We start from the raw sequence: 72,089 nt of genomic DNA, 5'->3' as shown, positions 1-72,089 counted from the left end.
TAGTATATTGATTCCCAAATTTTAGTGATAGTTAAAATAATTTAAACTATCCTTTTCCAAAAAGATTTATAATTTTAAACACAAGTTTCTTATAAAAAGATAGGATTTTTCTTCACTTTTCAAAATTATAATTTCAAAGCATTTAGTGTAAATCAATCTAATGAAATAACAAATAAATCAATGAATATTATTTATAAGGCAAAACATAATATTTTTGTTCTAAGCATGGATGTGTACAATTTAATGACACATCTTACACAAAGAATATTATGTTTATGCACTAATGAAGAACAAAGTGTAAATATGTTCTAACAATCTAAAATACAAGATATTTAAGATGAAAGAAATATATGTAGAAGAAAAATCCATAAACTTTGTTGTATTACAAGGGAAATCAACATACAACATAAATATTACCTAGTTACAAGTTGCTTCATCATGATCTTAATAATATTATGAAAAAGATTAGAAGCACATAACTAGAGTAGAAATTACAAAATAAATGACATACATACTTGCAAAATGCTCTTGAAAAACCCAAATGGAAGAGAGAATGGTAGAGAGAAAATGGGAGAAAAAGATGGTAACCAAAAACATTAAGCACACCATAAATGGTCTTCAAAACCCTTATTTATAGCCAAAATGAGATTATTAAGATAATCAATTTAAATTAAGTAAATTGATTAAATTAATAATAATATGGTAAATAGGGGTAAATTGTAGGAGTGATGATGATTTTGGGGTAAAAATTGTGTAGAAAATGGGTGAAAAGTGTGGCATTTTTAGACAAAAGGGACAAAAAGTACATTATGGGCTCAAGAATTGGAGGCTTTGGCTGTTGGGCGGCTGTGGGCGTGTGGTGCCAGGCAGGCCAAAGTGGCTAGCAGCTGCAATTTGGCAGAGGAGAAGGCCAGGCGGGCCGGGCCTGGTGCAGAGGCAGAAGAGAGCCCACGTTTGGGCTGGGCTGAAGGCAAGCCTTGAGCTGGCTGGCACTTTGCTGCGTGGGCCTGGGAGGAACTGGGCCTTGGACTTGGCTTCATGCGCCTGTGGCCGAAGCTGGGGAGTGATTGGCGTGGCTGTGTGTTGGAGGCAGCATATGAGGAGATGCTTGGGACTTGGTGGCTTCAGGTGGTGATGCTGAGAAGTGGTTGACAGCTGGCGTGGAGAGCTGGGCCGTACGGACGGGCTGGGGCAAGCTGAAGGCTGGCGTGGGCCTGGGCCTTGGTGGACTGCTGAAGGAGAAAGGCCTTGTGCCCACTTTCTCTAATTCTTCTTCACAAATGCCAAAATTCTTTCTTTCTCTTTATTATTTTTTTTTCAAACACAACATAATTCCTACACCATAAAAATTAAATTAAATAACAATCAAATCTTTTCAATTAAAAATAAATCGTATTAATTATTTGAAAATATTGATCATAATTTAATTTAATATAGCATTTAAGTTCAAAAGAATTACACTTTTAACTTCTAACTTAACAATATTAATTTTAAATAATTAAACTATAACATAACACAATAAAATATCTATAAAAACATATAAAAATCTAGAAAATTACAATAAGACTAATAAATGCAAAATTACTTAAAAACTTAATAAGTTAATTAAAAACTCAAGAAATAAGCAACAATTAGCATATAAAATATGGTAAAATAACTCTATTTTGTAGAGTTATCAGATATTCCTACAACCAGGTCTATAAATAGTCTAGAATAGATGTTTAACGCCCAAACGTGACTTCCACTTAGCGGTAACCGTAGTATAGATCGGGCGGTTGATTTCACAAGGAGGCAAAGAAATAAAGTTAATCAATAAATAAAGTTTAGAGATAAATCTTGTGAGGAAAATAGAACAAGTGATTTTTCTTTTATTTTTTTGAAATTTAAAGATTATAAATAAAGATAGAATAAAGTGTGATGTAACAATATCTAACAAGTATGAAGGATCAAGAGTCACCAATATGCATACTTATTTATTTGGATATTTGATTCACAAAAGTTACACAAATGAGAAGTTCACATCCCAACTATTCATTTGGAAGATTTAACATTGATGCACAAATATATTTTACAAAAATGTATTCAACTGATTATTATTCTTTACCATGGAATGATGAGATAAATCTTATGAGAAATCTAAAAATGACATTATACCATTGGCAACAATGCAATAAAAGATTGGACAAAAAACCTAACACAAATATTACTTTTACTATTTATAAAATACATAGAAAAAGCATGACTAATTCTATATAGATTTTAGCAAAAGTACATATATATGAGTGAGATGGAGAAAATGATAAAGATATTATCTATATTATTTTCACTAATTTGATAATACATAGAAAGTGCATGACAAAATCTATATACTATTAGTAAACATAAATATAGATAATAAGATGAAGAAGTAGAGATGAAAGAAAATAAATCACTAAAATATATCAATTTTAAGCACATGGTGAATAAAAAATATCAAACAAAGTCATAGTGCATATAGGATCATCCTAACATTCCTAAGAAGGTTAGCCTATTATGCTAGACATTCTCATGAAATTCTAGAGATAAAATATGAGAAATGATACTAAAATTTGGTAAAGTTTTACTACCTAAAAATTACATTGAAAATGTGAAAGAAGAGTCCCTATTTATAGAGGGAGAAAATGACTAAAAAGAAATTAAACAACAATTTGGGGTTTAAAAAATAAATCTGAAATATTAATAATATAATATGATTTTTAAAAATCAAATCTTATTATAAATATTAACCTAGTTGTTATCCCCATTTCCTGCATGGGCTCGGGGCCTTCGTCCAGGCCCATTGTCAGGGGCCATGTAAGCATGCGGGCCCGGCCCGAGACCTCTTGGTACGGAAAGTGTCTGAGGGGAGGGGTATGGACCGGGGATGCATGTCTGGGCCCATTTGAGGGGGTCTGGCATGGCCCTCCGGGTTCCGTCCTCCGGGACGGTCATCCGGGTGATGTACAGGTTATTCGAATCCCCCCACGACCTACGCGTCCAGGTCCCGGACCCTGGTACGGTCCGGGCCTGTGGTAAATGAAGAGGGACAAAGGTAAATGGACCCAGATCACCTCGTCCCTGGTTGGAGGGGTCAAGCGTCTGGGACCCTGAAGCCGCCCCACTCCGCGTGGGCGTTGTCCCCACTTTTCACCTGCAGAAAAGGCCACCTCGGGATTGCACGGCGTTGTTTCAGGTCTGCGCTGCCAAGTACTCTGACTGGTCTTGTCTCCTGAATCTGCCTCGTAACTCGAAATGTCCAGACCAAAAGCACCGTTTTGTCGAGCGAGATATAGCTCATGAATCAACTTATTGGGCCTTAGCTGGTTTGGAATTCATGTATTTTGTATCTTTTGTATTGGGCTTCCACTAGAAAGGCCAAGAATATCCATATCTCCAATGGGCCCAGGTCGTACCCGGCCCAGACCCAGTGTTCCCATAAGCCTATAAATATAAGCTACAGAACACTGTAAAAAGGATCTCTCTCCATCTAAGATACAGTAACCCTGTCGAAATACATAGAGAAACTCCATTGTAAAAGGTTGTTCAAGCTCTAATATTACAGACTCGTGGACTAAGGCTAGTTAACGCCCCAACCACGTAAAAACCTTGTGTTAATCTTCAGCTTTCAGTAAAATTATCCTTAAATAACATATATAAATATAGTTACCGAAAATCTCGGTTAACAGTTTGGTGCTTTCATTGAGAGCTGAAGGAAGCTAGTGCTAACGTCAGGCCTTTACTACAATGGTGAACACACGACACACCACCTTCGACCCTAGCAATCCAGAGCAGGGCAACAGAGACCCGATGCCTTCACAGCATATCCCTCAGGATCTACCCGAGAATGTGCCTCCTCAAACGTCTCACCACGGCGAGTCACAAGACTACGAGGGTGGGACAGAATACGAAGAGGAGAAAGAGGAGGAATATTATGAAGAGGAAAATGAGGGGGAGTACCACGACGAAGCAGCAGATCCCGAGACCCCCGAAGGAGGACTCGACCAGCAAGACTTGGAGGTGACCAGACTAAGGAAACAAGTCTTGGATCAGGAAGCCAAGATCGCTGAGCAAGCGGAGGCGCATCGATGGATGCAAGAGTCTCTCCAAGCCCTGCAGGCGCTCATAGCCGCGCAGGGTCCGGCAGCCAATCCCGCAACTGGCCCACTTCCAGAAGCGCAGCAGCCTGCTCCACAAGAGCGAGGCGGGGTCCCCGAAGGAGCCGGCCCGGCCCCTCCCCCGGAGACTTTTCCTGAGCCAACCCCAAGAAACCCGGGCAGGGAGAGAGAGAAGGTCGGTGGAAAGACCCGAGAAAAGACCACCCCCGTCGCAAAAGCTGGGACCCGTTCCCGGCCGCTCCCCAGGAAAGAGAAGGTGCGCCTCGTCCCAGGACAAGGCCACCCGATCGATCCGCAGGGGACGCGGCCGAGGAATGTATAGCCCCGGCGCGCCCCAGGGCGAGACAGGCGGGAAAGATCTTTGCACCCAAGTGCCTCAGTTAACAAGAACCGTCGGGAACGGCCCCGCCGCAAGGAACGTCATGCCCTCAGTTCAGGGGACGACACTTCCTGGATAGACTTTCGCGATGGACTGAACGCTCGGAAGGAGCGGGCCCACAAGGAAAAGATCCTCGCCCGAGATGGCGACCTTAGGAACAACATCAACGACAGGAGGAACGAGAGAATCCCCCTGGAAGATGGCACGGCCAGACAGCTCATGGAGCAGATGGCCGCATTGAAAAAGGTCATAGATCGCCTGGTCCGCAAGCAAGAAGGCGCGGACACCGACTCCGACGAAGAGGATAAAGAGCCCTGCGCAAGGCACATCCTGGACGCCGTACTCCCCAAGGGGTTCAAGATGTCGAGCCTCACTGCCTATACTGGAAATACCGACCCCAGGGACCATCTGTCCCGATACAACCGACTCATGACAGTGGCCCATGTCAGCGACGACGGCAAGTGCCTCTGCTTCTCGATCACTTTGGGCGGTCCCGCCGAAGAGTGGTGGAAGAGACTTAAGCCGGGGTCCATCCAATCTTGGTCCGAGCTGCAGTCAGCGTTTCGAAAGCAGTTCGTGGCCGCCATGAGGATGGATATGTAAATCAGCGCGCTCGCAAATATTAAGCAACTCCCTGCAGAGACACTGAGGGCCTACATCCAGCGCTTTACTGAAGAAGCCTCCAAGACGAAAGTAGCGACGGACAGCGCCTGGTGGCACTGCAGTCCGGAATCCGGGTCGGGTCACCCCTTTGGGATGACATGCAGCGTAGCAAGGCTGCCACCTTGGAAGAGTTCATCAGGAGGGCCCAAGGATTCATCAACTGGGAGGAAGCCCAGATCCAGGCCTTCGGGTGGCCCCCGGCTTCGCATCCCGTCCCCCAGACGTTCCCGGGATATGCGGGACAATTCCCGGCACAGTCCTACAGCGCACCCCCCGTTGCCCCGGGACCGACCGTCGCGCCCAGAGTCAGTTACACCCCTACGATGTACGTCCCTGCCACTTCGGGATATGCCCCGGCCCAATCCACCCACTTCTCCAGTTATGGCGTCGCGCCGGCAGGACACAGCATGGCCCTTGTTGAGGCCAAGCAGTCACAAACAGGAGTGACTGAGGCAAGCGTGAATCCCTCCCGGGGAAAGCGGTCGGGCCAAGGCCAGAACCGGCCCGAGCCGGTCAAGAAGGGGAAAAGGGGCTACGAGCCCCAATATTCATAATACACCAACCTGGTGGACTCCAGGGAAAACATCTATCTGGCGACAGAAAGGGCGGTTCACTACCAGAAGCCTAGCCCCATGTTTAAAGGAGGAAGGAATCCAAGAGACAACAGCAAAAGGTGCGCCTATCACAAGGATGTGGGCCACACCACCGATGAATGTCGGTAGCTCAAGGATGAGATTGAAAATCTCATCAAGCTGGGGCACCTCCACCAGTGGGTAAGGATGCCCGTGGGAGTCCCGGGCCTGTCAGCAAGCCCCGGACAACCACGGCCCTGGGAACGACTCGGGCATACCCCCCCCCCCAGGGGGGGTATGCACAGGGACCCCCGGCGCAGGCCCCTCAGGGGGCCCCCGCCGCGCAAGTTCCCGGCCCCGGAATGCCTTATCCCTCCGGGGCAGCACCCCCTCGAGTTGACGGACATGTGGCAACCATCTCGGGCGGACCTCACCTGGGAGGGCCATCAAGAAATGACCAAAATCGCTACCTCAGCGAGCTGGACCACGACCAGGAAGTTTGTGCCCTTGTCCAGGCTCCAGCTCAGCGCCCTAAGTTGATGAACCTCCCCATCACCTTCACTGAGGACGACGCCCACAACGTCCACTTTCCGCACCACGACCCGCTAGTCATAGATGCTCAAATCGCCAACAAGTTGGTGTCCCGCGTGTTGGTGGACGACGGAAGCTCCGTCAACCTGTTGTTCAAGCCCGCTTTCACCACCATTGGCTTGACGGAAGCGAATCTGGCATCGTGCCCAACCCAGATTTACGGCTTCAACGGAGATGCACTTCTCCCCATGGGAAAGATCCAGCTGCCTGTTATGCTGGGGAGTGAATTACAGCACTCGTTCAAGTTTTGCACCTTTGTAGTGGTGGACTGCCCCACCGCTTACAACGTCATATTTGGCCGGCCCGCACTAGTCGAGTTCGGGGCCATCACCTCTATCCGCCATCTTTTCATGAAGTTCCCATGCGACAACGGAGGGGTAGGGACCGTCCGGGGAGACCAAAAGAGTGCCCGGAAATGCTACCATGTGTCAGCCCGGCCCATATACATGGTCCGGGAAGAGCCCGTCGAACCATTTCCCCTCTCGCCTGTGGAGAGGGTGGTCCAAGAAGAGGACGACCTGGACCCGCGGATAGGGGACGACCGCGTCCTAGAGCCAATGGATGAAATAAAAGAGGCGTGCATCAGCGAAACCAATCCGACCCGGACCATCCAAGTCGGAAAGAATCTGCCAGCAAACATCCGGGCCGCCATCATCGCTCAAGTCAAGGGAAACCAGGACCTTCTGGCCTGGTCCCACTCTGACATGACCGAGATCGACCGCAATATCATTTGCCACGCGTTAAGTATTGACCCAAACGCAACCCCGGTCCGCCAGAAACGCAGGCCTTTGGGGACAGAGAAGGTCGAGGCCCTTAAACTGGAGGTTGGGAAGCTGTCCTCCATTAACTTCATACGCGAGGCTGTGTACCCCGTGTGGCTGGCCAATCCCGTCTTGGTGCCGAAACCGATCTCTATGCACATGGCGGATCAGGAGAACGTGCATTGACTTCACGGACCTCAACAAAGCCTGTCCGAAGGACTGTTTCCCGCTCCCTCGGATCGACCAAATGGTGGATGATACGTCTGGATACGAGATCTTGAGCTTCATGGACGCTTACTCCGGCTACAATCAGATCTCTATGCACATGGCGGATCAGGAGCACACCAATTTCTAAACCGACAAGGGAATCTACTGCTACATAGTCATGCCCTTCGGACTGAAGAATGCCGAAGCAACTTACCAAAGGCTTGTCAATCGGATGTTTCGGGCTCAGTTAGGGCGAAACATGGAGGTATACATCGATGATATACTGGTCAAGTCCAAGACATCCCGGCACCATTCGGACGACCTGGCGGAGGCTTTCGCAGTCATCTGGAAGTACAGGATGAAGCTAAATCCCAAAAAGTACACTTTCGGCGTGGCATCCGGGAAGTTCCTGGGCTTCATAGTGAGTTTCCAGGGAATAGAGGCCAATCCAGATAAGATCAAGGCACTGATCGACATGGCCTCTCCCCGGAAGCACAAGGACGTGCAAAGTCTGACGGGGCAAGTAGCCGCTTTGAGCCGTTTCGTTTCTAAAGCCACGGACAAGTGCGTCCCGTTCTTCAACGTCCTTCGGGGAAGCCAGCGTTTCGAGTGGTCACCCGAATGCGAGGAGGCCTTTCGAAAGCTGAAAGAACACTTGGCCAAAGCCCTAATCCTGGCGAAACCGGTGGAGGGGGAGCCCCTATATCTATACCTGGCCGTGACCGAGCACGCGATCAACGCCGCGCTGGTGCGAGAGGAAGAAAGGACACAGCTCCCAGTATACTATGTAAGCAAGCGATTGCTGGACGCTGAGTCTCGGTACCCATTAATCGAAAAGCTGACTTTCTGCCTGCTGATGGCATCCCGAAAACTTCGACCCTACTTTCAGGCCCACGCCATAAAGGTCCTAACCAACCATCCTCTGTGGCAGGTGTTGCAGAAGCCCGAGTCATCGGGAAGACTTCTGAAGTAGGCCATGGAGCTAAGCCAGTTCGATATATCCTACGTCCCCAGGGTGTCCATCAAGGGACAGGCCCTGGCTGATTTCATCGTTGAATGTTCTGGCACACCTCCGGAAGACGATATTCCCGAAGCCCCCACGGCGCCCGTGTGGAAAGTCTTCGTGGACGGAGCCTCGAATGAGAACGGGGCCGGGATCATCTTGGTATCACCGCAAGGACACTAGTTGCAAAATGCCCTCCGTTTCCAGTTCAAGGCGTCAAATAACGAAGCGGAGCATGAAGCTGTCCTAGCCGACCTGCGCTTGGCCCGGGAGGTAGGGGCAGCGAACCTGGAAATTTACAGCGATTCCCAGCTAGTTGTCAGACAAATCTCGAGAGAATATCAGACTAAAGGCGAGAGAATGGCGACCTACGTGACTCAAACGAGGGAAATGCTGCAGGCATTCGCAGCACATTCCATCTGCCAAATCCCTCGGGAGCAGAATGTCTTCGCGGATACACTAGCAAAGCTGGCCACCGACGCCGAGGCCGAGCTGGCCGGGCTGGTCCCCGTCAACCATCTCCCCGTCCTGAGCATCAGGGCCCCCGCCGTCCACACCGTCGACCACTCCCTTTCCTGGATGGGACCACTCATCCGCTACCTGTCTACCGGGGAAGTTCCAAACGACCGGGCTGCAGCCAGGAAACTCCAGTACCAAGTCCACCGATACGTCATGATGGACGGAAAACTATACCGCCGGGGTCTATCCATGCCTTACCTCAGATGCGTGTCCGGGACTGAGCTAAGCTCCATCATGCATGAGGTGCATGAAGGTTTTTGCGGAGATCATATTGCCGGGCCCAGCCTATCCAAGAAGATCCTGCGCCAAGGATACTTCTGGCCAACCATGAAAAAAGACTGTATTGATTACATCCGCAAGTGTGAACACTGCCAGAGGTACGCGAAGGTCCCACGGGCCCCCCCCCCCCCCCGGGCAGAGATAACCTTGATGAACAGCCCCTGGCCCTTCGCAGTGTGGGGGATCGATCTCGTCGGATCCCTCCCGACCGGGAAAGGAGGGGTAAAGTATGCCATCGTGGCTGTAGACTATTACACGAAGTGGGTTGAGGCGGAGCCCATGAACACAATCACTTCCAAAAAGGCCTTAGATTTTGTCATCAATAACATTGTGTGTCGGTATGGCCTCCCCTACAAAATCGTGTCCGACAATGGGAAGCAGTTCGACAGCGCCCACTTCACGGATTTTTGCGAAAGGCACGGTATAGTAAAGAGCTTCTCTGCGGTTTCCAGATCCCAGGCAAACGGGCAGGCAGAAGCCGTGAACAAAATCCTAAAGGGGACGCTGAAGAAAAAGCTCCAGGCCTGTAAGAGCAAATGGCCCGAGGAACTCCCCCGCGTATTATGGGCTTACCGGACGACCGAGCAGACGTCAACCGGACACACCCCCTACTCTATGGTCTATGGATGCGAAGCCGTCATCCCAATCGAAACGACCGTCCCGTCCCACCAACGTGATACGTATGATCCCACCCAGAACCACGCCTTACTCCAAGAATCACTAGATCTCATCGAAGAGATCCGGGAAGAGTCGCAGGTGCAGCTGAAGATGTACCAAGGCAAGATTGCGCGGAACTTCAACTCCAAAGTCAAGAGCCATAAGTTTGGAACCGGCGACCTGGTCTTGCGAAGAGTCTTCCCTGCTACTCAAGATCTGGGAGTGGGGGTTCTGGGCCCAAATTGGGAGGGGCCATATGAAATCCAACACGAGGTGTGCCCCGGAACGTACCGCTTGAAGCGGCTCAATGGCTTGGAAGTCCCGCGAGCCTGGAATGCGGAGCATCTCCGTAAATACTATCAATAGGCAGGGAGCCTTTCCCAGTTTAATATTTTCGTTGTAAACAATGTACGCCTCAGGGCGAACCTTTTTCAAACAATGGAAAGGACGTGTGCAAAACGTCATAAAGAAATATTGTGAAATCATGCTAATCTTTCTCAAGTGACCCCAGACCCGTCTCCGCTCACTTGCGGGGGGTATCCCGGGTGTAAGCAAACACCTAGCGGGGCGTAAGCTTAGGCTAGTCCCGGCTCGGACCACCAAGGCCCGGGCCATTCAAACACCCCGGACGAACGATGTCCGGTGGTATAAAATAAAGAGGACCGAGCCGAAGGCCGGTCCCACCCCGGACGAACGATGTCTGGGGGTACAAAACGAAGGACCGTGCCCAAAGTCGGTCCCGCCTCGGACGAACGATGTCCGGTGGTATAAAATAAAGAGGATCGACCCAAGGTCGGTCCCACCCCGAACGACCGACATCCGGGAGTATAAAACAGGACCGTGCCCAAAGCCGGTCCCACCCCGGACGACCGACGTCCGGGAGTATAAAACAGGACCGTGCCCAAAGCCGGTCCCGCTCCGGACGAATGATGTCCGGTGGTATAAAATAAAGAGGATCGACCCAAGGTCGGTCCCACCCCGGACGAACTACGGGGGGTATAAAACGAAGGATCGAGCCGGAGGCCGGTCCCACCCCAGACGACCGACGTCCGGGAGTATAAAACAGGACCGTGCCCAAAGCCGGTCCCGCTTCGGACAAACGATGTCCGGTGGTATAAAATAAAGAGGACCGAGCCGAAGGCCAGTTCCACCCCGGACGAACGATGTCCGGGGGTACAAAATGAAGGACCGAGCTGGAGGTCGTCCCACCACGGACGACCGACGTCTGGGAGTATAAAACAGGACCGTGCCCAAAGCCGGCCCCGCCCCGGACGAACGATGTCCGGTGGTATAAAATAAAGAGGATTGACCCAAGGTCGGTCCCACCCCGGATGAACTACGTCCAGGGGTATAAAACGAAGGATCAAGCAGGAGGCCGGTCCCACCCCGGACGACCGTCATCCGGGAGTATAAAACAGGACCGTGCCCAAAGTCGGTCCCGGCCCGGACGAACGATGTCCGATGATATAAAATAAAGAGGATCGACCCAAGGCTAGCCCCACCCCGGATGAACGACGTCCGAGGGTATAAAACGGAGGACCAAGCCGGAGGCTGGTCCCACCCCGGACGAACGACGTCCGGGGGTATAAAAAAGAGGACCGAGCCCAAAGCCGGTCCCGCCCCGGACGAATGATGTCCGGGGAAATAAAATAAAGAGGATCGACCCAAGGTCGGTCCCACCCCGAACGAACGATGCCCGGGGGTATAAAACGAAGGACCGAGCCCAAGGCTCGTCCAGTTCGGACAATTGATGTCCGGGAGATAGAAGCATCCGAGTTGCCCCAGGGCAAAGCCATGGCCTAAAAATGATAAAAGGAGAACAAAGCTCCAAGTTAAACCAAGCCCCGAGGGCCCTGGACTTGGTGCCGGGATTAAAAACTGGGAGAGTTAAGTCGTTGGGTCTAGTCCAGGCCTTTGGAACTGGAACTAAACCCTCACAATCAATTAATCGCGACAACAGAATGAAATTTCTACTTGGAACAACGAAAGGAAGCCTAATTAAAAACCAGAGAAGGTAGCAATGTTCTAAATTTAATTACAAGCCAAAAACACTAATAAAATTACAAGTCCGGGGTTCGAGCCTACAGCTCATCCGCCCGGAGGTCCGCATCCTCCCTCTCCTTGGCCTCGAACTCAGCCCGCTTTGACTCTGGATCAGGGAAGACAAGGAGGTTCATACTCTTGTCCTTGCACCAGGCCATGTAGATGGCCTCGTCAAAGGTGACATCCAGCAGACCCTCGGCCTCCTCCTTTTCGCGACGGGTTGTTTCGTGCGCCGCCTTCTCTTGAAGCAGAGAATCGCCCAGTTCGCGACATGAGCCTTCAGGGCCTGGATCTCCTCCTTGTCCAAGACGGACTGAGCCGTAGCCGTCTCCAAAAGCGTCGCCTGTTCATCGGCCTCCTTTGATTTCCGGGACAACTCCTCCTCCAACCCAGTCTTGGCGCGGTCGAGCTCCTCGCACTCTGTCTTTGCGTGGGCCACCTCTGCCTAGACACGGGCCACCTCCCGGCCAAGAGCCTCTTTGGCGGCTTCCCTCTGATTCACGGCTGCCTCCAACTCCAGCTTGGTCGTCTCCATCTTTATGGCTAGCTCGGCCACCAAATCGGCACTCCTTTGGGATAACAGGTCAACCTGGAGCAAAGAAAAGTTAGAAAATAAAACCCTCATCAACAAGTAAGGGAAGGAATGTAAGAGAAGTGAAAGTTACCGCGGTGGCCTGGTGGCAGAGAGCCTGGGAGATGAACAGTACGTCCGGGTTGGCTATCGTGGCGTACCTCTTGAGCTGGAGGTTGGACATGGTGCTCCCAACCTGGTCTAGCAGGTCATCCGCCAGGGGGGCCGTGTCCTGGCCGAGTTTAGGGCGGAAGCCCGCTTCGGCGGCTGGCCGATCCACGATCAGCTGAGGAGCGCTGAACTCGGCAGGATGCTCCACGAATTCAACCTGATGACGGAGCGTCAGGGCCTTGTAAGTTTCGTCCCTCCAGCATCGGCCATTTTCCCAGGTCTGGTTGATCAGCCGGGACTGCTCATCCCGCAGGGCTGACTCCCCCTCCTCGAGAAGAGTCGGGCGTAGGGGGAGAACAGGCGATGCAGGGATTTCCTTCGCGGTCAGCCGGCTCTCACCATGTGACTCTTCAGCCAAGCCAGCTCGCCTCGTCCGGGGCCTCTTCCCGGTGTTTCCCTCTATGGCGCCAGCATCCGGGCCCCTCTTCCCTGAGTTCCGGCTGACAGCCGCGCCCGCCTCCAAGTCAATCACCGGGGGCTGGGCGGAGGCGGAGATTGCTTCAGGCTCCACGGCCTGGAGGGGAACTGCGGCCAGAACTCCTTCACCAGGACGGAGCTCCGTCCCGGACAGTTCCTTGGTAAGGTGGGGCTCCGGGCCCGTCACCTCGCTGTTCTTCCTGGCCGCCCTGTCCTTGATTAGCCGCCTCATTTCGCCGGCAGGGGTTGACATATCGGAGTCCCCTGCAAAATTACAGAAAAGGAGTTAGGACGATAAACCAAACAGATGAAAACACATAAATCAAAGTTAGAAATGACCCGGGACGAACCCTCTTCTAGGCCTCGGGCGTGACTCAATTCCTCTAAAGCAAATGAATGGACCTGATCCCCTATGTCATCCGGGTTCAGGAAGCCCCTGTACTGGAGGAACCCGGATAAGAACATGAGGACCTCCGAGCCTACAGGGACGGGAATTGAAGGTCTCATCTCCCCGTCAGCCCCAAACGCGGGGCCCGGGGGTACTAGCCTATCCCTAGCTAAGTCCCCGACTCGGGGAGCATAAGTTAAGATTAAAGGGGAGTTACCTCGCCCCGATACGCTAGCCCCGGGAGTCCCGGCGTTTGGTAGGGCATCTTCGAAGAGCTCCTGCAACTCCTCTGAGGTGGTCGCTTCTGCCGGGGCCTGGTCCTTCTTGCACCGAGCCGCGTCGGCTCGCGCCACTCTTTCCATACTGGCAATGTGATCCAGGGCCATCTGCTCCCGGACGACGACGTTCTTCTCGCAGGGGATGCCCCGAAGGTTCAAGATAACAATGGTCTGGGTGACCGCGAGCATCCCGACCAGTCAGAGATTGTCGTTCGTGATGTAGCCCCCCACGTCCATATCCTCCGCGCTCAACTCGGAATAAAACCTCCTCCTTTCCAGAATGAACTCGATAAGGGGAGTTTGAGCGAACGGCCCTGCCACCTGGAAGATATGATAAGGGACGACTAAAAAGGATAAGGAATAAAATAGAGGATCAGGAAAATACTTACCCACTCGCTGGAAGTCCAGCAACAGTGTGAGGTTCTTGTCCACGAGGAACCCGGACGTCATGAACCAGTAATGCCTGACATCCGGGGGATGCCTCCAGGAACTGGTAGGAGCGGGATAGCTACTCTGCGGCTTCAGTCTATAAAATTCGTCCAGGGTCTTGTCCTTGACGTTAACTTGCGGCTCTAGTTTGTAGAAGTACAGGATCTCCGTAGGGGTGGGCTCCGCGACCTCCTTCGCGATGCAAAACACCCGCCATCCAACGAGCAGCCGGTACGCTTGGGGCAGAAGCTGGAACGGTGCAATTCCCACGTACGTCAAGAACCGCACGAAATATTCGTGAAGCGGGAGCGTAGCTCCCGCGTTGATGTGACCGGCGCTCCAGGCCCCGAATCCTTCCACGAACGTTTGCGCCCGCTCCTCGACCCTGGCCAGGCGGTTGTGAAAGAGTCCAGGAGTTGATTCAATGCCCAGACGCTGCTCCAGGAGCAGCATCATCTGGTAATTCTGGAACAAGTTGGGCGTCACGTCCATTTCCCACCTATTTCCCTTAGGCGTCTGGGATCCAGGAACGACGACAGGGGCCCTATTGACCTCTTCTTCAGAATGGAGCGTAACGCCCGTTGCCATAGCTGATGATCTAGGAACAAAGAAAGAAAGCCAAGCAGTCAGTACCTGAACCCAAGAAAGTCGATCAAGGTACGGGGGGTCTCCTAAGGACTGCTTGGAGCCCCATCGGATCAGGTCCGGGACTCCAAAGAGCCACGGGACCCTGATCGGGAAAGAAGGAGACTACTAAGACCCGCCCTCTGTCCGGGAAGCATCTGGATACAGAGCAACCCGAACTAGGCGGCCTTCCTAACAACTCCTAAACGTAAAGCCTAAACGCACGCATTAAAAGAACATAAGTTCATAAAGTTGTCAAGAGAATCAGGAGGACTTACTACGAGTTGTCGGCCGTAGAAGATGATGACTGTCCGACTGTAAGAACGGCAGAACCTCGTTCTTGAAGTGGTGTAGCCGGTGTAGCAGTTCATCGACGGGACAGACCCGAGATGCGTCTTCAGGAAGAAGGGCAGAAGTTGGGGTTCTGGGGAACAGGCGGCGGCGCAGAGTTAACAGATGGCGATATATGCCGTCGGCGATGTCGGACATGCAAGGCTCAAGTAGTGTTTATCGATTCTTAAGCTGGTTCGAAGGTGTAAAAGTTCCAAATTTGGTTTTCGTGGGGTATTTATAATGGCCCTAAGTCCTGGCCCACGATCCAACGGACAGGTGTCTCTTCATCGGACGGTCAAGAATTGCGCAGGGACATTTATGAGTCCTTTCAGGTTGGATCCTCGCCATCTCAGATCTAACGGCCCAAAAGTGGCGGATGCCAAAGGTCACCCCATCCTACGATCCACCTTGTCCCAGGGACATTAATGATGGACCCCCGTGCGGATGGGACGCTTCGTGACGTGCGCTGACACACTAGCCTAGGCCTAGCGACCCTTGGGAGGGCTAGGCGACCTTTCAAGACCCATGCAGCAATCGCCTGGTGACACGTGTATCCTTGCCATAAAGCGGGACAAAGGTAAACGTCCCCGGATCGTGGTAAACAATCCGTGCCAAACATCCAACCAGTGTCACGGACCCACGATCTCGGATAGGAACTGGGGAGGCAACCATGCGAGCGTCCTGGGAACGATGCAACCCTCCTCCTGGCAGACCTAGGCGAAGGCTTGGGGGGTAAATGTTATCCCCATTTCCTGCATGGGCTCGGGGCCTTCATCCAAGCCCATTGTCAAGGGCCATGTAAGCATGCGGGCCCGGCCCAAGACCTCTTGGTACGGAAAGTGTCCGAGGGGAGGGGTATGAACCGGGGGTGCATGTTTGGGCCCATTTGAGGGGGTCCGGCATGGCCCTCCGGGTTCCGTCCTCCGGGACGGTCGTTCGAGTGATGTACAGGTCATTCGAATCCCCCCACGACCTACGCGTCCAGGTCCCGGACCCTGGTATGGTCCGGGCCTGTGGTAAATGAAGAGGGACAAAGGTAAACAGACCCGTATCACCTCGTCCCTGGTTGGAGGGGTCAAGCGTCCGAGACCCTGAAGCCACCCCACTCTGCGTGGGTGTTGTCCCCACTTTTCACCTGCAGAAAAGGCCACCTCGAGATTGCACGGCGTTGTTTCAGGTATGCGATGCCAAGTACTCTGACTGGTCTTGTCTCCTGAATCTGCCTCGTAACTCGAAATGTCCAGACCAAAAGCACCATTTTGTCGGACGAGATATAGCTCTTGAATCAACTTATTGGGCCTTAGCTGGTCTGGAATTCATGTATTTTGTATCTTTTGTATTGGGCTTCCACTAGAAAGGCCAAGAATATCCATATCTCCAATGGGCCCGGGTCGTACCCGGCCCAGACCCAGTGTTCCCATAAGCCTATAAATATAAGCTACAGAACACTGTAAAAAGGATCTCTCTCCATCTAAGATACAGTAACCCTATCGAAATACATAGAGAAACTCCATTGTAATAGGTTGTTCAAGCTCTAATATTACAAACTCGTGGACTAAGGCTAGTTAACGCCCCAACCACGTAAAAACCCTGTGTTAATCTTCAGCTTTCAGTAAAATTATCCTTAAATAACATATATAAATATAGTTACCGAAAATCTTGGTTAACACTAGTTATTTTGATGTATGGTCAATATGTCTTTTTTCTAAAGTACCAAAAAAGATGAGCTTTAAAGCTCAAAATGACAATTTTGCAATGCCCAATACCCACAAAATATGGGTTGAAGGTGGTTGGTGGCAGAAGTGGGTTTTGACCCATTCCTAGCCAATGGGGAGGCGCCACGTGGCACGGTTGGGGAAGAGAAATCTGGAGAGATTGGGCTACTGGAAGTTTGGGCTGCTGGAAGTTTGGGCCGCTGGGTGTCACGTTGGAGCTTCTGATGGACTTGCTGCGTTGGGCTGGCTGAAGAAAAAGGAGCTGGAGGAGGCATGGGCGTTGGAGTGAGGCTGGGAGTTGCTGGGCTACTGGGTTGGGCTTGGAGTGAGACTGGCTTTGGGCGAACTGGGCCTGCTAGCTTGGGGAAGCTTCAGCGTTGGGCTGGCGGGATGCTGAGCCGCTGGGGTGGCTGGGCTTGGGCTCCACGTGGTGCACTGTGATGGCGCCATCTGGCGCAAAGGATGGCTGGTGGCAATTGTTGAGCTTGGGCCAAGTGGGCTGAGCTTCATTACTTAAGAAAAATATCATTTTCTTCACTTCTTTTTTTTCAGATTTAATTGTTTTCTTTTCTCCTTATTTCAAAGTGTCAAAATACAACTTTAATTCCTACAAAATAACAATAAATTAAATCATGATCAAATATTTTCATTTATAAAATAAATTATATTAATTCCATGAAAATATTAATTAAAACTTAATTTATTTTGACAATTAAAATCAATAAACGTGCACTTTTCACCTCTAATCAATAGATCATTTGTATCCACGCACAAATTTGTACTGGGAAGAAACTTTGTCAAATTACTTTCATTCGAAGCTTTGAGAAAGTGTTCATAATAACAGTGACCCGTGGACGTGGGCAGATTTTAACTACTGATAAACGAAAATAATATAAATGTATAGCTACAATATGCATATCTATATAATGTTGGAAATATACAAAATTATTTTTAAAGTCTAAATTGATAATTAATTTTATCATGAATTTTTAGTATGTATAAAATAACATATATAAAAATATATTTAATATTAAGACAATTATTACTATTTCGAAGCATATTTTCTAAAAGCATAATCAAGAAATATTATAACTTATTATAATGTAGAGTTTATTCATATTTGTAACTGGTCTCAAATTGAGACTAAAACTTTTTATGACTATATAAGAGCTATTCAAATATAAAATAATACTTTATGGAGGTTTTATTGTACTATCTTCTTGTCTTGTGCTACCTTGCTTGATTTTCAAGGAGAACTGGAGATTTCAAACTCAAACTAGCTTATACGATCAATCTCTAATATCACCCAATTGTATATTAAGCATCTCCAACTGCATAATCACTAGCGAATGATCAGAGTTTCAAATAAGGAGAGAACTGCTAATAGCTAGGTCAAGCCTTTCCTTAAGGGAAATTTGATTAATCATACTTACATTAGCTTAATAATTAAAATTTGAACCAAAGTTAACCACCATATGATATCAATGCTCATCTTTCATTTAATACCAAAAATACCCCTCTCATAACACCTTTCCTCTCTATTCTCCCTCTTCCTCTCTACCTCTCTTCACCATACCTCTCTTCACCATACATTCTCTCTCACTCTCTCTTCACCATACGTTTTACACACAAGATTTTTATACTAAAATCTTGCAAGAAAGATACACATTCGGACATTGTGGATTGTTTGAGGAGAAACACCAAGCTTTGTGTTATTTTTGCTCATAGTGAAGATATTAAATGGGTAAGTGATTTTCTTTGATTCTTGTTGTTGTTGGTTGCTTTTATGATTCATAATGCTGTTTATATGTTGGATCTATAGTTTGTTGGTATTTTTTGCTGTTTTTTTGGGTGAAAATCGTGTTATGTGAAAATCTGCGTTTTCTTGGGTTCCCTGAGTTTTTTTCTAAATGCCCGATAGTGTCCGATAGAGACCCGATACAGGCACGATAGTTGTTGAGTTTCAAGGTTAGGGATGAAGGTCCGATGGCAACCCGATGGTTGCCCGATAGTTTGGTTACCCGATGGTTATAAGGGTATGATGGCTACCCGATGGTTGCCCCGATTATTATTTTAAATCTACACATCCTTTTAAGTACGATAATGGATCGATAGTAGTCCGATATATGCCCGATAGTTATTATTAAGTTACTGCTGACCTAATAGTACGATGGTACTCGATGTTACCCGATACTTGCCCGATATTAGTGTTTTAAGTGATCAAAAAACATAAATAAAACTTTGCCCGATACCGCCCGATATAGCCCGATACTGGTACGATTCCCAAACATTTGAACTAAATTTCGACATTTTGTTGCCATTTATTGATTTTTTTTCTTTGTACATGATAGGGTCAACTTTGTTCGCGTACTTAATGTATAATGGTGTTTGGGAGCGTGAAGGTAGAGATTGGGTTTTTAATGGAGCCGAAAATTTAACGTTCGAGTTGGAGAAGGACATAACTTACTCACAACTTGTTGAACTTCTGTACTCAGAGCTGGAGGTTGACAAAGTGCAGTATGACCTGAAATTAGAAGTGAATTATAAGTACATGAAAGGGTTAATGTATCGGCCTGAACTTATAAGGAATGACAAGGGTGTAAGCTTATATTTGTCAATGCTTTTGAAGAAGCCAGATGAATTTGTTCCCCTTTTTGTGACTTTGGTGGAGAAGAATATCATTGTTGATCGTAATCCTCCACCAAGTACTGTTAAGGATACTCGTAGTGAGGTTGGGACTTATGTTCCAGAAACAAATCCGGAGGTGCTGGTAGCCACTGCTATACCTGAATCAAACCCTTTCATACCAACAGTTGACCATGTAGCACAGATGCCATTTCATGATGATTTTCCTGATTGTCCTGACCCTGAAAATGATTTTGAGGGCAATGACGACCAAGAAACAGAGGTCCGTTCTCAAGCTTTGAGCCTGAGTCCACTGTCGTACCAAATACCGAGGCAAACAACATGTAGAAGTAGACCCCGTAGAGAAGATCGCCAAACACCTGGTACTAGTAGTAGTCGTCCAGACGGAACAAATGATGCTAGAGAATTTAGTGATCCACTCTCTTCTTCGACATATTATAGTAAATTCAAAGCTCAGATGTTTACAAGAGAAGACATTGAGGATAATAGTCACTATATATCTATGGGTGGCACATCGGGCGGGGAGATTCATTTAGGAAAGTTTTTCAGAGACAAGGAACATTTAAAAAAGGTTGCTGGCTTGTTTGCAATGAAGAAGGGATTCGACTTTATAGCTAAGAAGTCTGGTACTGATGTTTGGTATATTACATGCAAGGATCCTGATTGTGGGTGGAGGTTAAGAGGGAAGAAGAAGCAGCTTTCTAACATGTTCGAGGTGACAGCATTTGAAAATGTACACACATGTTCCCTCGATGTTCGAAAAAAAGATAACCGTCAAGCATCACCTTTGGTAGTTGTCAAGGATAAATTCTCAGTTAACGGTTCAGATTATTTAGCCTCCAAAATAAGAGAAGATATGAAGAATTCTTTCGGGATCAAAATGAGTTATGAGAAGGCTTGGAGATGCAGAGAGAAAGCACTCCACATAGTTAGGGGTACGCCTGAAGCTTCATATTCGAAGTTACCTGGGTACTTGCACATGCTGCGGTTGAACAATCCCGATTCCATTACTGATTTCAAGGTAGACGAGGGTCGCTTCAAGTATTGCTTTTTTTCTCTGGGTGCTTGTAGGCGGGGATTCAAGTTTTGTCGACCTGTTATATGTATTGATGGGTCCTTCTTGAAAACTAGGTATGGTGGCCAAATGTTGTGTGCCGTGGCATTGGATTCAGACAGCCACATATTTCCGATTGCTTTCGCAATGGTTGACAGTGAGAACCACGACTCTTGGACCTATTTCATGAGGAAGTTGAAACAAGCGATTGGTGATGTTGAGAACTTAGCATTCGTATCGGATAGGCATCAAAGCATTGTTCATGCTTTGGAACTTGTCTTCCCTGATGCACCCCATGGCGCATGCTACCACCACATTATTATGAACGTGGCTAGCAAGTTCAAGACTGATTGCTTCACGGATCATATTTACAGTTGTGCATACTCGTATAAGAAGACAGATTTTGAAAGAGAATTTGAAAAGATAAAAGCAATGGATGTTCGAGTTGCACTATATCTTGAGGGCATTGGATTTGAAAGATGGGTTCGTGCGTACTTTCCAGGGGACCGTTACAATGTAATGACAAGTAATTGGGCTGAAAGTTTCAACAGCAAAACTAAGGACGCAAGAGCCTTCCCGATCACTGCTTTTGTTGAATTCATCAGGTTTACTATTCAAACATGGTTTGCTACTCGAAAGGAAAACGCTGAAAAGTGTAGCACGACTCTATCACCAGTTATGGAGGGGGACTTGTCATGTCAATTTGAGAAATCTCGGTTCTTAAGCGTCGACAGAGCTGGACCTTATACATTTAATGTCCACCCCGGAGGAACAGTTTAGAGCGGTGGTATAGTTGATTTGGAGGCACGACAATGCAGTTGCGGCCTATTCCAAATCATGAAGATTCCTTGTCCACATGCATGTGCTGCTGCTCAAGAACGAAATATTAGCATGTACGCATTGTGCTCTCAATATTACACAAGAGAGAGTTGGAAGAGCACATATGAGGGGACAATTATGCCAGTTGGTGATGAGGATGATTGGGAATTTCCTGAAGACATTAAGAACATCCAAGTTGGAGTACCGATTGAGAAGAAACCTGTAGGCCGACCGAAGAAGCAAAAGGTCGGACGAATTAGGAAAAATCGATATCCTTCTAATGGAGACAAGGTTGTGATACAACGATGTTGTAGCAAGTGTGGTGGTAAAGGGCACAACAAAGCGTCTTGCAAGTACCGAGGTTAACTTGTTTTGTTTGTATTCTAGTTGACCTATTATGTTTTATTTCTGCTTGAACTAGTAATATTTGTTATGTGCTGGATTTTGCAGGTTTTTTTCTGTTTTTTTCTCCATTATGAAACTCTAAAATATGTAATAATCCAGTGTTGGTTCGATAGTGCACGATGCCGGTACGACAATGCACGATATTGTTTGTTGTAGGATTATTTAAATGTATCTTACAATATGGTACGACGTTGCTCGATGTAGTACGATAGTTAATGTACGACATTAGGGTACGATAATGTACGATATTGGTCCGATAATGGTACGATGGTATGGTTTCAGGACTGTTCGTGAAATTTGTGAGGCAAGTGAGGGTACGATAGAGTACGATAGTGATCGATGATAGTACGATGCAAAGATTAAGCACATTAAAATGTAGTAATTACAAAAAGAGCAATCAAAAAAATTATACAATTCAAAAAAATTAAGACCGTTCAACATAAGTTTTGGTAGAATAAGTCTACACACCACCTTTGCCTAAAAAGTTTCATATTATTGTCAGTTACATTATCAAATGGTAGTTGTAGAAGCTTATGTTCAATATGCTCAATTACGTAACATCCGCAATCGCCACTGCATTAGAAAATAAACAATAATTTAATAAAGTTTTGTAATTAAGAAATAATAATTAATATGTGATATTTAATAAAGTTCACCTGGATTTTGTTTGCGGTACGAATTCACGTGGAATGAGTTTCCAATCGAAGGGTCTGACCTGACTCTCTGATGCTGTCAACTGAGGCGCGAGTATAACGTCATGGTTCTCAAATAAACCGGACTGTCGCAAGACCGACGGGAAAATGGTACACCAGTCAACCATCAAGCTGATCAAATCGTTTTCGGAAATTGATCCAATACTGGAGTCAAAGATGTTGAGCATCCACCCATTCAGGTCTGCCTCTACAGCTACCCAATGCATTTGGTCTTTCAAGAAGAGTGCAAAATAAATGAACTCCTTGTTCTGCCAACTCGGTAAGAACTGGACTGCATCACCCCTAACCAGGTCCAATATACTGTCATCCCAACTAAATCTAGAGTAGTCAGAACCTGGAAAAGCGTCCCACCGACCCTTCAATGATTCGGGAAAAATTGTAGGCATAACAACACATTTCTGAGGGTACACGTTAGGATAAAATTCTAGACGCCTCCTCATGAGATGGAATGCTGCATCTAAATGCTACATTAAAGGAAAATTAAGTCAGTAACCACAATATCGTACCAAAATAAACAAACAAAAAACTATCAGACATGAATATAGTAACTATCGTACCCCAATCGTACCATTATCGTACCCCAATCGTACATGAATATAGTAACAATAAAACCTTCTATCGTACCAATATCGTGTTAATGTCGTACCATCATCGTACCTTTATGGCAAAAACTAGTATTATACACTATCGTACCCACTAGCGTCCCACTGTCGTACCATCATCGTACATTATCGTACTACCATCGTACCTAAATTGTCCCACTACAAATTCTAAAATTATGATGGTAATAGTAACTACTTAACAAATTATATCGTACCACTATCGTGCTAATGTCGTACCACCATCGTACCATTGACATATAAACAGTTTATAATTTGACACTTATAATTATCGTACTACATTCGTACCATATCGTACCCATATCGTACCACTATATATAGAAACATTTAAATAAATTTTCAACATTATTTAATTATGAAGTTATAGAAAACTTACAGAGTCAGAAAGCCATGTCCTCGGAGTATGCAGTTTCAGGAACCAAGCAGCATCGTGTGTCCCTGAGAAGCATTCCCTCGGATATTTATTCCCAATGGTGCCAAGCAACCACTTGTGAAAGGTCATAAGTAATTTACCATCAACAACCCTCAATGGATCCACATTCACTGCTGTCTTCGATTTCTTATTCCTTTTCCTCATTGCAGTGTACTCATCGAACCACCTAGGCCTCTTTCTTTCTCTCCTCTTCTCCGGTGCTGGTGGAGCTATGTTTAAGAATTGTACTTCAGAATCTTCAGTATCTCCGATTACAGTAATTTGCATATCCTCTGGTGTGCGAAAAATATGATCATCTACATCATCAGGTCTGTAATCGTTAGGGAGAATGTCTTCATCTACAGGAGACTGAGGGCCTTCTTCAGTGGACTGAGGGTGTGGATCTGGAACTGGCCTACTAAGATCTTCCATCATTGTCATAAGCTTCTGCAATTGACCCAAGATCTCGGACTGACCTTTAATAAGGGCACTTTGTTGCCCTTCAACCTTTTCCAACCTGGCCAAAATCATAGAGTAGCCTGGTTGCTCAGCTTGGGAGGAGGTGCTGGCATGAGGTGTTGATGGGGGAACCTCAGGTGCCTCAGGTTGAGCTGGTGGAACCTCCTTAAAAATATTTGCTGCTTCTGCTTGCTCAGCTAACTTTTCAGCAAGCTTTTCAGCCTGGCTCTGTAAGGCTTCCTGTGTAGGCTGTCCATCGGGACCCACCTCTAGTTCCTCTAACCCCATGTCCACATACAATGGGGCTTCATTGTCTGTAAGGGTCCTCACATACTGTTCTTCAGCAGGTCGGGCACACAGGTAGGGGTATACTGTCAACTGCCACAAAAAACAATGCATATTTAGATTGGAAAGTAAAACAATATAAAAAATAAGTAATTGTCATCTCTGAAAAATGGTAAACTATCGTACCCCAATCGTACCCATATCGTACCCATATCATGCAATTATCGTACCCATATCGTACCCATAACATAACAATATCGTACCCGTAAGTGAGAATTGCTTGCTAACTATCGTACCATCATCGTACAACATCGTACCAATATCGTACCACTACTACTACATTAACAAAGAATACATATCGTACCCCCATCGGACCATCATCGTACCAAATCGTACCACTTAGTCAGTTTTCAAACAGTTGACAAAAAACCACAATATAACCCCATAATCGTACTCAAATCGTACTCTATCGTATTCCTATCGTGCAGTACCCATAAAATTGCATATCTAGAAAAAAATATAGAACATTCAAAAGTAAAGTAAAAGCTCACCTTTTTGGCAAACAACTTAATAAGTTGCTCTTTGTGTATCTCTACTTTCTCCTTGCTCTGCCAGTTGATCATTCTTGGTATGCCTTGGCCCAATCTCACAGCATGATCCTGACCCAACTCAATGATGGACTCAAAAGCCCAATACTGCAATGCTGCAGCATACCCATAAATAGAGTACTTGGCCTCCTTTTGAGTCTTTCCTTTCTCAATCTTCTTCTGTAAATGCTTCTTCATTTCAACAAAGTCTTTTTGACAAGTTTGTAACAACTTCTGGTATGATATCTTCCCCCACGGGTACTGGAAAAAGAAGTCAACGTCGTCTACCATCTTCAGCATGTCAGTCCAAACCATCAACTTCTCCTCACGACCTTTCAAAACACCCTCAACTAATAAGCACAAACCCATCTTGTACACATCATCAACTATTTGACAACTCTCAAAAGTTCTGCGCAGTTGCCCTATGCTCACTTGGGAATGACCATTGAAGTACTCAAGAATTAACCGATCCGAAGTGGTCTTCGCTTTAATCTCAGCTTCAGACGGTCCGGCCTCAAAATTTAAACCAGTAACTAAAGCGAACTCCAATTGGCTAAATCTACATCTTTTTTTCCCAATATAAAACTGGACTTCGTCAGTCTTCTCCCCTCTGAATTTGTGCAACAACAATTGATGGACTAAGGCACCAGAAAAATTTAATGGTTCCGCCATGAAGAACTGTTTGAAAGGGGATTCCTTCACCCTATCCAATAAACCACACTGTATAAATTTTGCTTTAATCTTTGGAAAGTACCAACTGCCGCGCCAAGTGATACGTCCCGTAAAATGTTCCTCTACTGGAACTATCAGTTGTGGAGGTCTTAAGTTCTGCATAAAACAAATAAATACCCAATTAAATAGAATAACAAAAAAAAACATCAAATTTTATATTCTGCAATATACTATCGAGCAACTATCGGAATCTATCGCACCATATCGGACACCAATGGAAAACTGGAACTATAACATTATCGTGCACAATCGTACCTCACATCGTACACCATCGTATTATAACATACACAACAATTTGTTCCCACTATCGGGCACACATCGTACCCAACATCGTACCCTATCGTACCTCCATCTTCAACCTCAAGTTATCAGAAAACACAACCTATCGTACCACCATCGAACCACTATCGTACCCCTATCGTACACTCATCTTCAACCTGAAGTTATGAGAAACACAAATACTATCGTACCCATATCGACCCACTATCGTACCTTATCGTACCTCTAAAAAAACCCAGAATTTTTTTTCAAAATTTTACGGTTTATCAGATGTCACACAGTCAGATTTAACACAGTCAAATTCAACAATACATACTATAACATTTTTTAATGGAGAAGAGATTTAAAAAAACACATACCCTAGACATTTTTGCGCAATGGGGTGTCGGTTTTTCTTCTCCGGTGAGGGGTTGGAGCTTGGTTTTTCTTCGTCTCCGGTGGGGGTTGGGGCTTGGTTTTTCTTCGTCTCCGGTGGGGGTTGGGGCTTGGTTTTTCTACGTCTCCGGTGGGGGTTTTTCTGACCGTCGGGTGAGGGAGAGAGCAGCGTCGGGTGATGGTGGGTGAGGGAGAGAGAAGCGTCGGGTGTGAGTACTTATGTTGCTCGATGGTTTTGTGGGAGTGAAGAGTTGGGATTTGGGAGGGAACGGGAAATGGGCAGGGGAAAAGCCGAAAGGTACGGTTTTTATTAAGTTTTTTTATCACTATCGTGTACCATCGGGTAAAATCGTGTACCATCGTACTATTGGGCAAGCATCGGGCACTTATCGGGTACCATCGTGTACAATCGTACTACTAGGTCTGCATTAACTTAATAACAACTATCGGGCATGCATCGGACTCGTATCGATCCATTATCGTACTTAAAGGGTTTGTAGAATGAAATAAATATCGGGCAACCATCGGGTAGCCATCGAACCTTAATGACCATCGGGTAACCAAAACATACCGGGCAAGCATCGGGTGGCCATCGGACCTCATCACTAACCTTGAAACCCAACAACTATCGTCCCTGCATCGGGCCTATATCGGACACTATCGGGCATTTAGAAAAAAATTCAAGGAACCCAAAAAAACGCAGATTTTCACAGACCACGATTTTCACCCAAAAAACAGCAAAAAATACCAACAAACTACAGATCCAACATCTAAACAGCAATCTAAATCATAAAAACAACCAACAACAACAAGAATCAAAGAAAATTACTTACCCATGTGTATCTTTTTTGCAAGATTTTAGAGAGGAAAGGTATGGGATTTTGTTATGAGAGGGGTATTTTTGGTATTAAATGAAAGATAAGCATTTGTATCATAGGGTGGTTAACTTTGGTTCAAATTTTAATTATTAAGCTAATGTAAGCATGATTTATCAAATTTCCCTTCCTTAATCACATGACTGAAATCCTACCCATTCGTTCATATTAGAAAAGCCATGAATGAACCAAAAGATCTAAACCAGCTGTATTGAGCAAGAAAAGTCTCAACCCTTGACCCTCTCCCAATGAGATGATTCTTCCTTTATACTTTTCATCATACAACAAAACACTATTCAGGTTCCCTAAGCAAATCCAGGACATAAAGACCTCATAAGCAATTAATAACACAAACTGCCTCTGTAAATAATTATGATTGTCACTATCCTTAAATCTTGACATACCATAATATGTGCGAATACCAAACTTAATTGTCACATAAGGGTCCGTTTGGCCATCAAGATTCGACTAGATTTGACAATTGTTCAGTCCAATGTTTAAACATGTAGGAGGACTGGATAAATTAGTCCAGCTCTCCAAAATAATCTCGCCTTGAAGTGTGGGTTAAATAATCTCATGCAAGTGAGATTACTTTTTATTTATTTCTTTCTTTTTATAAATATCTTTCAAATTTAAAAAGAATTTAATGGATGAATTGAAAATTCAATTATAAATTTCTTATAAAAAATTATTTATTAAAATTAGTGAAAATGTACAATTTTGAATTTTGGGTAGGTAACCATTTGATATCCTGTGTTTTTGTAAAGTATCATTTTGGTACCATGTGTTTACAATAATGCTCGTTTGGTACCCTTTATTTTGAAATCATACATATTTGGTACCTGTATTTTAAAATCATACATATTTGGTACCATAAACTCAAATTTATTTAATAAAATTTTACTAATTTATTCACCATGCTTTCAATTATGTGAGTTCCAAATTCAAATTTAATTATTTAATTACATATAACTTATGACAATTTTGTTATATTGATAAAATTTTATTTATCAAATATGAGTCTAGGGTACCAAATATGTATAATTTTAAAATACAAGATAGCATACAAGTATTATTGAAAAAAGAGGATACCAAAATAATACTTTGCAAAAATACAGGGTACCAAATGAGTAAATTCTCATTATTTTACCATGAAAAAATTATTAAAATATTATTAATACTAAGTTGTCTAAGACAAACAATATGGTACTGAAATTGTATATTCTCTTTAAATTATTTAAAGTATTTATTTCATAATTTTACTAAAATAACATTTATGGTGGTGTTTGGTAAAATTTTTATTTTTTAATTTTTTAAACACAAAAATAAAAATATTTTTTTTGTTTTGTTATTTGATTTTAAAAAAAATAAAAATGTGTTTGGAAACCATTTTTGTTTTTTATTTTTGAAAACAAAAAACAAAAAATGTATTTGGAAACTTTTATTTTTGTTCAAAAAAAATAAAAGAGACATCATGGGAGAGGAAGAAGAGAAAGAGAGCCATAGATCGTGAAGAGTAATGTGTTCAAAAAATTCTGTTTATTTTTTTTTTTTTTTTTTGAGAAATCTGTTTTAAAAAAATTTAGAAGTAAGAAATTTCTGTTTTCAAATTTTAATTAAAGGTTTAAAAAATATAAAGTAAAATCGGTTACTGAACACAATTTTTAATTTTATTTTCAAATTTTTTATTAAATAAATAGAAAATTGATTTTTTGATAATTATCGATCAGGTCTATATTAAATTAAATAATTATTTTTAAATCATATTTAATGTCAATATTTTTTTATTATTTATTAGATAAAAGTGAATAAATTTTTTTATTATAGGTTTAGTCCTATAATACACCAAATACAAGGTAACACTTAAATAATCTAGTGTAATCCAATCTAGTTCAATCCAATCTCAATTACACTTCAAGTTTAATTCGGTTGACCAAAAAGATTTTAATAGTGTGTGTTTATATTTTGTATTCCTAATATAATTAGTGACAGATGTCAATGATACTAGTAACGACAGTTACGATAGTGTATTGTTTGGCAAGATATTTTCTTAAATAAAACACTAGTTATAGAGATTTTTTTATTTATGACTTGATTACTAACCAAAATAAGATTGTCATTTTGATTTTATCTTTTCTTGTAAGTATAATTTTATATATAATTTAAATAATGATATTTGATAGCATGATCACCCACGCGCTTTGCGTGTATGTTAAATTGACTATATAAACTGTATGAAAACGAGTCAAATAAACATTCTAACAGAGTTTGAAATTTAAATGTTGGATACATACCATTTAAACACAAATTACAGACAAGGCTACTATCTAAAGCTTCTCATTTATTTATTGTTCCTCTTCTTTAAGGAAAGAGGAAAAGATAAGCATGACCAATAGCCTTAGCAAATGGCTTGTTAACCAAAGTAGACTGGAACAATTCAAAGCATAGTCATTAAATTAAAAAGATGGCATTAACATGAGAATGAGGGGAGTACTGGAGAGTAGGATTTCAAAAGTGAACATAGCTAAAACAAAAAAGAAAACTCAAAGGGGCACTTGGAGTTTAGCGACTTGGCCTAAAATGAATGGAAACGAAAATAAAAATGTCTTGAAGTTGAAGACGGACATGTTAAGGGCACACCTCCTGAAAATTTTGTGAATTTCATGACGTTAAAGCAATTTCAATCCATTAAGAAAAAAAGCATATACATTTAAAGACAAGGAACAAAGACAAATTTAGGGAAAATATTCTTCCAACATAAGTTTAAAATTATGGCCCCAATAAGCAAGGTTTACAAGGTAGTTTTTGTAATGTATCAGACTTAAATCTCTCAAAATCAAGTCCTCGCCTCACTAATTAAAACAAACATACCAGGCTTTATTCCAGTACCAAACAAATTTCTCACTTAAACTTCAGACACAGACACCCAGCGGCCAATAACATCATCAACAACTATTTCAGAAATCTCAGGGGGAGGTGTACTAGACCAGAAGATAGCTTCGTCCTCACCAGAGCCTATGCTAGCCATCTTGTTCGCAGCCATGTTCCTGTGGTTAACCACATGACGGATCTTTGCCCCACGGAATGCCTTCATGAAATTGATACACCTGTTAAGAAGTTTCTCAATACCTGGTGGTAGGATTTCAGTCTTGTGATTCAGCACTTCAAACACAACGCCGCAGTCTCCCTCTATCTTCAGATATTCCACACCTTGGTTCATAGCAACTTCAAGGCCATGACACAAAGCTGTCAGCTCTGCTGTGACTATGTTATCACAATTGTACAGTGGCTCTGCACAACCAGCTTTGAAAATAGCATTCTCATCACGAAGAATGAACCCAAGACCAGCAGTCCCAGAATCACGGTCAGAAATCATACCAGCAAAGTTGAGTCTCCATGAACAATCAGTGGGTGGAATGCAAGCAACATGATAGACAAGAACACCATTGTTAGTGGTTATAAACATTGGGAGAGAATCATAATGGGAACTCATTGCTAAGGATGAGGTTGTTTAGTAAAAGTTATTCGACCTTTATAAACAATTCAAAATGTAAATCCTAATTTTATAGAAAGAGCAACCTAAATTTTTCCTCATGTATTATTAGCATGACTCCATTTGTCATATAGAGCGCCTAGATTATTCCTGTTGAGATTATAGACGATAGCCCATAACTTCCCATAACCAAATTTATTACTCTACCATTCATTTTAACAGAGTTGTTCAAGCATAATACAACAAAACCATACATGGCAAGGAATTTGTTTGGCAACAAATTCATATTTTTGTGATACTGCCATTGAAAACATTACGCCCATACTATAACAGTATAGAATAGTCATTAATTAATCAACCATGTCACTGCGTGTATCCTCACTTAAAAAAACCATGCCATTTGCCAAAACTACAAAACTAACTTCAAAACTTAGATATTATTAATTAATGCTCGAGGATTAACATTGACACAAGAAATTCAAATGTCATTTACACCTCTATGTTGAAAGTGAAAATACACAGAAAATTTAGGTCATTGCTGACGACTTCTCTTCATATATAATCTGAAAAGGAACGAATCCGAGATTGACAAATAATCATGCTCAACTTGAGTTTGCTCAATCTATAAATTAGATTTCACATTTTTAATTAATTATTAAGATTAAATAGCTTATTACTAAACAATTATTTCTCTCTTTTCAAAAATACAAAACACAAGATACAAAACTTAGGTTATATGTTAGTAATGTAGGAAGAACATGTAAGAGAAAACAGCTCTTGTCATCCCAAAATTAGACAGTGATAGACCAGCAACAATCAGTAAAGATCTTGGTTTTTTTGTATGACCTATACTACTAAATCAATTCTACTATAAATCTCACTACTATGAGAACGTGTCAATGATAAGGTTCTGGAACAACTATTAACTAATCAGCAATGTAGAATTCAAGCACATAAACTGCCAAGGATGAAACTATTTAGTAACAAACTAACTGTCCTTTATAATCAATTCAAAATATAAAACTTAATTTATAATTTGTGCATTCTAAATTTTTCCACACATCTTACATGGCAGCGCATCAACAGCGATAGACAAATTTATTAATCTACTAATTTAAACACAGCTATGTTATGCATTGTTTAGTACTGCAATTAAGTTAATTGAGGAGATATAGTGCTCTTCAGAATTTCAAAATGTCAAAATTTATACAACAAGATTAAAATTTCCAAGGAATTGTCCCCCAACATATTCAAATTTTTGTGATACAAGTACCATTGAAAATCCTACAAGGTGAGTGTCTTTTATTTAAATCAACCATGACTCTTCTGCGATCTTTATAACCATGGCATTCACCAAATCTACAAATCTAACTTAATACCTTACGTATACTTTATTAATGCTTTTGACAAAAGCATTATAAATATTGTTTAATTCAGCACTACACTACAGCAATTTATACCATATGTTGAAATTGAAAATATAACAATAAAGAGTTAATCATAACAAATAATTTGTTACCGTTGACGACTTTTCTACCATATATAGTCTCAAAAGGAATAAATTCAACTCTTGTGATTGACAAATGGGAATATGCTAATAGAAGAGGAAGAAAGTTAAATTTTCCAAGATTATAAATTAAATTTCATACTTCATAGTGTTTATTAAGGTCGATTAACTTATTACTAAACAACCGTTTACTGGACTTCAAGTATTAACAATCCTGTTAAGTCACATATGAATCTCAGAAAAATAAGTATTGATCATTTATTAATTTCGCACAACACTGAGATAGTTAATGTAAGGACACACAAAATAAATACATAAATAAGAGTAAACATATTAACTTTCAGTAACCAAATTTCTCCACTTTTTTCACCAAACATTTCTAGCAATGTTGAATATTTTAGGAGTTAATCACTAGAAGTGTTATGTCCATATATCACAAATTTTCCATAATTTTCTAAGGTTTTATGTCAAATTAAATGTCATAAAGAAACTTTCTAAAGTATGGAGGACAACTTTTCTATAAGACAGAGCCCAATAATTAACTTAAAACCAAAGGACTTATGGATGTAAAGAAACCATTGCTGATAATGAAAACCTTAGACAGACCACGTTATATTAGAAGTGTTGAGTGCTTATGCAAAAGCAGTCCCTGAACTCGAACTAAACGATTTTTTACCCTGCTAACAATTTATGAATATCATGTTTGTTTGGGGCCTATATTACTAGATTAAGTAATTTCACTGTTCTGAGGAAGTGTTATTATTAAGGTTCTGAAAGAACTAGTTACCAATCCATTGAGTAGAAATCAAGCTAAACAAAAAGTGCAGAAAACATAAAAAAAAAATGTTCATATACCTCTATTAACAAGTAAGAATATATTCCTCCCATCAGAAGAAGGAAAAAAAACACCTGTGAACCTTTCTAGACGCTCTCTCCCTCCAAATCTTTGTACCCTGCTTACTAAATTCAATATACAAGTGTCAATATGCTAAATTTTGAAAATAAATAAAAACGAAAAAGTGAGAAAAGGAATCCCCTTTAGTTTCAATTATGATACCTTTCTCCTATATTGCTATATTGCCTGTTAATTTATTTCCTAGCTACCTACATGTGCACTCCATATATAAATTCCCAAGTGCATATAAAAGAATGAGTAGTGCAGCAAATCCCCAACTGGGAAATTGTGCTTGTTGGGGTATTTATCAGATTAAGTCATTTCTCATAGATGGAGTCAAGAAGAAGATCACAGCACTCTAAAATGAGCATTTCAATTGCTTATTTGATTGCAATTTCAGCAACAACACTCTTCATTCAATGTGGTAAGCATTAGTCTCTTTTTTAAATTCTTGAACCAAAAACAACTCAGTCGCTAATATTTATTTGTTTATTATTGTGCAGAAGCAAGAAAATATGCAGAGAAACCGAAAACCCAAGACCATAAAGAAGCAGAAACTTATGTAGGAATACAAAATCACCTCAATATTGGTGAGCCATTGGATTACTCAAGCTTCGAATTTGACACTTCAGAAGCAAGTTCTCCCTTCTCTTTACCACCCTACGATTTTCCCTCACCCCAAAACTCTCCTCCTTTCTTGGCATTTCCACCACTTTCACCCAAAATACCCTCAACAATCCCAACTCCTCCTCCTCCATCAAGCACTACCAGCACGCCGGCCCCAGCCCCACCTTTAAATCCTTCACTCCCTCCACCTCCTCCCCCACCAACTCCAGTTCCACCCCCTTATGGGCCAAGCCCACCAAAATCTGGCCCAAGCCCACCAGTCTACACGCCACCTATGACCTATCCAGTTGGGCCAGGCACACCATCACCACCTCCTTCAGGATCAGGAGCCAATAATGGGCCACCCCCTGACCACAAGAAGCCACAATCTGCAGTGTGGTGCGTTGCGAAGCCCACAGTGCCCGACTCGATCATGCAACCGGCGTTGGACTATGCATGCGGGACAGGAGCAGATTGCAAGTCAATTCAGCCCAATGGGCCTTGTTACCTACCTAACACGTTGCTGGCCCATGCTTCGTACGCTTTCAACAGCTACTTCCAGAAGGCCAAGCTCACTGGTGGCACCTGTGATTTTGGAGGGACCGCAATGATCGTCACAGACGACCCAAGTAAGGCCCAGCTTTTTTTCTTTGCTTGCATCATTACTATTTCATATTCTCGTTTTCTGAAATGTTTCGAGTCCCCAAAAATTATATAAGAAAAACAAGGCAAAGTGACAAAACTGCAGTGGGAAAAGAAAAAAAAAAGAGTGTTCGTACGTATTACTTATACCAGAACACACTACTGTAAAATGACTTATTGAACATGGTTGACAACTTTTTTGTTCATAAATAATTAGTGGACAAGAGTAACCCCACTTTATGACACAAGTTTGGTTAGTCCTGTTTCTTCTAGCTGATTCAGGATAAAATCAAATGTGTATAATTAATATTTACTATTTGGCTTATTATGGGTAGTATTTTGGATACATATCAATAATTAATATATGTATGGGTAGCATGAATATTATTATTATTATTTTATTTTTATTTTTTTGAGTGAGGGAAAAAGACAATAGTTGTGGTCCTTGTGGGCTGTAGTTGTATTCAATTAATTGTAAAATACTAACTAATTTTGTATTTTGGTTGCATATAATGCTAGTGGATAATGTTTTTACCTATTAAAGAAAAACGCTTGTAGATAACAATTGCTACATGTGTATTGATCTTTTTATTTATGTTAAAGTATATGAATGTTTGGTAATATATTTTTAATGTAATTATTATACGAAATAGTTTCTTTTTATAATTATTTACAAAATACTCTATAACAAAGTTCGTACCAACATTTACACATGATTTCACATTTGAGGAATTAGCACTCTATACGGCATAGCCTTCTTATTCTTAATATGTTAGTTGTTTTCACTTTTAGAACTTCATATTTTGAGATTGTTTAATTTCTTTTGTATGAAATAATAATTATAGCAATTTTTAAAATGATGATACTTTGTCTCAGGTTTTGAAGGATGTCCGTTCATCTACTAATAAAGACTGAAGACAATACTAATCATGATTTTTATAATAAAATAATTATTCTATGATATAGATATAATATCAAATGATTTAAATGTCTCTCAAATATAAGAGTTTAAAACACCGTATTTGATCATTTTTAGTGTAATATTTTACTCTGTGGTTTATACATATTGCGAACCATTTGATTTGAGTATTCTTCTTACTATTTTTCTTCTTTTTTGTAAGTGGAAATCGAGTATACTTTGTTCATGTAAAAAGAATTATTACAAATATTGTTTTTTCTTTTTTCGCGTGTATACATATACGTATATATTAATTCGCATTTAATTAAACAGGGTTGAAGACAGTCGGCAAATACAATAATAATTCCTGTAATTTTCCCTGTTTATTTATTAAAATCTCAGTTCTTTTCTTGGTTATATTTAAAGCCCTTGAAGGTCACATCATTTTGAAAAGGAGTAGTGATTGTTACTTTCACTTGATTGTAATCACAAATTAAAATGCGTTCTTTAAAAAATGAACTATTAACAAGGAGAAGAAATGAAATGCCAAGTAATAAACTTGCTGAATCCTAAAGCAATCACAATAGCTGCTACTCAAAATGTAAAAAAATTTAGCTAAATAATGATTAAATATCTACTCCAGTACTTCTAAATGTATATGTATAATAGTTTAGCACTAAATTTAATAAATTATATTTTAAATATAACTAAACTTAAATCAATTATGTAAATCTTTTTTTTCTAATACTCTCCCATTAATAAAATTTTTATTACTATTTGTTCTTTTTTAATATGTTTTTTTGACTTTAATTATTAAATAACATTTACAAATATAAAATTTAAATGATGTAAAAAAAATATAAAATAATTAATATATGGTGTAATATAAAAATATGAGATAAAATATAAAAAATAAATTTTAATGAAGTATTTTAATAAATAGAACAAAATAATCGTTTGGAGTGCTCTTACCAGGCAAGAAAAAGGAAGAAAAAAAATTCTAGTTTCTTTAAATTTTAAGAGAAACATATCTATTAATAAATGGTGTGTCTGATTAAAAAGTCCAATTTGAATGTTTTCTTGTTGTTTGCTTTGTTTTTTCGGAAACGCCTGTTATTATTATTATTGACAAAAACGCGTGCTATTTTATATTTAAATAAAATATGAACAAATAGAACCTAATACGATAAAAGAATAATGACAAAACCAATACGTTTTTTATTTAACTAATTACATAATTTATTTTGAATTTTTGAAAATTCCAAATATTTTCTTTTGGTTCATAACTAAATCCGCCAATGTTGTCCAAATTAAAATATGGCACACATATGTTCGGTAAAATAATACATATAAAGAATAAGTCAAATATCGTAATAATAATAATAATGGAGACTCAAATTAAATATAGCATTAATTTCGAATTATATTTATAATATATCATATTTATTTGTATAAATAAGAGTTCATCCCCGTTAAAATAATATACAAAAGTTTTACTCTCTTTTTTACATTTCTACTTATTACTTTGTCTATTTATTTTCTTTATTTTTTATATTTCAGCATTCTTAATAGTTTTATAACAAAATTGTATATAAAATTTAAATTATTATTATAAAATCATAATTTTATTTGTGGATTTGAGACTTAGAACTTGACAATAACATTATGTTGACGCCGTTTTTCGTCAACTTGAAATGTAGAGCACGTAAACAGTAAATAATTATAGCCAGAAAATACAATAAAACAATGAGGATTTTTTACGTGGTTCAGCAATTAACTCTGCCTAGTCCACGAGTCTTTATTATTAGAACTTAGGAAATTTCTATAAATTCTTCAAAGATGAATTCTCCAGAGTTTCCCTCAAGATCACAAAACTTCTGTCATCTACAAAGGTACATGATTCCTCTATTTATAGAGGAAGTCTCAGAATACTATCACGCACGTTTCTGGGAAGTTATCATTTACATTAATAAATTTAATGGCTTTAAAAGTCTGTAAATCCTATGTACAAGGAAACGTCCCCTGAAGACCAGGGGGCGTATAACTGACTAATAAATATCCCTTTATTATAGGGAAGTTACAACTATAAATGTAGACTGTGTCTCTCCAAGTGATTCACCAAGCTATTCGAGGTCAGTAATCAACATTGACAGCATCGCGCCAGTCCAGGACTCTGGGTGACTTTCGAGTTGTATTGTTTTCTCAAGACCAACTTGGAAGGGGTAAATACCATCGAGGCCGCCTTACCCCGATCTCACACTCATGCAAGCTCGGACCACTTGATCCGAGGTTACCCGACAATGGACGGACTCCAATATTTTATCTTTCGAGCTTGTAAGGACTTCGAGGCTTGGCGCCTAGGTTGCAAACACGTATTCTAGATATTGTGAGCTCACACCTGACGAAACCAGCTTTCGAGATTACAATTCTCAAGGCTCGAAATCTGGGTGTAACATTTTGCCCCCTCAAAAGTATTTGTTCAAATCCTATGAGAAGGAAACTTTTGAACTACTTTCCTCGGGAACTGTACCATCACACATACTCGAGTACGGACACGTGTCAGTTGGGTATTGCCCACTCACGGTACTCGAGTACCTTGGAAATCTGCCAACGATCGTCGGCCTACCACCTTTTCGGTACCATCTTGTCGTAGATCCCTAGCCATTGGATTTGATAAGGATCCTGGTCAATGGCTCGGATTAACCCCCTTTTTACTATTTCTGATTGTCTATATATAAGGCCCTGGACATCTTCTTCCTCTTACTTTACGTTCATCAGAGAAAAAGGAAAAAATACGAAACCAGAGGCCATCCCAAAAAGCTTTTTGCTTTTGCATGTTCTCCCGGCCAAAGAAGCAAAAGACCGCTAGCTTGTTCGAGACCGTGAGGTTATACCTGCAGCCTCTCCTTCAATCAACGATTTCTCTGCAATCGCCATCTTCATTGCGTAAGTATCCGATGATCTTTTCTTTTCTTTTTTCTTTATGCCAGTCTCTGTCTGTGCTGTTTTTTCATTTCTGGGAATGTGCTGGTTTATTTTTTAGTTTGATATACTAGGATAGATATTAGTTCAGGTTCTCCATCACTGGTTTCAAATCCAGCTCAAATGTAGGAAAACCCAAATATGGTCTTTTTTATGGGTTTTCAAATTTTGGAGGACATATCTTGCACACCAAGATATCGGGTACAAAATCTTGATTTTAAAGAATGCACAATACCCAAGAATACCATTTTTGAATAACCGCCACCTTTTTCCTGATATTTCAGGATTCTAAAAAATTAGACCCACTTCCCTCCTTTTTTTCGTAGAATACATGTCCTGACCCTTAATCGGGTTTCCAGGATCGAGCTCGTCTCGTACCCTTGCACTTCCGAGCTTGTTTCACCAAGCTCGTTATTCTTGACTCCTTGCACGCATGGCCCTCACCATTTTTTCTTTCTCGCTAAATGTCACAGAATCTGGAAAGATGGTGGGGGTCACTGCTTGCCATCCCGTATTCGCCAAAAACACCGAGCCCAGAGTCATTGTTCGCCCGGAACCAGCGCCTGATTCGTGAACACGAGCTAGCTTGCGAACAAGAAGAAACCCGAGCTCATTATCGTTGTCAAATCGTCGAGGTCATAGAGAAGTAGAGAAAAATCCTTCGAGAGGCTCTTTATCCAGAATCTGACTCAGGGCCCAGACCGATCCCCCTCGATCCCAGGCTGAAAGTGACAGTCGCGTACAACCCGGGAGATCTTCGATTTTCGCTGATGGGGGAGCCCAACACCTTGCAGCCAAGGAGGGAAATTTTTGAGGCCGAGCATTATTGGAGCTCGGTTACCTCACTAGGTCAGATAAATGATATCTTGGCCTTTCATGGTACAAGATTGTCAGGCTCGTTAAGGTGTCGAGCCCCTACCTCCCACAAGCGAAGCTGCTACGCTCCAGGAGATGGAAATCCTGACAACAAGCTGAGGTATGCGGCTTGGAGCCAAGAGCGATACTGCCTTTGAAGTTTTTCTTCAAGGACTTCACGGACTTTGTTGGGTTGGCTCCATTCCAGCTCAACACTAATTCATACAGGGTTCTGTCTGCCCTGAGGTCGATATACCACGAGCTGAAGTGGGAAGGACCGAGGCCAGAGGAGATCCTGTATCTTTTCTGCTTGAAAAGCAATCCCTCCCGAGCTCGGGGAGGAGACGGCTTCTATTACCTTTCGAGCTACCCGAAGGAGAAAAATATGTTTGAGGATCTTCCCAAGCATCCTCCTGATTTTAAGAAGGCCTTCTTCTGGACGGATGGCCTATCTCCGTCACGATATTATTCATTCAGACAGATTCGTAAGTACCCCAACCTCCTTTATCTCTTTGCTCGAACTTTTGTCTAAAGGCTTGTACTTAGTTGAAATGTATTTTATTTTCCAGCCAACTATCATCGTCCCACTCCTTCTGACGAGATGAAGGAGCGTAGGGAGACCCTGCTCTAACTCCCTTATGGCAGGAGATCGCTCTCATACCTTTTGCATGAAGGTAAACTTCGAGCTTGCGGGCTCTTAGGAGATGGCTAGTCCACCTCGGACTGGTCCAACAAAAAATATGACCGCTGGGAGCTCGTGCCCCTGCCAACAGGCATCCTTCCCCCAAGGAGAGAGGTGAGGCCCCCACCTCCAGTTTGCCGAAGGAGCCCACAATCAGGGAACGAGGCCAACGATGAAGCCTCGAGCTCGGGCTCGGATGATCAAGGTACAGTCATCCTAAGCTCGAAAATGTGGTCCCCCACCTTACTAAAACACAAACTCGATAGGTTAGTATTGTGTGAGGACGATAGGGATCATTTTTATGTATGGACTTGGGTAGATGAACGGGTTCATAGGTTCGATAGTTGGCTCGGGAAATACAACACGATGTATAGCCTGAACGAGGTATGGGACGGAATAGCCGTCCAATATGGGACCAACGACTATAGGGACCTTTCGAGGTTGACGTCCACCTATAGGGAAGGTACTCCCCCCGCCTCTTCTGAAGATGGGGGAATATCATGGTCTCCGAGCTCAAGCTCGGAGGGGAGTTCCAGTTAGGTTTTTCTCCACTTGCATGTTTTTTTTTTAAATCTTCTACGTCTGTTAGCACCATGCTAAATCTTAGTTGCAACTGTGCAGGTGCTATGGACTCTGACCTTGACGCCGTACTCTACAGTGGCGAGGGGGCTCAGAAGAGTAAGCGCCCGAGAGGCTTGTGGAGGTTAGACCGACCCTCCAAAATCCTCAAGCGCACCGAGAAGACTCCACCAGCTCCAACTACTACGAGCACAGCCGGGGACCCGAATGCCCAGGTCGACACATACGTCTCGACCGCACCTGCCGCGCTTCCTCCAACTACAATTCCTCCAACACTTGGCCAACCCCCGAAGAAACCCTCAACCTCCAAATCACTCCTGCCGTCGGCCCGACCTCATATTGATGAGTTCGTGCTTGATAGTACCGATGGGGCCCACGGAGCTGTAATTGGCTCGGATATCCTCTCTCGAGTGGGTCAGAGTCTTACAGGATTCGACGCTGATCACTGGGAGTTTGTGAATAAGGCCCAAGACTCCAATACTCTTTATGATAAGAGTATTGAACTTACTACCGCGGTAATTTTTGCAATTTACTTTTAATTGCTTATGTGCCTTGGCTTATGTTCTAATTCAATCTCTTTGTGTTTTAGGCTCTTGTCGTCTCGGCTCAGCTTAATTATAAGCTGACCAATGAGGTGCACACGAGCATGTCTCTGGCCCAAGAGTCGAGGGATCTCTAGCTTAAAACGGCTGACGAACTCAGGGACTTGAAGACAGAGCTTGAAAAGGTGAAGGCTCGGCTTGCGAAGTTGGAGAAAGCTAATGCCAAGCTTGAGGAGGAGAAGGCTGCCACTTTCGAGATAATTGAAAATGAGAAGGCCCGCCTCCTTACCGAGTTCAAAGAGAAAAAGGACAAGGCGGTCGATCAAGCCATGTACAGGATCTAGGCTAGCAACGCCAACCTTGATACCAGCTTCCTAGGCTCTTTCGAGGAAGGATTTGTGGCCAAATTGCAAGCTCGGCTTAACGCGGAGGAGGCTGCTCGGGAGGCTGCTCAGAAGGATAGTCATGTTATTCGTCCTAGAGAGTCTAGTGCTGCTGGTGCTGAGAAGTCTAAGGAGACTGCTCCTTCTTGAATCTCATCTCGGGGCTGCGTCCCTTTAAATTTGTAATTGTTTTAATTTATGCCCGTAGGGCTGATACAATTTCTTTTTCTTTTAATATATATGCTCTACATTTCTTGATTTGAAATATTTTGCACATTTTATTTAAAGAATCGCATATGTTTGTTTATTCACACAAGCATAGTTTGGATTTAGGTTCGAGGTTCAATGCATTTATGCACAGTTTGCTTGAATTATCCACTTCCGATCTCGTTATTCGTCAAGGTCGGATATTACTTTAACCATGAACCCGAAAGTACTTGTATGGTGTGTAATGCAAACGGTTTAGTTATATCTTATTTTTTAGTTACTTTTTCTCATCCTCGGTTATCCTTCCGAGGTTATGAGCTCGAAACTATTGTTTTATAAGATACCCCAGCCTCGATCTCGACTTAACTCGAAGTGGGTTTAAGTTCCAACTTATCATCGATTAGTTTTAGCTAGTTTGCTCCAAACCTATTAAGGTCGTGATTGGTTTGTAATCCACACACTTGTATGTTTTTGATAATTTGGTTATATCCAAATTACCTTAGCTTGTGCATTTGGTTACATCCAAACAATTATATGTTTTTAATAATTTGGTTATATCCAAATTATCTTAGCTCGCGTATTTGGTTACATCCAAACACTTATATGTTTTTAATAATTTGGTTATATCCAAATTATCTTAGCTCGCGTATTTGGTTATATCCAAACACTTGTATGTTTTTAATAATTTGGTTATATCCAAATTATCTTAGCTCGCGTATTAGGTTATATCCAAACACTTGCATGTATTTCGTATATCTTAATTTATTTTTCAAGCTGGTGGTATTTATATATATACCAATGATACCCCCTTAATATCCTATGAATGTGACCATAGGTTATTAGATTAAGAGAGATTGCAAAAATAAATCGTATCAGACGAAATAACTCTTTATTTGATAAAATCCAAAAGTAAGCAAAACAGTACAAATAGACAAGCATGGTTATAGGCAACATCCTTCCTACACTATTGATAGTAAGGTCTTAGGTGTTCGCCGTTCCATGCTCACGGTATTAAGCTCCCATCCAATCTTGCCAGCTTGTAGACACCGGGTCGGATGACTGACTCTATCTGGTAGGGTCCTTCCTAATTTGGACCGAGCACGCCAGCTGCTGGATCTCACGTTGCCAAAAATACACGCCTTAGTACCAAATCTCCCACACCGAACTTTCGATCTCGAACTCTCTTGTTGAAGTATCTAGTAGCTCGCTGTTGGTATGCAGCGTTTCTTAGCTGAGCTTCGTTTCTTCTTTCTTCGATCAAGTCTAAGGTTTCTTCGAGCTGAGTGTGGTTCGAGCTTTGGTCATACGCGTGGGTTCGAATTGTAGGAATTTCGACCTCAACAGGCAACATAGCCTCGCAACCGTACGCCAGAGAGAACGGGGTATGTCCTATTGATGTTCGGGCTGTAGTCCTATATCCCCATAGGACTTGGGGAAATTCTTCGGGCCATCGCCCTTTCGCTTCCTCCAACTTTTTCTTCAGCGAACTCTTGAGAGTTTTGTTTACAACTTCGACCTGGCCATTCGCCTGGGGATGAGCTACTGACGAAAAACTCTTTATTATTCCATTTTTCTCGCAAAAGTTGGTGAACAAGTCGCTATTGAACTGGGTTCCGTTGTCGGATACAATTTTCCTCGGCATCCCATATCGGCATACAATGTTCTTTACTACGAAGTCAAGGACTTTCTTGGAGGTTATTATTGCTAACGGTTCAGCTTTTGTCCACTTCGTGAAGTAGTCTATGGCAACTACAGCATACTTCACTCCGCCCTTGCCAGTTGGGAGAGAGCCTATGAGGTCGATTCCCCATACCGCAAATGGCCATGGGGAAGTCATCATGGTCAGCTCGGATGGTGGAGCTCGAGGAATCGTGGTGAACCGTTGGCACTTATCACACTTCTTTACGTATTCGAAAGAATCTGATTTGATGGTTGGCCAGAAATAACCTTGGCGTATGATTTTCTTGGACAGGCTATGCTCCCCAGTATGGTCTCCACAAAACCCTTCATGAATTTCTTCAATGATCTTCTTGGCTTTGGGTGGAGTCACATACCGAAGTAATGGCATGGAATATCCCCTTCTATACAGCCTTCCATCCAAAATGGTGTAACGGGGAATTTGATACATTAACTTTCGAGCCTGGTTCCGATCTTTCGGAAGGACACCGGTCTCGAGATATTCGACTATCGGGGTCATCCAGGTAGGCTCGGAATCAATCATACACATGTCTTTCTGTTTCGGCTCGTTAATGCTAGGCGTCGAGAGATGTTCTATTGGCACAACATTTAGCTCATCATTCTCAGCGGAGGTAGCTAACCGAGCTAAAGCATCTGCATTCGAGTTTTGCTCTCGGGGAACCTGTTCGATTACATAAAACTCGAAATGTTCAAACGCTGACTTTGCTTTTTCTAAGTAAGCTGCCATTTTCGTGCCACGGGCCTGGTACTCTCCTAAAATTTGGTTAACCACTAGCTGAGAGTCGCTATAGCAATGTATTGCTTTAGCTTTGAGCTCCTTGGCTATACGAAGTCCCGCCAATAAAGCCTCATATTCGGCCTCGTTATTCGATGCATTGAAGTTGAATCTTAAGGAAGAATGAAATCTGCATCCTGCGAGAGTAATCAAAATGACCCCTGCCCCCGATCCATTCTCATTAGATGACCCATCGACGTAGAGTTTCCACAGCTCGTGGGCCGAGGTTATAACTTCATCGTTGGTCATGCCAGTACATTCCACTATAAAGTTTGCCAAGGCCTGTGCCCTAATAATTGTCCTTGGGTGGTAGGTGATCTCAAATTTCCCGAGTTCAACCGCCCATTTAAGAAGTTAGCCTGAAGCTTCTGGCTTAGACAAGACTTTCCTCAGTGGTTGATCAGTTAATACATGGATGGGGTGCACCTGAAAGTAGGGTCGAAGTTTTCGAGATGAATGAATTAAGCTGAGAACTAGCTTTTCCATCAAGGGGTGTCTCGACTTTGCCCCCAGTAATCTTTTACTGATGTAATATACGGGCCTCTGTATCTTTTCTTCCTCTCGCACGAGCACTGCACTTATTGCGTGTTCGGTAGTGGCAAGATATAAGTATAACACTTCTCCCGTAATAGGTTTTGATGAGATGGGGGGGTTCTGCGAGGTGTTTTTTAAGCTCCTGGAAGGCCAGCTCGCACTCTTCCGTCCATTCAAATTTCTTGCCTCCCCTCAATAGGTTGAAAAACGAAAGGCAACGGTCTGTAGATTTCGAGATAAACCTACTTAGCGCCGCCATCCTGTCGGTCAAACTTTGGACATCTTTGTGTCTTCGAGGTGAAGGCATGTCGATCAGGGCCTGGATCTTGTCTGGGTTAGCTTCTATCCCACGAGCGTTTACAATGAAACCCAGGAATTTTCTGAATGACACCCCAAAGGAGCATTTCTGAGGGTTAAGCTTCATGTTATATTTCTGGAGCACGGCAAAACACTCTTCGAGGTCATCAACATGGTTATCGTTAAGTTGAGACTTGACTAGCATGTCATCAACATAAACTTCCATGTTGTTCCCTATTTTCTCCGAAAACATCATGTTCATGAGCCGTTGGTATGTGGCCCCGGCATTTTTGAGCCCGGATGGCATGACGTTGTAACAATATAGTCCTTTGTCTGTTATAAAACTCGTATGTTCCTGGTCAGGGGCATGCATGGGAATCTGGTTATATCCAGAATAGGCATCCATGAACGACATCAGTCCATGCCCTGCCGTGGCGTCCACGAGCTGGTCAATCCTTGGTAAGGGAAAACAGTCCTTTGGACAAGCCTTGTTGAGGTCCGAATAGTCAATGCAGGTTCGCCACATCCCATTAGACTTTGGGACCAACACCGGATTGGCTACCCAGTCAGGGTAAAAAGCATCTCTAATGAATTGGTTTGGTTTTAACCTGTCGACCTCCTCCTTCAATGCCTTTTTTCTATTGTCATCCAGTTGTCTTCGCTTTTGTTGCTTCGGTGGGAAGCTTTTATCGATATTTAGTGCATGGCTCGCTATGTTTGGACTTATTCCTACCATGTCCGAATGTGACCACGCGAAGGCATCCTGGTTTCTCTTCAAGAAGCAAATGAATTGCTATTTAGTTTCCTCCTGGAAATGTTTCCCGACCTTTATCGTTTTGGAAGGATCTGACTCTTCGAGCCTGACCTCTTTGAGCTCTTCTAATGGTTCGAGGTCAGCTTTCTCCTCCACCCTTGGGTCGATTTCTTCATCTATCTCCAAGATCGTCCCATCCTTATTTTGAATAATGACGAGTGCCTGTGCGCTCGTCTATTTCTTTCCTCTTAGGGAGATGCTATAGCATTCCCTTCCAGCCAACTAGTCTCCCTTCAACGTCCCGATGCCACTAGGAGTAGGGAACTTGGTGGCTAGATGCCTCACAGACGAGACTGCCCCCAGCCCTACTAGGGCGGGTCTTCCGAGCAGCACGTTGTATGCCGAAGGCAGGTCTACAACTATGAACTCCATCATTTTGGTTGCTGAGACTGGGTAGTCTCCCAAGGTTACAGGGAGTTCAATGGATCCCATGCAAGTGGTCCCTTCCCCTGAAAAACCGTATAGTGTTGTCGCACACACTTTCAGGTCACGAAGAGTGAGTCCCATTTTTTCTAGGGTGGTCTTATAGAGAATATTTACTGAGCTCCCATTGTCTATGAGAACTCGACGAACTCTCTTATTTTCCAGCTGGAGAGTGATGACCAGTGGATCATGGTGAGGAAACTGAACATGGGACGCGTCATCCTCAGTGAAGGTTATTGGTTGGGATTCAATCTTTTGACTTTTTGGAGCTCTAGGTTCGGGTTCATAAGGAGACCCATCCCCAGTTTTTAGCTCGTTCACATATCTTTTTTGGGCATTCCTGCCCATACCCGCAAGATGAGGCCCTCCCGAGATGGTTATCACGTCTTCTCCATCAATTTGAGGGGGCCTATCTTCTTCCCTGGCCCGGGAATTGTTGTTTTGTGCAGGTTGTGCCGCAGCTGCCCTCTGGCTTGTAGACGCCTGATTAGTATTCTTGTTTTTGACATATTGTCTAAAGTAGCCTCTCGAGATCAATCCTTCGATCTCGTCTTTCAACTGTCGGCACTCGTCAGTAGTGTGCCCAGTGTCTCTGTGAAATCGACAATATTTGTTGGAGTCTCTCTTGGACTTCTAATTTCTCATGGGGTCTGGACGTCTGAAGGGAACCTGGTTTTCATTAGCCAGGTATATGTTCTCCCGAGACTCGTTGAGCTCGGTGTACACTTTGTACACGGAGAAATATCTTTCCCCCTTCTTCTTCTTTCCCCCTTCGGCCTTGGGGTTACTCCCTTCGTTCTTCTTTCTCTTGGAAGGGTTTTCCGCATCAGGCTTTGAGGCTAGTGGGTCCGCCGAGGTTGAGGCAGAGTTTACGTTTATAGTTGTAGTTACAAGTTGGGAGGTCATATTCAGTGTCGACCTCACCTCCTCTACATTGACAAACCTCTGTGCTCATTTGTTAAACTCGGTTAGGGACCTCATCGGTTTTCTCTGCATGTCATCCCAGAGAGCACTTCCCAGCATTACTCCAGCTTGGACAGCCATCAGATGGCCGCTGTCATCCACATTTCGTGCTCGGGCAACTTCCAAGTTAAACCTCGTAAGGTAACTTTTCAATGTCTCGCCTGGCTGCTGTCGAACGTTAGCCAGGGTTGACGCCTCAGGTCTAACTCCCATCATGGCTCTGAATTGCTTCTTGAAGTCCTTAGATAGCTGATCCCAAGAAGTGGTTGAATGTCTTTTATATTTCTCGAACCAGCTCTTGGCTGGTCCCGTAAGTGATGCTGGAAATAACATACATCTGAGCTCGCAACCCACGTTACTTGCTCTCATTATGGTATTGAATGTACTCAGATGGCTGTACAGGTCGGACTTTCCCTCCAAAGTTGGGACATGAGGGATCTGAAATCCTTGAGGAAACAGAGTATTGGAAATATGGGGAGCGAACGGTTCAAGCTCCTCGTCAGAATCCTCATGCCGACCTCGACCTTTCTCATTTTGCAAAAGTCTGAAGGCCTTTTCCAACTGATCGATTCTTTCCTGAACCGGGTCCGCAAGGGGTCTTGCCTAAAATTGGCTGTCATTGATCACAATTCCAGGCTCGCGCCTCCGCAGGGGATCTTTACGCCCATTTAGGCGATCCCTCAGGTCCGGGTTTGACGGGTTAATATTACCCTGATTCTCATTCAAGTGCTCCCGCAGGTCGGAACGATTCCTGCGGCTCCCAGTATTCTTTCGACCTCAATCATACATACTGACTGATCTAGTATCTCTTGAGTCATCATTGGTAAGACTCGTCGCATGATTATTTCGATATGGGTCCCTTTCATGTTGCCTCGTCTCTGCAGTGTGAGACCGGGACATTTGACTTCTTGTAGATTGGGTGCCTCTCCGCTCTTTGAAGGCTTCTCTGTTCCCTTGCCTCCTTCCAGCATGTCTTTCCTCATCATCTCAAACTGGTTGAGCATTCCTGCGAGGCGGTGAAGGGTATCTTATAGGCGATGGTGGCTGCCTCCCATTCCGAGGTCTGGACGGTCCAGAGTTCGCCCGAGACGGGTCGGTTGCATTCTGCGTGTTACCAGGGATTTGAGTTCGAGCCTCTATATGGGCTCGGTTGTTCCCAGTTCCCGCTGGTACCCCCGCAGTTGAATTAGCTGGAGCCTTAACTCGAGTACTTCTTCGGGGTCTCGAGGGAGCGGATGGCTCTGCTGGTGCCGGAGGTTGCTCTGGCCCCCTTGTGGCAGCATTTTTTCGCGGACGTCCACGAGGCTTGCGGGGAGGAACAAGCACGTCCCTCGGAGGAGGGGCTTGGTTTTCATGTGGAGGTGGGGGCTGAGCCGCCCGAGCCTCTGCAGCTAACCTAGCCAATTCCTCATTCTGCTTATTAGGTTCAGCCAATTGTTTTTTCAGCTGTCGGTTCTCAAGTTCCACAATGGAAACATACTGTTCAGGATTGTAGTACATATCCTCATCCCTTGGGGGTGCTGGTGGTCCCCGAGAATCAGAGGACTTGCTTCTCTCCTCAATATCCGGGTTTACCATTGGCTGCTTCCCAGGGCATCTTGGATAGTTTTCTTCAAGAATGTTTTGATCGTTTGCAGCCATAACTTGTTCAGGGATCGCACTGCTTAAGGCTTTCAATGAAAGCACCAAACTGTTGACGCCGTTTTTCGTCAACTTGAAATGTAGAGCACGTAAACAGTAAATAATTATGGCCAGAAAATACAATAAAACAAGGAGGATTTTTTTACATGGTTCAGCAGTCAACTCTGCCTAGTCCACGAGTCTTTGTTATTAGAACTTAGGAAATTCTGGAAATTCTTCAAAGATGAATTCTCCAGAGTTTCCCTCAAGATCACAAAATTTTCGTCATCTACAAAGGTACATGATTCCTCTATTTATAGAGGAAGTCTTAGAATACTATCCCACACGTTTCTGGGAAGTTATCATTTACATTAATAAATTTAATGGCTTTAAAAGCCTGTAACTCCTATATACAAGGAAACGTCCCCTGAAGACCAGGGGGCGTATAACTGACTAATAAATATCTCTTTATTATAGGGAAGTTACAACTATAAATGTAGACTGTGTCTTTCCAAGTGATTCGCCAAACTATTCGAGGTCAGTAATCAACATTGACAGCATCGCGCCAGTCCAGGACTCTGGGTGACTTTCGAGTTGTATTGTTTTCTCAAGACCAACTTAGAAGGGGTAAATACCATCGAGGCCGCCTTACCCCGATTCACACTCATGCAAGCTCGGACCACTTGATCCGAGGTTACCCGACAATGGATGCACTTCGATATTTTATCTTTCGAGCTTGTAAGGACTTCGAGGCTCGGCGCCTAGGTTGCAAACACGTATTCTAGATATTGCGAGCTCACACCTGACGAAACCAGCTTTCGAGATTACAATTCTCAAGGCTCGAAATCTGGGTGTAACACATTAATTTAGTTTCTTTTTAATGTTTTATAAGTAGATTTATTTTTTTCTTATGATTTAGTACACAATCTTTTTTTTTTCCAGGAAAAGTACACAATGTCAAGTTTTATGTGTATCCGTTAGTACTCATCCATTAAATATTAATTAGGTATACACATGGCATCACACGATTAGTCTACTTCATAATATTTTTTTAAAAATAAATTTAATTAAATTAAATATAGAAGAATTATTTTAAAAATCAGATTAATTCATTATAAAATTAAAAAATACTACAAATGTATTTTAAAATTAAAAATAGTTAAATAAATTAATTTAAAAACAGATACACTAAGACCAAAATCTAAATTAAAAAATATATATAATCTTATAAATTCAAAATACAGACACAAATCATTAATCATCTATGTTTATAAGAAGGAAACATATGTTCAACTCAGAGCACAGATGAAAATAAACAAATATTATCAGCACAAAATCAATGATTTTTTTTTTTTTAACAAAAACATGTTCTTCCCCAAAAATTTAGTCACCCAAATTACATAATTCAAAATCTTAAATCCAAAACCCAAATAAAAACTTCAAAATCACATTCTCAATCCAACAAAAATCTATTCATTAATATTTCCCAAAACCATAAACCAGAAATTGTAGATAGAATTGCAAAACAAATGCAAATCTAAGTTGAACTTTGAAACACATAACCGATTTCACCGTCATTCAAAAGCATTGTCATCGTCCAAATCGACGACCCCGTGACCCAGGTAGCTGCCATTATGCTTCGTTGTTCAGATCGCTCCTTCGTCTTCCTTGCCCAGATCTATAAGCCATCCATTCTCTTCGCCGTCGACCCACAGAACTGCCGAGACTCTCACCGATCGAAGACTTCTCATGAGCCTCAAACTCCACCGTCGAAAATATGCCTGGTTCCGCCTGGGTTTGCTGCCATTTTTTTGGTTGATGGAGATGAGAGGGAGGAGGAATGAGCATACCGAGGAGAGAGGGAAAGGGAGGTAAGAGCATCCCAACGCTTGTAGCCGCAGAAGTGGCTTGACCATATTTGTCTGATAAAATACTATATTGTCATTGCCAAGTGAAATTTCTATTTGTTGTGGCTAGAGAAGTTGCTATTGTAAGGTAACGTTGCCTATTCTATTTTTGAAAAATTAATAATATTTTATATTAATTTATGTACTTTTGGCAACACACAAAATTGCATGCACTGATGATGCTCTAAAGGGAAAGCGGGAAAAAATGGATTTTTTTAATAATTCAATATTATTTTTATTTAACCATTTTTAATTTTAAAATACATTTCTAATAGTTTTTTTTATTTATAATGAATTATTCTGATTTTTAAAATAATTTTTCTATTTTTAATTTAATTAGATTATTTTTTTTAAAAATATTATGAAGTAGACCAATCATGTGATGTCACATGTATGCTAATTAATATTTAACGGACGTACATTAACGGATACATGCAGAACTTGACATTGAGTACTTTTCCCTCAGAAAAAAAATTAGGTACTAAATCATAAGTTACATTAAATATTGGGTATTTTTGTTGCTAATTCTCCATTATATAAACAATATGAGTAATGTTAAACACACACTCAAATTGCATATATTTTTACACATAATAATGTATATTAAATTTTAACCTTATATAATTCTAAGTGTGAACTACATTCTTTTTTAATCGTAAAATTAAGATTAATTAGATATCATTTTGGGTAATACCAATCATTATTCAAATAGTATATAACTATCAAATCCTACAATTGTACTTCTCTCAAAAATTAAAATAATCCCACAATTGGATTACGTATAATGAAACTATTAAGTAGGATAAGCTATAGCTACCTAGCATTAGCATACTTTTCATTATGTTATAATTTCCTCATTAGGCGTAGCCTCAAATAGAAAAAGTAAAACAAAGTCGTCCCTATTATCAATCCCAATAGCTACGAATCATATCAATTTGTTTTGCCAGTTTAGCTCGCTATTATAAACCATCTCAAGCTAACAATCTACAACAAAGTTAGATAAGCCCCACACGGTACTTATTAGTATAAAAACAAATTATGTAGGGCCAAACTTGTGTCATTTTCAATAGCCTCTTATCAATTTTCATGTTCTTAAAAATACGCTAAAATTCATTGTGGGGGCATATATATAAGGGTTTATATTTTTTTGGATTTTGTATTTTTTTTCATTATTTGTGTTGGACCCTATGTTTTAATAAATTATTTTTTAGACCTTATGTTTTGTAAAATGGTTAAAATAGAACCCTAAATCCGATTTTAATCAATGTTTTCTCAACTGAAATTACAAATAATTTACCAAATTAACAATTCAGAATAAAAATAAAATCATTATGCTTAAAAACTGTGTTATTATATTCAATTTTTTCTTCATCAAAATTTAGTTTAAGATTCTATTTTAACTATTTTACAAAACATAAGGTCTAAAAAATAATTTATCAAAATACATAGTCCAAATAGGTAATGAGAAAAAACACAGGGTCCAAAAAATATAAACCCTATATATAAATATATAGTAAATGCTATGGATACTTTATAATTAACTAGTCGTTGTATCAAATAGACAAAATAATATATCAAATGCACAAAATGATGTATAAAATGAACATAGTTATGTATTTAATATTTTTTTGTGAATTTAAATATCATCTATTGGATCTTATTTCCACGGTTCAGGTTGAGGTTATTGATCACATTATATAGTTAATTGTATAATATTCATGTCGTATATATGACGGTAAAAATACTTAAGATTTTTACTTTATAATACTTAAATATTTATATTTTTTAGGATAAAATAACTCATGTCCATATTTTTGTTGCAACTTAGTACTTGTTGTTAAGTTTTATGTTAAGTGATAATGCATACGTGGTAGCATTTGATTGGTCTGGATAAGATAATTTTATTTTTTTTATTCAAATATTAAAAAATTAAATAAATTAGGGTAAATACAATTTTGGACCTTGTGTTTTGCAAAATTTACCGATCGGATCCTGTGTTTTATTAAATGACAAAACAGACCCTGTGTTTTACAAAATGGAACAAAATGATACCCTGAATCCAATTTTGGTCAAATAATTTTTCAATATGACTAAAATACTCTTAGGTTTCTGAATTAATGAATTTATTAAATAATGAAAAATAGATTTAAAAAAAAATAAAAAAAACATATATTTTATTTTATTTTTCTCTTCTCTCTCCTCTCTCTTCTCTCTCCTCTTTTCTTCACATCAATATTATGAATCTCAAAATTTAGTTTCAAACATATACAAAACAAATTATTTTCAAACTCAAAATCAAGGGAGAATACATAGAAAAATCATATTAATTTTAAACCAAAAATCATAAATGTAGCGCACCAAATTTTATTTTATTTTATTAATTTTGTGCTTTGTTTTATTTAATTGTTAAGTGTTGTGATTTTTTATTTTATTTGTTAGAATTGTTTGGTAGAAATTTTGTGTTTATTTAATTGTTAATTGTTTTATTTATTTATTAATTTATTTTTGTGAATATATGAGTTTTGGTTGAATGTACCAAGGTTCATGGTAGGTAGTGATGCACCCTAGTAATTAAGTGTGTGCATGTGCATGGTTGCATGGTGCACTTGCATAGAATTTTCTACACATTTTATTATATTTATTTTATTTAATTATAGAAAAAAAAATAAAGGAAAAAGAAATAGAAGGTGGCGTGTGGACTATAGTGGGAATGGAGGATTTGCTTTTCTTATTTGGTTTGGTCTTATCACAATATGCTTGGATGACTATTAGTTAAAATAGAAAAAGAATTGTCAATCTTTTATGCTCTCTTTATTTTCCTACCATCAAGAGAAAAATCAAATAAGAATAAAAATAAATGAAAATATGGACAAACAGGAAACTTACCATTTTTCTATTTGGACTAGTAATTGCCTTAGGTTAGATAAAGGGGGAATAAAGAAAATAAAGGAGCCATTTTTGCTTGGGCTGCCGAATTCAAGAGAAGGAGAGAGAGAGAGAGAGGAGAGGCAAGAATTCTAGAGAGAGGGAGAGAATAGAAAGAAGGAGAAGAGAAGAGGAAGAAGGGTAGGGTTTCGAAAACCCCTAGGTATGTGCTTATGTTTTGGTGTTTTTATTCGCTAGTGAATTAATGGTACTTAAGGATCAAGAGGTAATTAGAAGAGTAAAACGATAATCTTGACCAGCTTTAATTAACGAACCAATAAATGGAGGATAAAACTACATTTATTGATTATATCAGTGGACTACAAGAGAAAACTCTGTAAATATAATTCTATAAATACTTAGAGTGCAATTCCATATTTATAGTGGAGTAATCATGGAATTAATAAATAAGATTATTGGATTAAAGAGTTTAATTAATAATTTGGTTTATTGGAACTTTGTATTATAGGTCCATGGTCCCCATATCACCTCTATCCTACATTGTCAAGGGTAAGGATGTCAAAATAAAGATTTGTAGAGAGAATGACTTAATTGCAAAGGAAATAAATTTTCAGGGCAATGAAATAATTTTGTGATAGTTATGGACAATTGGTTAATTATGAATTAATTAATTATTTAACTATATAATTTTTAATTGGAAAAACTACAGATTAAAATAAATATTAATCTTATTTGGATTAATAAATAAAGAGATATTAATAATTATCTTATTTAGAATATGATAATTATTTATTTATTTAAAATTGATATTTTAAGATAAAAGTTACTTTTGAATTAACTGATATTTATTTTGGAATAAATATATTGTCTTAAATATTAATTAAATAAACAAATGAGAAAATTAGGAAAAACCCTAATGTGGCTCACGTCACTCACTGTACCACACAAGGATATTTCCTATTCCTAGGATTTGAATTTTAAATTTTAAATAATTTATTTTATTTAATTATTATTTTTTAAATATGATTAAAATTAAATAATTAAATAATGTTATAACTGATCAGTTTTATTTTAATAAAAATAAATATTAATTAAATTAGTTAATTATCTTTATAAACCTAAAAGAAGAAGGTTATTGAAAATAATACAAGCTCTCTCTGAGAAACAGAAGCGATAGTTTTCCTAAACTTGAAAACTATTCAATTCCTCTTCTCTCTATCAAACCTCTCTAGCTCTCATGTGTTGAGTACATCTAGAGAGTCATAAATCAACAATTTGAATCCTACGTGCCCACACACGTCCTTGTGTGTTTGAGGATCTGGAAGATCAATGTGTGAGTCTTCAGTACTTAGATAGGAAGATCGTTGATTTTATACAAAAAGATTCGAGGACACTTGATAGGCTACAAGAGGTAATCTCTAATATGATTGTATGTGATTTAATATATATATATATATATGTATGTATGATCTTGCCTGGTATTAATAATTATTAAAAGGGCTCATTCCCTGTTGCGTATCTCTGATTTGCTATTTTAATACCAACACTTCCTTACCTTAGATCCTCGCACAATGATCAATGATGGATCATGACACTCTAGTAACTATAAGGTATTACTAATAATAGATTAGAAATCTAAAGTTTATTAGAAACCCATTACCTAAAACTAGACTCAAATCCGAGACCTTCAGGTAAAATTACCAAAATACCTATAACCTTAAAATCACTAAAACTTCCCTGCTCGTGAATAATTATGAAATTATCCTTTCCAATATTTACTATATTATTCTAAGGTAATTAATCATTAATAATTCACTAGATTAATCTTAGTTAGCTAAAGTTACTAAATTATCTTTGAACTGGTAAATTACTATTTTGCCCTTAGGTCGAAACTTGAGCTCAAGCACTAGCCCCACTCCTAAGTCACCTTGCATGCAATAATGCATGCATGGCCATGCACACGTTAGCGTGCTTGGTTGATGCACACTTGGCCCAATGCTTTATGTCGTGGTCTTGTTGTAAGGAGTTATTCCTAGTGCGTAGCGGAAATTACGGTAATGATAGTATTGTATACAACAAAAATTTTCATATAAACAACTTTATATGAGCACCCTTTAATATGCAATATGTTAATCAACAAAATATGTATACGTAAAATTGATACGAAATGATTTACCTCTTGTAGCCTATCAAGAGTCCTTGAATCTTTTTGTATATAATTCGATCTCATATCCTCGCTAGAGTACTCACACCAAGATCTTGCAAGACATTTTGTACATCTCAAGATGTGGGTGGGAACAAAGAGAACAAGAATCAACTTTGTGAATCAAAAGTATTCTCAACACTTGAGATTCTTGATTATAGGCTTAGTGAGAATGGCTTATCTTTTGTGAGAAAAATGTGATCACTTTTAGCAATGCTTCTGTTGACGGTGAGAACTCGTCAACGATGTTAGATCGGAAAACACAAAGTTTAGTAAGATAATAACTAAATGAGAATTTAGAATAGACTTGAGGAAGGATAAATGCAGATCAACAATGGAGTGAAACCCTGTATATTGTTTAATAACCTCTGTATACAATGAATTTTCCAACCCCCTTCAATGATGAAGTGAGGCCCTATTTATAGGTGAGCTTTAATGGCTCTTGGTACATTGTGGTCCCGAAGAGACAAGGAGCTGCATATTCAGGTTGTAGGTGGTAGTGGTGTTGGAGGAGTGGTGGTCGGCTCCAATATATGTCAGGGATCTGCAAAAGTACTTCTGCCTTGGTACCGTGTCATACCTCCACTCCTTTGTCCTCCTCAAGGTCATACATCCCGTACTCGTGGGCATGCCTTGTACCTGATGGTTCTTTTTCCTATTTCAAAGATACACCTTTTCACCAGGCTTTCTTACATTTGGTCAAGTGTTTTAGAACTTATGGGTTGTCATGGAAGATATGGTGAGGCAAGGTGCCTTTCGCGGGTCTTTATCCCGGCAAGATGTAGGGTCTCGCATGGACCCTTGAGCACAAGGCATGGCGTCCCGCGTGACAAGGCTTGCGGGCCTATGGCGAGACATGTCCGCGGGACCTGGCACAAGGCTTTGCTGCATGATAGAGGTGGTGTTCGCGGGACCTGGTGTGGAGCGCTGCTGCTCGGCCGAGGTGGTGGGTCCGTGGGACCTAGCGCGAGGCGCTAGTGGCGGCCAAGGTGGTGTCCGCGGGACCTAGCACGAGGCGCTGCTGCTCGGCCGAGGCGGTGGGTCTGCGGGACTTGGAACGAGGCGCTGTTGGCGATCGAGGTGGTGTCCGTGGGACCGAGCGTAGGGCGCTGCTGTGCGGCCGAGGTGGTGGGTCCACGGGACCTGGCGCGAGGCACTGTTGCGCAGCCGAGGTGGTGGGTCTGCACGACCTGGCGTGAGGTGCTAGGGTTCGTGGCACCTGGGCGCGAGGGGTTCTAGTCTTCAGCAAGGCAAAGGCCTCATGAGCCGCATGGGAGCATGACTCCTAAGAGCTTGGCACTCGGATCTCCAACCATGCAAGGGTCTCGCAAGGTACATGGACGCTCGACACATATGTGCGAGGCGGGGGCCTCGCAAGGCCCAAGGGCGTGAGACACACAAGGGTGTCGAGAGCCTTTGAATCTTTAGCAAGGCAGAGACCTGCGGGGCACTTGGGAGTGTTGGCTAGACCTATAGGTTCGAGCCCGATAGCATGACTAAGTGACCATTAGCCACGTATTTCAACCAGGGTTCAGAGATTTTTTCCTTGGTGGATATTTGGCATCCCAGCTTCAAAAAAAAAACTTCTTCTATTTTCTATCATATAGAATATATAGGCATAATAATAATAATAATAATAAATGATAATTGAAGACAAAATCTTACATTCCATTTTAAAATATTTTATTAATTAATTAAATAAAAGAAAAAACCAATAACTAATCACTATTAGTAGTGGTACACGCATAAGGCTGTCTAGGAAACCCTATGGGTGTAACATTTCCCTAAAATAAGGGGATTTGATTTTTCAAACATATTTATTTTAATTAATTAACAATTAGAAATCCAAATAATGTATCATATTTTTAAGGAAAAGATAACAACTTAAATTTCAAAATTCAAAATTTGAATTTTCATTATCATCTTATTATTAATTAAATAAATATAATAATCAAAACCAATTTTGACTATCCATATTTAACATTTCTCACTTAAATAAAATAATTGATTAAAATCAATTTCGTTTATTTCTATACAATTTCGAAAATTGAATTAATGTAATAATAAATTGTGCAGCTTCAATTATCACATAATTGTATATTTATCACGAAGAATAAATATTCTCTAAAATAACTCATTCACAGATTGACCATTGTATCAACTCTTACCTGAATAGCATTGATAGAGCCACTCCGGGAACCTATGGACCAATAATTCTAAGCTCCAATAAATAATAGATTATTAACCAAAACTCTTTGATTTAATAATCATATTTATTAATCTCATGATTACTCCACTATAAATGTGAGACTGCACTCTTGAGAATTAACGACATATATTTACTGAGTACTTTATTGTAACCATAAAGTGCCCATTGATATCATCATTAAATACAAATTAATCATCTATTGATGATTCATAATTAAGTGGGAATAAAATTATCGTTTTACCCTTTTAATTATACATTGTTTCCTAGTGTACCATTGACTTCACTAGTGAAGGTTAATTCATAATTTGATCATGAATTTGACGTCAATAGCCTTTTCAATTCTGAAAGCCAACCCAATAGGGAACCATCATTCAATCTATAAGAAGGTATAGATTCCATGTCTGTTAAGCTATGTCCCCAGCCATATAACTCATTGAGTCCTCAAAATAATAGTTCTTAGCCTAATCATTCTGACAAATCGTAATGCATGAATCAAATGATCAAATGACATATATAGGAGTTCATAGTAACTTCAGGATTAAGATCAGTTTGTATATGGTTATCAGTTGATGTGTTTTTATAATACTACGAAACAGTATTTAAACATGTATTATCAAATTACATCTGGTCCAGTTCTACATACTGTCAGTGTGCAAAGTACCTCCACTACACTAGTAACCCAGATCTAGGTCACATGTATTCATAATACTAGTGGACTGTACTGGCAGTAATTAATCTAAATATTCCACAACTTTATTTTACTGTGAATTATTTAAGTCCATTATCTCAATCTCAATCCTGTCATACCAATATGAGATAGAGGCCACATAGATGAACTTGGAAATTTTTTGATATTTACTTAATATTATTAACAATAATATAGTATATAAGCTACATGTACACAATAATTCAATTTATTTCATTAAAACCATTGTCAACTACAATTGCTTTAAGGACACTATTCCCAACACCCATCTCCTCCCAACTACTCGTGGCCAAGGTTTCTTTTTCAAGCACCTTACAGCTAGGCCGACAAGGCTTGGCTTCTCCAGTTTCGGCGCACTTCCCTTTGGGGTTGCATCGTCAACCATGGTCGATTCCTAGTGCAGTGGCTACACTTCTTCAACACACTAGGCTTCATTAGTGTGTATCAGTCGCACTTAGCACTGTGGTGCTTCAACTCTAGCCTCACAACCTTACCCCAACCTTGTCGGTGATGATAAGTCATAGATTTGAAATTATTGAGTATGTTCTCATCACCTGTCATATGTTTAGAACATCTTATTGAGAGAGGTGTCGCAGGGACTTTCAATGTCTCCCATTGGGATAGGTGAGAGACATCCTACGTCTCCCAGTGGGAGACATTGAAAGTCTACGTTTTTGGACACCTTTCAACGTCTCCCACTGGGAGACGTGGGATGTCTCTCACCTCTCCCAATGGGAGACGTGGGAAGTGCACCAACAATGACCCCACTTACGATGTCTCCCCTAGTGAGAGACATTATAAACTTTTAATGTCTCCCAAATAAAGTCATAAAACCATTATATTGTTGTAATGCTTTGTCTTCCTTGGAATATTAAGCAAAGACCCAATTATGCTTTCGCAAACATTCTTCTCAATGTGCATGACATCAAGATTGTGTCACAATAAGAGATGTTTCCAATACTCTAACTCAAAAAATATCGATCTCTTATTCCAACAAGCATCTTCAACCATATTCTTTTTTTTTCATGGGAGTTCTTTTAATTTTTACAACTTCTTTAATCATTTTCCCTTTCCTCTTTCACTTTCCCCTTCTGTTTCCCTTTTTCTTTATCTTTTGTAATTGGGACAACCTCCCCGAACTAATTCACCAATTAACTAACTTTGCTAAACACTTCCACACTAGTCATGGGATTGGGAGCAAGTTTATCTTCTATGTTACCATCAAAATCATCTTCATACATACAGAATGGATGATTAGGATGTAGAAATCATCTATGACCCATGTACACAAATTTTGTAATGTGAGTCAATCTAACACTATGTGTGTTCTCTGAACAAATAGTACATGCTTTATATCCCTTGACACAATGGGAAGACAAATTACCATATGTTGGAAATCATTAATCCTCCATAGTAAAATTAGTGGTAAAGTGAAAGTTTCATCTTTTATTGCATCATAGCATTCAGTTCCATTTCATAAAAGTTGTAAATCATCCACCAATGGTTCCAAATACACGTCAATGTCATTTCCATGTTGCTTAGGTCCAGAGATTAATAATGACAGCATAACAAATTTACACTTCATGCATAACCAAGGAGGAAGATTATAAATTACAAGATTGACTGGCCAACAACTATAATTACTACTCAATAAACTATGAGGATTGATACCATCTGCGGAAAGACCTAGACGGAGAATTCTAGGGTCTGAAACTATTTTTGGATACATGTCATCAATGTTCTTCCAAGTTGGGGAATCTGCAGGGTGACACAATTTTCCATCCTTGATTTTCTCTTCTTCATGCCATACTAAACTCTTTGAATGCTCAGGATTACAAAATAAACGCTTTGACTTAGGAATTGGTGGAATATACCATAATAAACTTCGCAGGAATCTCGTTCTTAACCTCTTTTCCATTATAATTTAACTTCCATCTATAACACTTACACACAGGGAAATTACTAGCCTTAATAAACTCATTCCTAAACAAAATGAAATCATTTGGGCATGCATGTATCTTTCCGTACTCCATGCCCAATGATCGCAATATCTTCTTTGCCTCATAATTACAACTAGGGATATTGTTATCTTTTGGAAATATCTCTCTCATGTAAGAAAGTAATTAAGAAAACCCATTGTCACTCTCTCATTTGGATGGTTCACAAAATTTTCTTCCACATTAGATGTCATATCGATATGAAAATCGTCAATCGATACATGCTCGTTATGAGCTCTTTTGGGAAATGTGGGCCAAGAAATAGTCTCACCATGTCATATCCATTTTTGGTAAGATTGATCTATCCCATTTATTTATAAATGTCATCTTACATCTACATCCTTTAATTTTTAAAATTTCCACACTTCACACAAGGGGAAGATACCATATTAGGGTCCTCTCCATTCTCTACAGCAAACGTTATGAAATATTCAACTCCCTCTTCATATTCTTTGGACAATCTTTTTTTTTTTCATCCAATCTCTATCCATCTCTAACTAAAATCACCTAAAACATTCAAATACTATTATAGGTTAGCATATGGTAACAATAATCCAATGATTAAACATATATCTCAGTTTTAGTAACAAGGAATTGAAAATCATCTACGAGGTTAAAAAAATTTGAGCAGAGTTTCCCCTATTTCTACATACTATCCATAATTTTACAAATCAAAACAAAACAATCAAACAATAACATACAATAAAATTCATCCTTATTTCTTCGCAGAACACAAGTCCCAGAACCTAATTCTTCTTTAATTATCATTAATCTTTCTCATAATATATCAATATGTCATACATTTTTAAACATATATCTCTGTTTTAGTAACAAGAAATTGAAAATCATCCACAGAGTTAAAAAAATTGAGCATAGTTTCCCCTATTTCTAAATAGTGCCCATAATTTTACAAATCACAACAAAACAATCAAACAATAACACAAAAAAAAAATCATCTTTATTTCTCCACAGCACATGTAACGCCCCACGTCACTATGGCTGCTTCCTAGAATGATGACTGGCCCTACAAATCAACACGAGTCTTTCCAGCGTGCTTTGTCCTCACTCGCACGCTTCCTGGGAAAACTTCCCAAGAGGTCACCAATCTTGAGATTACTCCAGGTCAAGCACGCTTAACTTTGGAGGTCTCATGTGATGGGCTACCGAAAAGAAGATGCATCTTGTTGATATAGGTAGTACCCATCAATCTATTTAAGCCCTCTTCAATTGTATAGTCCCATACCTACACAGTCTTAGAATCATCACACTTGACCTTCCCCAGGCGGTGTGGGATTGCACAGCCTTACCCGGTCTTTCCCCCCACGGAACACGGGATACTGACTGTCACAATCACCTCCTCTTAGGAGTCTGATGTCCCTGTCAGCAACACTTCCAGCAAGGTCAAGGCTCTGATACCATTTGTAACGACCCACGTCACTATGGCTGCTTCCTGGAATGACGACTGGCTCTATAAACCAACACGAGTCTTTCCAGCATGCTTTGTCCTCACTCGCACGCTTCCTAGGAAAACTTTCCAAGAGGTCAGCCATCTTGAGATTACTCCAGGTCAAGCACACTTAACTTTGGAGTTCTCAAGTGATGGGCTACCAAAAAGAAGATGCATCTTGTTGGCATAGGTAGTACCCATCAATCCATTTAAGCCATCTTCAACTGTGTAGTCCCATACCTACACAGTCTTAGAATCATCACACTTGACCTTCCCTAGGTGGTGTGGGATTGCACAACTTTTTACCCGGTCTTTCCACTTGCAGATCACGGGATTCTGACTGTCACAATTATTTTCCTTACCAAATTCAAGATATTGGAGACAAGTGCAGGATCGAAAACTCCTAAAACCAAACATTAAAATCATAAGTTTCCTAGAGAAAAGAAGATGAAGAGAAGATCCAAACCATTGGAATAAAGACTTACCAAAAACCTTAAGTTCAAAGAAATCGAGTTCTCAACCAAAAGCCATTATAATGAGTTAGAATTTGAAGTAAAAGAAAAGAATAAGAATAATAGAAATAGACTAGACATGAGGATTAAGAGTACCTTAGATAGCTTAGAGCTTTAATTTATACCTCAAACACCGAAATCACACTATAGCTTACTTCTCAAGTGTTTAGAAAAGCTTAGATTTGAAAGCTTTAACCCCCAAACCCTAATATTTCTCTATAGAACGAAAATGAAAACTTAGAGGCTTTGAAAAGTGTTTGAAAGATGATGCAAATGACTGAGTGACGGGTCCTATTTATCGAGTTCAAGGAGTAAGACTAACTCCCATAAAAGTGAATAAAAATAACATTTTCCGCTCAACAAATGCCCAAAACTCGGTCAAAATCATTCAAGACCAAGTCCAAGTTGTTAAGGATTGATTCTAGCTTCGGATTCCACAGAGATTCAAATATGGCTCATGGAGCCGATATATCGCCCCCTATAGGTGATATATCATTTGTCCAGTTTTCCCGAGAGTCCGTGGTTTCGTTCATGCAAAGTCGGTGTGTTTTTCCGTATTGGCATAGGTGATATATTGCCCCCTATAGCTGCGATATATCGGCTTACGCTTATGTACTAAACCATGTTTTTGCACATTTTAAGCACACTTAAATCTGTTTAAACCACTTTAACTGAGTAATACAAGATCCTATCATCTGAGGGAAGGTTCTAGACTTCCTAGGCTTATCTTTGATTATTTTATTTATCTAAAATCCTTAATAAACATACATGTGAAAAATGTCACATTCTTAGTTATTCTATTTAAATCTTAGGCTATAATAAATAATATTTTTAGGACCAACTTCAATAATTAAACCTTATGATAAAATTAATATTTCTAAACAATAGGCTAAACTTATAAAATCCATAACTATCTCTATGAGTTTCCAAATAATTCCCGGCTTGAACCAATATCCACGAAAACTAAAATACTACAACATAAGATACTATTATCTAACTAAGTAAAATTATGTGCTTGGATGTCTTCCTCCAATTCCCACGTTGCCTCCCGTTCAATGCTATTACTCCATAAGACTTTGAATATTTGAATATTTTTCGACCGTAATTCCTTCACCCCTTCTCCAGGATGCGAACCAATCGTTCCTCATAACTTAGTTATTTCTGGAGTGCTAACGTATCGTACCTGAGAACGTGGGACGGGTCTGACACATATCTTCGTAGCATTGAGAATTGAAACACATTGTGGTTGTCTGCTAGAGCTAGCGGTAGGGCTAATCTATACGCTACTGGTCCCACCTTGTCCAATATCTCAAAAAGACCTATGTACTAGGGACTAAGTTTGTCTTTCTTCCTGAACCACTACACTCCTTTCATTGGAGATATCCATAAGAAGACTTGATCTCCAACCTTGAATTCCACATCTCGTCGTTTTGCATCCGCATAACTCTTTTGTCGACTCTGAGCAGCGAGCATAGGCTTTCTAATTAGTTTCATTATGTCTTGAGCCTCTCTAACAACCTTGGGTCCAAGTAGTTGTCCTTTTCCTACCTCGTCCTAATCTAACAGCGACTGGCATTTCCTTTTATAAAGTAGCTCATAGGCATCATACCGATCATTTTCTGGTAGCTATTATTGTAGGAGAATTCTATAAGTGGCAAATACTTACTCCAAGATCCTCTAATGTATAGTACACAAGCGCACAACAAATCTTCTAAAATTTGTATAGTACGCTCGGACTGTCCGTCAGTTTGAGGATGAAATTTCGTACTGAGACTTAGCTTGGTACCCATGGCTTGCTGCAAGCTTCCCCAAAATCTCGATGTGAACACCGAACCTCTGTAAGATACTATGGTCTTAGGGATTCCATGCAGTCATACAATTTCTCGAATAAAGATGTCTGCATACTAGTCCGCAATGTATGTAGTCTTGAGAGGTAGGAAGTGAGCTGACTTTGTGAGTCTATCCACCACAACCCAAGCTGAGTTGTGCCGCTTGCTTGTCCGTGGTAGTCCTATCACGTAGTCCATGGCTATGTCTTCCCACTTCCCTTATGGAATACTAAGCGGTTGTAACAAGCCCGCGGGTCGCTGATGTTCTGCCTTTACTTGCTGGCATGTTAGGCATTTAGACACATACTCTGCTACGTCCTTCTTCATTCCCAGCCACCAATATAGTGCCTTAAGGTCGTGAGTCATCTTGGTGGACCCCGGGTGAACTGAGTATGGGGTAGTGTATGCTTCCTCAAATATCTTCATCTTAATCCCATGGTCATTCGACACGCATACCTAGCCCTTATATTTCAAGAATCCATGTCCTAATACAGAAAACTCCATAGTCATGCCTTCTTTGACTGCATCTATATGCGGTAATAGCGTGTCATCATGCTCTTGCCCGATCCTGATATCCGCTAGTAAACTTGACTAAATGGAAAAGTTAGCCAGTTGACCCATGACTATTTCTATTCCGGCATTAATCAGCTCTTACTGTAGTGGCTTCTTAAGTCTGGATAATGCTGTCAGACTTCCACAATTCTTCCGACTTAAAGCATCTGCAATGACAGTTGCCTTTCCTGGGTGGTATAGTATTTTGCAATCATAGTCCTTTACTAGTTCCAACCGCCTGTGCTGCCTCATGTTGAGCTCATTTTGCGTGAAGAAATATTTTAAGCTTTTGTGGTCTGTATAAATCTCACACCATTCTCCATATAGATAGCGACACCAGATTTTTAGTGTGAAAACCACCGCTGCCAATTCCATATCGTGTGTTGGATAGCGTTGCTCATATTCCTCCAGCTGTCTTGAGGCGTAGGCTATCACCTTGTCATTTTGCATCAGCACACAACCCAACCCTTGTTTGGATGCATCATAGAATACTACAAACTTGTCGTTGGGTGTCAATATGCAAAGCACTGGTGCTAAACACAATTTGTCTTTGAGCAACTAGAAGTTTTCTTACATTTATTCGTCCAGTTAAACTTCTGCTGAAACCGGGTTAGATTGGTAAGTGGAGTAGCTATCTTAGAAAAGACTTCCACAAACCTTCGGTAATAGCCTGCTAGCCCAAGAAAACTTCTAACCTTTGACACATTCTTAGGTCTTGACCAATCCTTCACAGCCTCTACCTTAGTTGGGTCTATTGCGAATCTGTCCTTGGATACTATTTGCCCGAGGAACGCCACTTGTGATAGCCAAAATTTGCATTTCTTGAACTTGTCATAAAGTTGGTGCTCTTTTAGTCGCAACATGGTCAGTCTTAAGTGTTCCTCGTGCTCGACTTCGTCCTTGGAGTATACCAATATATCGTCAATGAATACCACGATGAATTTGTCTAAGTAATCCTTGAAGACCTATTTCATTAAGTCCATAAATGCGGTGAGAGTGTTGCTAAAACCAAAAGACATAACTAGGAACTCACAATGTCTGTATCGAGTCCTTAAAGTCATCTTTGGTATATCTTCTTCCTTTATCTTGTGCTAGTGATAACCAGACCGTAGATTGATTTTTGAAAATACAGTCGCTCCTCGAAGTTGATCAAATAAGTCATCGATCCGGGGTAGTGGGTACTTGTTCTTAATTGTCACCTTGTTCAGCTCACGATAATCTATATACATCCGTATGCTTCCATCCTACTTCTTCACAAATAGAATCGGTGCCCCCCATGGCGAATGGGTTGGTCTGATAAATCCTAAGTCTAAGAGCTCTCATAACTGTGTTTTCAACTTCTTGAGCTCGGTAGGTGCCATCTGGTATGGTGCTTTTGAGACAGGATTTGTTCTCGGTACTAATTCAATTGTGAAGTCAATTTTTCGGATAGGGGGTAACCCTGGTAAGTCATCATGAAATATCTCTAGACATTCCTTTATAATGTAGATGTCTCCAACCTTTAATGGTATTTTCTGTGCAACATCTGTGACACTTGCTAAGAATGTGTGACATCCTTTCTCTATCATTCTCTGGGCCTTGAAAGATGGGATAAGTGGTGTCCATAGTCCTGAAACCTTGCCCATGAAACACAGTTTCTGACCATTAGGGGTTTCGAACGTTACTTGCTTGCGTCGACAGTCGATGGTTGCGCCATGTCTTGCTAGCCAGTCCATGCCCTGTATTACGTCAAAATCCTTAATCTCTAGCTCTATCAGGTCTCCTTCTAGCTCCATGCCCTTGACTTTGATTGGTACTCCTCGTACTATCCGTGATGATAGAATGATTTTGCCCGAAGGAAGTTCCGTAACAAACCTATTTCTAAATATTTCACAAGGTTTGTCTAGTTTCTCTATCATTCCTAATGAGATATACGAGTGTGTTGCTCCCGAATCAAACAATACTGAAAATATATTATCGAGAATAGGAAGCTGACCTGTGACCACCTTATTACTGGTTTCGGCTTCTCCCTGGGTCAAAGCGAAGACTCTGGTTGGAACCATCTTGTTATCTTTCTTCTTCTTCCTTTATCTTGTGCTAGTGATAACCAGACCGTAGATTGATTTTTGAAAATACAGTCGCTCCTCGAAGTTGATCAAATAAGTCATCGATCCGGGGTAGTGGGTACTTGTTCTTAATTGTCACCTTGTTCAGCTCACGATAATCTATATACATCCGTATGCTTCCATCCTACTTCTTCACAAATAGAACCGGTGCCCCCCATGGCGAATGGGTTGGTCTGATAAATCCTAAGTCTAAGAGCTCTCATAACTGTGTTTTCAACTTCTTGAGCTCGGTAGGTGCCATCTGGTATGGTGCTTTTAAGACAGGATCTGTTCTCGGTACTAATTCAATTGTGAAGTCAATTTTTCGGATAGGGGGTAACCCTGGTAAGTCATCATGAAATATCTCTAGACATTCCTTTATAATGTAGATGTCTCCAACCTTTAATGGTATTTTCTGTGCAACATCTGTGACACTTGCTAAGAATGTGTGACATCCTTTCTCTATCATTCTCTGGGCCTTGAAAGATGGGATAAGTGGTGTCCATAGTCCTGAAACCTTGCCCATGAAACGCAGTTTCTGACCATTAGGGGTTTCGAACGTTACTTGCTTGCGTCGACAGTCGATGGTTGCGCCATGTCTTGCTAGCCAGTCCATGCCCTGTATTACGTCAAAATCCTTAATCTCTAGCTCTATCAGGTCTCCTTCTAGCTCCATGCCCTTGACTTTGATTGGTACTCCTCGTACTATCCGTGATGATAGAATGATTTTGCCCGAAGGAAGTTCCGTAACAAACCTATTTCTAAATATTTCACAAGGTTTGTCTAGTTTCTCTATCATTCCTAATGAGATATACGAGTGTGTTGCTCCCGAATCAAACAATACTGAAAATATATTATCGAGAATAGGAAGCTGACCTGTGACCACCTTATTACTGGTTTCGGCTTCTCCCTGGGTTAAAGCGAAGACTCTGGTTGGAACCATCTTGTTATCTTTCTTCTCTTCTGCTTTGAGCTACAGACATTCTCTTTTTAGATGACCTTCCTGGCCACACTTGTAACAACCGTTGTTGTTTGAACAACACTCCCCATTATGTGTCTTCTGACACTTGGGGCACTGGGGTATTCCAAAAAACTCAGTTTGTTATTACTACAACAATTTTGACCAAATATGACATAAAAATATGACATATTTGTAGGAGTGTTATTAATATACCTAATAAAAAAACCCATGGACCCAATTTTTTAAGCTTTAGGCGGCAAATGAAAAATTAGGCGCCTGATGAAAAAGAAGAACCAATACATAGGCGCCAAATGCAATCGACCAAAAGAAAAAGGAAAAAACAAAAGAGGGGTTTTTGTCAATTATGAATCCCTAATACCTATCTCACACTCATCAGCCTCTTGGTTCTCTCTCTCTCTCTCTCTCAACTCTCTCGTCTTCACGCCGGTTCTCTCTAGTCCCATTTGTTGAGCCGCTTAAACACACCTCGACCAGCTACCCTGTCCTTCTCTGTGTATCTCTCCCAGTCGCTGGCTAGAAGAAAGAACCCAGGTAAACGTGACCTTCGTTTGTCTCTCCCTCTCATTTTATTCCCTTTTGTTTATCTGGGTTTTGCTTCTTTTTCAGGGAGTGTCGATTGCGCTGCCGTTGATATGTCTATGCTTGGCAATTATTGGTTTGATTTTGTTTGGAAATTTTGGCTCTCTTTCCTTCTTTGTGACTCTCTCTCCATCAATCGGGTTCTTCTCATTTCCTTCTCCAGATTTAGTTCTTTCCCTCTCACCCACGATCTCATTCTCTCTTTTTCTTTCTCTATTGTTTTAGATGTTAGCATGGAGGTGGGACTGTGGGGATGGTGTTGTAACGGCGGGGACTTCAATGGGACTAGGGTACAATTGCCGTGAAGAAAATGGTCTATTTTGATTACATCCCCAATTATCTAAAAGGGTAATGACGATTTTTTATTCATAGGCATCATCTTTGATTATTTTTTAAAATAATTATTATATATTGTTTCTGTTTTAGGGATTTATGCAATTTTTAATATGAATTATTGATGATGTTTCTATTAACTTTAGGTTTGGTTTGTTTGAGGTTTTTGGATTACTAAATTTGGTGGCTTTGAGGTTTGTGGATATGCTGCTAGCTTTGGGTATTCTATTTTTTATATTGGTTTTAGATTTAGAGTTTTTGTGTTTTATGTTTCTGCATATAATTTGTTTGTTTATCCTAGTTGTGTTTACTGTTTACTGTTTCTGTATATATTGGTTTGTTTGTTTATCCTAGTTGTGTTTACTGTTTACTGTTTCTGTATATATTGGTTTGTTTGTTTATCCTAGTTGGGTATTATGTTTTATTCAAGCTCTGTTATGCAATTTTACTTAGGTCTCAACTTTAGTTAATGAATCTAAGGTATCTGACACTTGATTTTGTTTCATGTTTCATGTTTCATGTTGCAAATTGAAATTGTTCAGCTCTCGTGATGGATGCTTGGTGAATGGTGAAGAGATTTTTTCTTTTTCGCAACTCAATGAGTTGTGTGGGGCGATAGTGAATGGTTAGTTGTGTTTTATTTTTCAGGTGCCAGAGAACTTGGACTCTTGATCAGAATTAGACAAAAAGACAACTATTAGTGATCTTAATGAAAGGCATGGTAAGTTATTTTTTTTAAGTTATTTTTAATCACATCTAGATAATTTTTATCTCAGTTTCTGTGTAAGAAAAACACTGAGAGACTGATGAGATTTGATTGAAAACTGTCAAGTAGATGAAAATTAATTTTCTACTTATTAACTATCATCTAGCTCAAAGATGTTGGCTTTGCATAGCATCAGAATGATTTGTTGCCACCGTAGTTGATTTTAAGACTAGTTTGGTTGTTTCCCAACTATTTTATGAGTTTCATTTGACTAAGATTTTTATTTTGGAATTCAGATTGCATATTTATTCAGATTGCATATTTGTAGTATGTGCTAATGATTTTTGTTTTTGTGTGTTTCTGAGTGAAGCAAGAAAACTGTTTGATGAAAGTTCTAAGTTAGATGTTGTATTTTAGAGTTCTATAATTATGGGTTTTCTAAACATGGAGAAGTTGATAAAGCTATTAGGTTGTTTGATTGGATGCCATCAAGAAATCCCATTTCTTAAATTACTTGATTGGTGGGTATTTTAGCTAGGATGCCATCAAGAAATCCACCACCTATTTGGTAAAGGTTCTAAATTGTATTTTGGATTAGTTTTCTCTGTGATAATACAAACTTTTTAAGTTTACTTGAAATTAGTAGTAGTAATAGTAGTAGTAGTAGTAGTAAACTACTATAATTTTTCTTGCTAGCTAGTTACATCATAGAAAAGAAAATCCCAAATCATGTAAAACATATTAAAATCTGGGTCTAGTTTGATTTTCTGTTTCTTTATACATTTCAAGGCCACGAGATTATTTTATTGCAAGAAGTTCTATAAAATCAAAAAATTAAATACATTTCTTTCTATATAGCGACATTCATGACAGTAGATTTTGTAACAAGAAAATAGGTTGATGATATTTAACTTTCATCATCAAGTTCTGAGGTTTGTGTTTTTCTCCAATTAATTATTCTTTTAGATTGAACATGTCTATACTCATCACATGCTGAGAGACATATCTTGCCATGAAAAGAATCTGGACTTGAGGCTAATTCTATGCACCAAAAGAACTGTAACTACTTTTACTGTAAGTTTTCTTTGTTTAAATACAGATGCACCTATATCTATAGAATTTATAACATTTAAATTCTTTTCATTCTTTGTTTAAGATATATTTATTGTTAAATCTTATTTGTGTATATCCTAAAACTAAAAAGTAAACAAAGGAACAAAATAGATCTAAACTTGTCTAGAAATATCTGGTTTATCACTTCATAATGATGCTGATTTCGGCTAAATTCTTCATGCTATTACAAGATGATGACTTGGAAAGCCTCAAAATTTTGATAAATTATGCTGTTACAAAAGTTAAGGGTGAACTAATATGCTCCTGGGGATTAATGGTATATTTTTTGTTTCAACTCTTTTGTGAAACATAGTTCAAAGCCTCTAGAACATGTTTATTCATGCTTCAAAAAACAGAACATAGAACATAGAACATGTTATTCATACATTAATATGTATGTATTAATGTATTGTTGATTATGTATATAACCGCATGCTTTGGAGGCCTTTGTCTACACTTGTAGTTCCATTTTCTTTATGTTACTTGTTCTAATATACATGACTAAGCCTTGTTTTTATATTCTCTTTTGTATTATTTATATTCACACACACATGTATATATATTTCTAAAAACACTAGTTACTTTTTCTTTCTCTTCCCTTGCCCCTCTCATATTCCCCTGTAATTTAATAAATGCTCCAGGGTTTAAACTATTTTCAAAAGCATATGCTTAGTTATTCAATATTTTATGTCTTTTTAGTTTTATAGTAATTGTTGCTGTCTAGTTTGAATGTTAGATAATGTTAGATGGTACAATGTAAGGTTCTTGTTTACACTTTATTTTAAGACTGGTGAAGAATATTATAGTCTCTTTCTACATTCCATATTTAAATGGAATGTTTCCATGTTTTAAAAAAACTTTATAATTAATAATATAAACATAGGGTATATGCATAATTGGCTGTTTTTGTTAGTTGAATCATTCTTAATTTCTTGTTGCTGAAGAGAGGAATCCTCTAAGTGTAAAGCCTTGTCTTAGGGTTCATAATTTGTTTATTAACTTAAGAATATATGGATTTTGCATTATTTACCACAATTTGCTACTTAGTAATTGGTTGTAATTTTTAGCTAGATGTTAGGCACCCAATAAAAGGTAAAAAAAATGAATAAATGAAGTTGTGGGTAGTGTAAAAGATTTTCTTGAAGGTGAGTTATATTTTGTGGTTAAAGAGTGTCAGTGGTCTCTTGAATACACCATTAATCTGTACGTGGGTCTTTGTATTGGTGATGCACACTAGTATGTTGAATAACTAGAATGAATCTTTATTGATACCAAAACCAGATTATAAGGGGTTCCAAGACTTAGAGACCTTGGATTTCTCCACAGAGAATTCACTTTATAAAACAATACAAATAATCAGATAGATCCCCCCAGACCTGCCTACCACCAATGTATAGCTATTCTCTTTTGTAAAGAACGCCCTAAACTAGCATAACATAGTTTATAAAAGAATACCATCCATTATTAAAGTCTCAGGGGGACTTATTTAAAATCATGCAAGTTGGCGCCATAAGTTTAAAATAAAACATAGGTTTTTATGCAAAGTTCAAAGAAAACCAAATAATTTAAATAACAGAGTCCCGCTGATAATTTAGGAAAAGTCTCTTAAAAACAATACATAATTTAAATGGCGTTCTACGTTGATCGTTTTATCG

General features: G+C 40.5%; 2 protein-coding genes across 5 annotated transcripts; one reads left to right on the top strand and one right to left on the bottom strand.

Moving 5' to 3' along the window:
• Positions 1-29,318: 29,318 nt before the first annotated feature.
• Positions 29,319-33,610, bottom strand: LOC133818239 (uncharacterized). 4 transcript variants are annotated; one of them, XM_062250994.1, is made up of 3 exons: positions 33,470-33,610; positions 32,850-32,954; positions 29,729-30,421 (listed from the first exon to the last, which is right to left on the bottom strand). In XM_062250994.1, exons 2-3 carry the CDS (start codon positions 32,880-32,882, stop codon positions 29,900-29,902), a joined length of 555 nt encoding a protein of 184 aa, XP_062106978.1. In that variant the 5' UTR covers positions 32,883-32,954; positions 33,470-33,610; the 3' UTR covers positions 29,729-29,899. The 4 variants fall into 4 exon arrangements, with proteins under 4 accessions (XP_062106977.1, XP_062106978.1, XP_062106979.1 ...); XM_062250995.1 differs by having other exon boundaries at positions 29,729-30,386; XM_062250993.1 differs by lacking the exons at positions 32,850-32,954; positions 33,470-33,610 and adding an exon at positions 29,319-29,637 and having other exon boundaries at positions 29,866-32,843.
• LOC133818238 (formin-like protein 5) lies at positions 32,965-35,452 on the top strand. The gene is made up of 3 exons (XM_062250992.1): positions 32,965-33,313; positions 33,393-34,124; positions 35,014-35,452. The coding sequence occupies exons 1-3, from the start codon at positions 33,220-33,222 to the stop codon at positions 35,040-35,042; spliced, it is 855 nt and encodes a 284-aa protein (XP_062106976.1). The 5' UTR covers positions 32,965-33,219; the 3' UTR covers positions 35,043-35,452.
• Positions 35,453-72,089: the final 36,637 nt, after the last annotated feature.

The sequence above is a fragment of the Humulus lupulus genome, chromosome 2 (genome assembly GCF_963169125.1).
Source record: "Humulus lupulus chromosome 2, drHumLupu1.1, whole genome shotgun sequence".
Taxonomy (NCBI): domain Eukaryota; kingdom Viridiplantae; phylum Streptophyta; class Magnoliopsida; order Rosales; family Cannabaceae; genus Humulus; species Humulus lupulus.
The sequence above is the reverse complement of the archived record's forward strand: the minus strand, read 5'-3'. Positions and strand labels throughout refer to the sequence as shown.

Coding starts and splice junctions, on each gene's coding strand:
- LOC133818239 (XM_062250993.1), bottom strand. CDS start 30,487: ATGAGTTCCCATTATGATTCTCTCCCAATGTTTATAACCACTAACAAT.
- LOC133818238 (XM_062250992.1), top strand. CDS start 33,220: ATGGAGTCAAGAAGAAGATCACAGCACTCTAAAATGAGCATTTCAATT. Junction 33,314..33,392: donor AACACTCTTCATTCAATGTG/GTAAGCATTAGT, acceptor ATTATTGTGCAG/AAGCAAGAAAATATGCAGAG. Junction 34,125..35,013: donor GATCGTCACAGACGACCCAA/GTAAGGCCCAGC, acceptor ACTTTGTCTCAG/GTTTTGAAGGATGTCCGTTC.